Source organism: Papio anubis, chromosome 4 (assembly GCF_008728515.1).
Source record: "Papio anubis isolate 15944 chromosome 4, Panubis1.0, whole genome shotgun sequence".
Taxonomy (NCBI): Eukaryota; Metazoa; Chordata; class Mammalia; order Primates; family Cercopithecidae; genus Papio; species Papio anubis.
The window spans coordinates 76,234,060-76,306,148 of record NC_044979.1 but is presented as its reverse complement, the minus strand read 5'-3'; the positions used below and the strand labels follow the sequence as shown (position 1 = coordinate 76,306,148).

The 72,089-nt window shown below is 38.1% G+C and overlaps 1 long non-coding RNA gene across 1 annotated transcript; it reads left to right on the top strand.

Annotated features, from left to right (window-relative positions):
* Window positions 1–24,326: 24,326 nt before the first annotated feature.
* Window positions 24,327–35,656, top strand: LOC103883065. The gene is made up of 5 exons (XR_645134.4): window positions 24,327–24,431; window positions 28,792–28,970; window positions 29,465–29,509; window positions 31,333–31,422; window positions 33,424–35,656. It is a non-coding gene; the product is annotated as an uncharacterized LOC103883065 (long non-coding RNA).
* Window positions 35,657–72,089: the final 36,433 nt, after the last annotated feature.

The window sequence follows — 72,089 nt, the reverse complement described above, 5'->3', positions numbered from 1 at the left end:
GGTGGGCTAGAGTGGTCTTGGAAAAGGCAACATTTGGGCACAAAAACAAGAATGCCTCTTCCCATTCAGGGCTGTGGGTTTCCAGGCTTGAGGGTGGGGGCCTTTGCCAGGGAACCACCCTCTTCTAGCCAGTGTTTTCTTGCCTCCTGTCCATATCACTGAGATTGAATGAAGTCCAGAGTTTGTGTTATAACACAGAAGGCCCACAGCCAAGGGGTGGGAGAACCATCAGAACAGCAGGACCACCCCATTCCCTGTGGTACCTTCTCTCCCTCTCACCACAGCCCCTTCCTGGTGAGCATTAGAGTTATCAAAAGAGGACCATGACTTTTCATACAGAAGGTTGCTGATTCATGTGGATTTAGACAGTCTCCCTGAATGGTTTCTCATTACAATAGCCATTTCCATGGCCTCTGCTCCATTTCCACCCCAACGAGGTCTACAATAAATAATGATACTAACTACTGAGAGTTAGCATCAGACTCCATAGGTTTAAGAGTAAAGTCCTCTACAAGACTGCCCTGATTTCAGATACCAGCCACATGTTCTGGGGTTCCCTAGGCCATCCACATTTCTGACTGACTTGGCTACAAATTCAGGAGTTCTAATAATCAGCCTGCCTTAGGTTTGATAATTCACTAGAACAACTCTCAGAACGCAGAAAAGCACTGGACTTAGAGTTACAGCTTTGTCAGAAAAAATACATATAGGGCAAGTTCTAGAAGAGTCCCGATGCAGATCTTTAATGCACTCTCCCATGCATTCAGAGCATCACCTTCCATGTAGTGTATTCACCAACCCGGAAGCTCCCCCAAACCTCCCGTGTCCAGAATTTTGATTGGTGTCTTATTACATAGGCACAACGAGATGGAGCAGGGACCCCTTCTAGGGCCTTGCCAGCTCCTTTCCCCTCCCAAACATGAAAATAAAGGAAAATCTTTTCCTTCAAAGGAAATTCCAGGCACCTAGCTAGTCTTGAGAAGTAAATGAGCAACTTGATAAGCAAGAAGGTAATAATAGCTTAAGACAATAACCAAGAAATTAGAGCCACAAGATGTTTGGCTCTCTATAAAAACTAACATTGTCCCTAGATTGTTTTTCAGAAACCCAGATCCCTACCAAATGGAAAATGCCATCTGTTGGCACATAGACCTCAGATAAGGAGGAACTGAGGACTGAAATCCCAAGTTTTTATGCAGAGTTTTGCTTCTTTAACCAATAATAAATCAGAGAATCTTTGAATCCACCTATGACCTTTGAAAGCCCCCATTTCAAGATATTCCACCTTTTCAGGCCAAACCAATATATAACCTGTATGCATTGATTTACAATTTTGCCTGTAACTTCTGTTTTCCTAAAATCTACCCCTCTCTTTAAAAACCTTTGCTTGCATGCCATCAGAGGTAGGGTCTTAACCATGAGTTGCTTAATTCTCCTTGCATGGTGCCTTGAAAACAGATTCCTTCCTTTCTCTCGCTGCAACGGCTTGGTGTGAATGTTTGACTACACCAGCGTGAGTGGACTCAGGTTTGGTACAGTAACAACCATTGATTAAATCATTAGCTACATGATTGAGCTTAATCTCCAGCCCTCTTCCCCTTCTTGCAGGTCTGGCTGGCCCAAAGTTCCCACTTTGGAGGTTTGTGGTTGGTCTTTCTCATGACCAGCCCCCATCCTGCAGCTAAAAACCCACCTTGAACTGTTTCAGTTAGCATAACAAAGACATTCTCTCGTTAGGGAAATTCCAAGGGTTTTTGAATCACTGGGCCAGGAAGGAGAACAAAGAATGGATATATTTTTTATTATACCAAGACTTTATTTTTATCTACATTATAATAACTCTTGAACATATCATCTTTGATCCCCAGACCTGAATATTCATCTCCCTATTTGATCTCTATTTCATTGTCTCATAGTTTCTTCATATTCAGTATGACTAAAACTAAACTGACCTTCCTCTAACACAATTTATCAGTAGAGTTTAATCAGAGAAACAGAATCACTAGATGTAATAGGTAATGAGAGATTTATGATAGGGACTTCACTTGATGCAGTTGTGGGAACTGGTTAAATCAGGGGTTCCTGACCCCCGGCCCATGGACCAGTTGCACTCTGTGGCCTGTTAGGAACTGTGCCACACAGCAAGAAGTGAGCGATGGGCAAGCCAGCAAAGCTTTATCTGTATGTACAGCTACTCCCCATTGCTCATATTACGGCCTGAGTTCTGCCTCCTGTCAGATCAGAAGTGGCATTAGATTCTCATAGGAACACAAACCCTATTGTGAACTGCACATGACCTAGGTTGTGTGCTCCTTATGAGAATCTAATGCCTGATGATCTGGCACTGTCTTTTATTACCCCCAGATGGGACCATCTAGTTGTAGGTAAACAAGCTTAGGGCTCCCACTGATTCTACAGTATGGTGAGTTGTATAATTATTTCATCATATATTACAATGTAATAACAATAGAAATAAAGCACACAATAAATGTAATGCGCTTGAATCATCCCAAAACCAACCCCACCCCTGGTGTGTGGAAAAATTATCTTCCGTGAAACAAGTCCCTGGTGCCAAAAAGGTTGGGGACCGCTGAGTTAAGCCATCTCTTTGAGGCTGTTGTCTTTGTACCTGGTGCTTGAGCCTGCAGTCAGCAAGGGAAAAATAGGTAGATGAGAAGTAGGGGAGAGCCAAGAAACTGAAACACATGACGATTAGCTGGGACCTATGAGGACTACATGGAGCCTACATTGTTCTCTCACTGCCTCAAGCCTCTAACCTGCATGATGCAAGTCACCTGCAAGAGAAGCGACATCTCTATTGAAACAAAAATTAGCTGGTTGTGGTGGCGGGTGCCTGTAGTCCCAGCTACTCGGGAGGCTGAGGCAGGAGAATTGCTGGAACCCGGGAGGCAGAGGTTGCAGTGAGCTGAGATCATGCCACTGAACTCCATCCTGGGCGACAGAGTGAGACCCTGCTGAAAGAAAGAGAAAGAAAGGGAGGGAGGGAGGGAGGAAGGAAGGAGAGAGAGAGAGAGAAAGAAAGAAAAGAAAGAAAAAGGAAGAAAGAAAGAAAAAGGAAGGAAGGAAGGAAGAGGAGATCATCTGGGCATGGTGGCTCACATGGAGGCTAAGACAGGTGGATCACTTGCCATCAGGAGTTCGAGACCAGCCTGGCCAACATGGCAAAACCCCGTCTCTACTAAAAATATAAAAATCAACTGGGCATGGTGGTGCATGCCTGTAGTCCCACCTACTTTGAAGGCTGAGGCAGGAGAATCACTTGAACCTAGGAGGCAGAGGTTGCAGTGAGCTGAGATCATGCCACTGCACTCCAGCATGGGTGACAGAGCCAGATTCTGTCTCAAAAAAAAAAAAAATACATATATATATATATATATATATGTATGTATGTATCTGGCAGGAGGTGAAGAAGCTGCAAGCCTTGCCAACAAGGAAACCTCTAGATAAATGACAACATGCATGAGCTAAAATAGCCACTGGTGCCTCTGTACCAATCTTCCAGCATAGAAAGAATATGGATGCTGCTTCACTTCTGCCTTCAAAATCTCAAACAAAATGGCTCTTGTGGCCTCTACTAATTTGGAACTATTCAGGAAAGGGGATACTCAGAACTGTCTTTCCAACTTAGCTAAATTGATAGAGTATAAATTGTTAGCACTCAACCCAAAAGACTAATTCCCCCTGCCATTCTTCCATATTTCATTGAATGGTCCCATCTTCTACCTAGATTTTTAAGTCATAAATATTGGGGAGTTATTCTCAGCTTCTCTCTCTCTCACACCTAATCTACATTGGATCAATCACAAATCTTTCTTTCTTATATCTTCTATAGTCGAGTCCCTTGATTCCCCCTACCACTATCTAGGTCCACATCGCTATCACTGAGAGTTTAATATCTGCCTTTTAGATGAATCCCCTTTAGCCTTTGCCAAAAAGATGAAGTCTAAAATCATTTCCAAAGCTTATAATGCTCTTTACCATATGGCTGTTTTCTACCTTGCTGCCTACCCTTCTCTAGCCACTCTGGATAGCTTTTAATACCTCATAAACTCCATGCTCCCTCTGCCCAGGACCTTGGTACATGCTTTCCTTCTGATGGGCCCTTCTTCTTACTCCTGGCATAGCTAATATCTCCCACTTCTCTCTGACAGACAAAAGAGATGAAATTATAAAGCATTTGTAAGTGAAAGCATCAAAACATCTCCTCTTTGTTCAAGCAAGAATGTCCACCTTCAGGCCGGGTGCAGTGACTCATGCCTGTAATCCCAGCATTTTGGGAGGCCGAGGTGGGCGGATTGTGAGGTCAGGAGATCAAGATCATCCTGGCTAACACATATAGTGGTTTGTGTCCCATGTTATTATGATATAATATGAAGATATAGAGATATAGAAGATATAGAGAAAAGTCAAGACAATTATAGCACAGCTGAAGCCCAAACCCAGAAAAATGAAAATTTATGACATATAAATCAAATATAGAGAATTTTAATTTAGGACTTGATTATGACAATAACTGTGTGAAGATACTGACTGAAAATGAGCCCTCACTGGTAAATTTAATATGCGAAATTTAACAAATGAAATATTGCTTAGTATCAAAGTACCACTTACAGTTACTGAAATGAAGGACATTATTGTTGACTGGCAGGCACTATAGTCAGTACAAAAACCAGAATGATGAACTTGTATAATTAGAGCTGACAATATAGGTGTTAAACACTCCTAATTAATTATGTCACTGGACTATAGCCTTTAGGATACTGTCATGAGAACTGTATGAAGTCATTATATTCTCAATGATCCCTGCTTATACCAATGTTTTTAAATCAAGAAAGATAGGCAATGGTTTTCTCTTTCCTCTAGTTATCCTAATACTGGCTTTCCTTTTCTTATCCATATTTCCCTAGAATGTGGACCTTTTACTTAATACCTTTGTTCAACATGGATCCAAAACCACCATAATTTATTTTTCCATAATATTGCCCCCAAACCAACCACAATTAATAGCTGCAAAGTGTTAGTCACAACTAAATCAGTGTTTTGGGTATTACTGCTCAGTCTGTGAAAGCTCTTAACAAGCAGATTGTGGAGGAATCTTGATTGACAGGCTACACTTCTGCTGAGATGCACTTTGGCAAATTGTAAATATTTGTTCAATTACATGAAAAGACTAAAATCGGGCCCATCTTTGTTAATATTGTTACTTGATTTTAAGTTTTACACTACCTTTTCTGGGGCTTTCCAATTCCTTGGGAAGTGCTATAATATATCCTATCAATTTATCAAACTGTTTATTGACCACCTACTCAAGGCAGTGTTGGTTATATCTGCGTGGAGTAAATCACTAAACCCCCCTCCCCGCTCCCTCCCCAACTCCCCCCACCCCTTTCCGGCTTCATTTTATCATCTCCGCTCTCTGGCAGTTCACTTCAGTCCTGCAATCTGCCCTAGCCTGGAGAAGGCTCCAAAAGGAGAGAAAATTAGCCTCCAGAACTCCTCCATCAGAATTGTCGGAGTACTGCAGGGCTGGAACAAAGAATGCTGTGTTCCGCACTATTGCGGCGTGAGCTGCCCGTGGAAGAAGAGGGAAAGCTGTGTCACTCTCAGGGTGGATGTGGACTTCATGTGGCATTCACCCTGGACTCCTAGCTCTAGGTACCCAGGACTGCTGCTCCAAGGCAGGGGCAGTGCTGACAATAGAAGTTACCACTTTGGGGTCCCTCACTATGTGCCAGACACTTTGCTAGGCAATTCATATACTTTGTCACATTTAATAGCACTAGCAACCCTATGAGAGATACTATTATTATGTCTACTTTACAAATGCAACTGTGACAGAGAGAGTCTAAGTAATTTCCCTAAGATATCAAGGGAGTGGTGCTCAAAGCCAAGTCTCTTAAACTCCCAAGACTCTGCTTTTAATCACTCACTATACCATATTGAGGGCCCATATAGTGATAAAAATAGAAGTGAAAATAAGTTCCCACAGTGTGAAGTCATTCATCACTTCAACATGTTTTGAGCATGTACTCTGTGCCCCTTTGTAAGGCCAGCCCCTTTCCTGTGCCTAGTTCCCACCTCCAAGCACATCACTCCAGCAATTCTCTCTTCTTTCTTTTGCATCATCATTTCCCTTTCTAGTAGATTGTTCCCATCATCAAACAAATACACTGTTATTTCTCCCATCTCAAAGCAATCATTTCTAGACTCTACATCCTCCTCCTCCTACCACCCCATTTCTCTGTTCCCCTTTAGAGCAAAACTTATCGAATGAATCATACATTCTCACTGGCATTCAGAAATTCCAAGTGGCTTTGTGTTCCTTCTATATATTCTCCATCGGAATCAGAGGTTTAAAATTATGCAGACATCATCCTCACCTTTTACCGTAGGCCATTTCTTTTAGCAGATTAAACATTAAATTATATTTTTCATTTCAAATGTGGCTTTTTTTTTTTTTAATTAGGTAAGAACTTAGCAATAAAGAGATAAGGATTCAGCCTTGGAAGGGATGGTAGAATTATTTTAATGTTCTGCTGTTTTGCCAACATTGCATAACACCAGAGTTGGAAAGATGGAGCAATCAATAGAAACCCATTGCCACAACTCAGAGAAAGCATTTAAAGAAAGTTCCCTCCTAGGCTGGGCGCAGTGGCTCACGCCTGTAATCCCAGCACTTTGGGAGGCTGAGGCAGGCAGATCACCTGAGGTCAGGAGTTCGTGACCAGCCTGACCAACATGGTGAAACCCCATCTCTACTAAAAATACAAAAATTAGGCAGATGTGGTGGTGAGTGCCTGTAATCCCAGCTACTTTGGGGGCTGAGGCAGGATAATTGCTTGAACCCAGGAGGTGGAGGTTGCAGTGAGCCAAGATTGCACCACTGCACTCCAGCCTGGGCAACAGAGTGAGGCTCTATCTAAAAAAAAAGAAAAAAGAAAAGAAAGTTCCCCCCTAGTGATGTCATGAAGTATTCTTTTCTTTTCTTTCTCTTTTTTTCTTTTTCTTTTCTTTTTTTGGAGACAGAGTCTTGCTCTGTCACCCAAGCTGGAGTGCAGTGGCACAATGTCAGTTCACTGCAAGTTCTGCCTCCCAAGTTCATGCCATTCTCCTGCTTCAGCCTCCCCAGCAGCTGGGCCTACAGGTGCCCGCCACCACGCCCAGCTAATTTTTTTGTATTTTTAGTAGAAATGGGGTTTCACCGTGTTAGCTAGGATGGTCTCGATCTCCTGACCTCGTGATCCCCCCGCCTTGGCCTCCCAAAGTGCTGGGATTACAGGCATGAGCCACCGTGCCCACCGTATTCTTTTTTTTTCTACAGATAATCTATTTGACGAAATATTTTGTTATACATTTATATATAAATCATTTTCTATAAATAAAATTGTGTTTTGAGCATAGCTTGCTTGCTGTGTAAAAAAGATGAAACAGAATAAGCAAACTGAACATAGAGGAACAAAAGAGAGCATTGTGTAAATTATTGGGAATCCCTTTGTAATCCAGAGATTGCTTTTGTAATGAAGAACATTCATCTTTTGTGTAGTTCTAAATGTTCAGGTATCAGGTGTGCTTTACCAAGCATACCTGCATAGGAAGAACACCATTATCAGTTATTTTGTATTTTATCATGTTCCTTTTGTATTACATGGTTCATTTTAAATTCTGTAATGAGCATGTACTTGGGCCTCTCTCTGTCAAATGAATTTTTAAAGCAGTTTTAAATGACTCATGAAAGATAATGCTTGGAAAGCAACATCATAAGGTAATTCTGATATGATTATTTACATAAACTTGAGTCCCAGCTATTTAAGCAGTGTTCTCAAAAAAGAGGTTATGGCCTATTGAGAACAAGCTCTCTAAAAGAAACTCACTGTGAAGTTTTATATCAATGAAACTGCTGTGGGAAGAGAGGAAGAAAGAAAGAGAAGGAATGAAATGAGGTAGAATGGGAGATAGAAATAGAGAAGAAAAGAAAAGAGGGAGGGAGTGAGGGAAAGAGAGTAAGCAAGCTCTTTTTTAGAATAACTGACTTGTCATTATTGAGTACAGGAATGCCATATGTGTGGGGGAAAAAAGTTCTAGAACCAAACTGCTGAAAACACAACCATTTAAAAAATAAGTAACTACTTTTTCAACAATTAACAAGATATTAAGTACTATTCTTAGCATTGGATATGAAGAAGCTGTATTTAGCTATTTATATATAGATTTTTTAATCCTTGCAAAATAGACTGATGAGATTCATTTTCAAAACTTCTACAAATCAATAGAAAGAAAACATACAGCCCAATTTTAAAAATGGGCAAAAGGCTTAAACAGCCACTTCACAAAAATGGAAATCCAAATAGCCAATAAACAGTGGTACCCAACACTCCTATGAGGAAACTGCAAATTAAAACCACCATAAAGTATCAAGCACAATCACCAGAATGAAAAAGAATGAGAGCACCACTATGTACCACCTGGAATCCTCATACACTGCTGGTAGGAGTGTAACTTAGTACAACCAGTTTTGAAGAAAGTTTGGCATTATCTACTGAAGCTGAACATATGCATATCCTATGGCCCAGCAATTCTACTCCTCTGTATATACCCAACAAAATACATATTTATAGGCACCAAAAGACACGTACAGGAATGCTCACAATACATCATAGTCAAACACTAGAAACAACTCAAATGTCTATCAGAAGCAGAACAAATAAACCATGGTATATTTAAGCAACAGGAACAAATAAATCATTGATATATGCAATAATATGGATGAATTGAAGAAACAAATGCCAAAGCACAAGAAACCAAGAAATATTAAATATGTCTGATTCTGTTTACATAAAGTTCAAAAACAAGAAAAACTAATTTATAGTGAGAGAGGTAGGGTGCTGGTTACCTTTGAGGAATGATGGTGTAAATAAATGAGAAGGTTATATAAGGAGGCTTTCAGGTGCTGGTAATTATCTATTTTTTGATCTGGATGCTAGTTACATGGGTGTATTCCCATCATGAAAGTTCATCAAGTGTGAAGTTATACCTTGAGCAGTTTTCCATGTGCATGTTTCAATAGAAAGTGTAGGGGAAGAAGGCTGGGCGCAGTGGCTCATGCCTGTAATCCCAGCACTTTGGGAGGCCGAGGTGGGTGGATCACAAGGTCAGGAGATCGAGACCATCATGGCTAACACAGTGAAACCCTGTCTCTACTAAAAATATAAAAACTAACCAGGCGCAGTGGTGGGTGCCTGTAGTCTCAGCTACTTGGGAGGCTGAGGCAGGAGAATAGCATGAACCGGGAGGCAGAGCTTGCAGTGAGCCAAGATTGTGATACTGCACTCCAACCTGGGTGACAGAGCGAGACTCAGTCTCAAAAAAAAAAAGGGGGGGGGCAGAGCAAGATGGCTGAATAGGAACAGCTCCAGTCTCCAGCTCCCAGCGCGAGTGACACAGAAGATGGTGATTTCTGCATTTTCAACTGAGGTACTGGGTTCATCTCACTAGGGAGTGCCAGACAATCGGTGCTGGTCAGCTGCTGCAGCCCGACCAGCGAGAGCTGAAGCAGGGCGAGGCATCGCCTCACCTGGGAAGCACAAGAGGGAAGGGAATCCCTTTTCCTAGCCAGGGGAACTGAGACACACAACACCTGGAAAATCAGGTAACTCCCACCCCAATACTGTGCTTTACCAAGGGTCTTAGCAAACGGCACACCAAGAGATGATATCCCACACCTGGCCGGGAGGGTCCCACGCCCACAGAGCCTCCCTCATTGCTAGCACAGCAGTCTGCGATCTAACTGCAAGGCAGCAGTGAGGCTGGGGGAGGGGTGTCCATCATTGCTGAGGCTTAACTAGGTAAACAAAGCCACTGGGAAGCTCGAACTGAGTGGATCCCAAAGCAGCTCAAGGACGCCTGCCTGTCTCTGTAGACTCCACCTTTGGGGACAGGGCACAGCTAAACAAAAAGCAGCAGAAACCTCTGCAGATGCAAACGACCCTGTCTGACAGCTTTGAAGACAGCAATGGATCTCCCAACATGGAGGTTGAGATCTGAGAACGGACAGACTGCCTGCTCAAGTGGGTCCCTGACCCCTGAATAGCCTAACTGGGAGACATCCCCCACTAGGTGCAGACTGACACCCCACACCTCACACAGTGGGGTATACCCCTGAGACGAAGCTTCCAAAGCAAGAATCAGACAGGTACACTAGCTGTTCAGCAATATTCTATCTTCTGCAGCCTCTGCTGCTGATACCCAGGCAAACAGGGTCTGGGGTGGACCTCAAGCAATCTCCAACAGATCTACAGCTGAGGGTCCTGACTGTTAGAAGGAAAAGTAACAAACAGGAAGGACACCCACACCAAAACCCCATCAGTACGTCACCATCATCAAAGACCAGAGGCAGATAAAACCACAAAGATGGGGGAAAAGCAGGGCAGAAAAGCTGGAAATTCAAAAAATAAGAGCACATCTCCCCCTCCAAAGGAATGCAGCTCATTGCCAGCAACGGATCAAAGCTGGATGGAGAATGACTTCGACAAGTTGAGAGAAGAAGGCTTCAGTCCATCAAACTTCTCAGAGCTAAAGGAGGAATTATGTACCCAATGCAAAGAAACTAAAAATCTTGAAAAAAGAATGGAAGAATGGATAACTAGAATAATCAATGCAGAGAAGATCATAAACGAACTGACAGAGATAAAAACCATGACACGAGAAATACATGACAAATGCACAAGCTTCAGTAACCAACTTGATCAACTGGAAGAAAGAGTATCAGCGATTGAGGATCAAATGAATGAAATGAAGCGAGAAGAGAAGTCTAAAGAAAAAAGAGGAAAAAGAAATGAACAAAGCCTTCAAGAAGTATGGGATTATGTGAAAAGACCAAATCTACGTCTGATTGGGGTGCCTGAAAGTGAGGGGGAAAATGGAACCAAGTTGGAAAACACTCTTCAGGATATCATCCAGGAGAACTTCCCCAACCTAGTAAGGCAGGGAAACATTCAAATTCAGGAAATACAGAGAATGCCACAAAGATACTCCTTGAGAAGAGCAACTCCAAGACACACAATTGTCAGATTCACCAAAGTTGAAATGAAGGAAAAAATGTCAAGGGCAGCCAGAGACAAAGGTCGGGTTATCCACAAAGGGAAGCCCATCAGACTAACAGCAGATCTCTTGGCAGAAACTCTCCAAGCCAGAAGAGAGTGGGGGCCAATATTCCACATTCTTAAAGAAAAGAATTTTCAACCCAAAATTTCATATCCAGCCAAACTAAGTTTCATAAGTGAAGGAGAAATAAAATCCTTTACAGACAAGCAAATGCTTAGAGATTTTGTCACTACCAGGCCTGCCCTACAAGAGACCCTGAAGGAAGCACTGAACATGGAAAGGATCAACCAGTACCAGCCATTGCAAAAACATGCCAAAATGTAAAGACCATCGATGTTAGGAAGAAACTGCATCAACTAATGAGCAAAATAACCAGCTAATATCATAATGACAGGATCAAGTTAACACATAACAATATTAACCTTAAATGTAAATGGACTAAATGGTCCAATTAACAGACACAGACTGGCAAATTGGATATAAAGTCAAGACCTATCAGTTTGCTGTATTCAGGAGACCCATCTCACATGCAGAGACACACATAGGCTCAAAATAAAGGGATGGAGGAAGAGCTACCAAGCAAATGGAGAAAAAAAAAAAGCAGGGGTTGCAATACTAGTCTCTGATAAAACAAACTTTAAACCATCAAAGATCAAAAGAGACAAAGAAGGCCATTACATAATGGTAAAGGGATCAATTCAACAGGAAGAGCTAACTATCCTAAATATATATGCACCCAATACAGGAGTACCCAGATTCATAAAGCAAGTGCTTAGAGACTTACAAAGAGACTTAGACTCCCATACAATAACAATGGGAGACTTCAACACCCTACTGTCAACATTAGGCAGATCAACGAGACAGAAAGTTAACAAGGATATCCAGGAATTGAACTAAACTCTGCACCAAGTGGACCTAATAGACATCTACAGAACTCTCCACCCCAAATCAACAGAATATACATTCTTCTCAGCACCACATCGCACTTATTCCAAAATTGACCACATAATTGGAAGTAAAGGACTCCTCAGCAAATGTACAAGAACAAAAATCATAACAAACTGTCTCTCAGACCACAGCACAATCAAACTAAGACTCAGGACTAAGAAACTCAATCAAAACTGCTCAACTACATGGAAACTGAACAACCTGCTCCTCAATGACTACTGGGTACATAACGAAATGAAGGCAGAAATATAGTCGTTCTTTGAAACCAATGAGAACAAAGATACAACATACCAGAATCTCTGGGACACATTTAAAGCAGTGTGTAGAGGGAAATTTATAGCACTAAATGTACACAAGAGAAAGCTAGAAAGATCTAAAATTGACACTCTAACATCACAATTAAAAGAACTAGAGAAGCAAGATCAAACACATTCAAAACCTAGCAGAAGGCAGGAAATAACTAAGATCAGAGCAGAACTGAAGGAGATAGAGACACAAAAAACCCTCCAAAATATCAATGAATCCAGGAGTTGGTTTTTTGAAAAGATCAACAAAATTGATAGACTGCTAGCAAGACTAATAAAGAAGAAAAGAGAGAAGAATCAAATAGACGCAATAAAAAATGATAAAGGGGATATCACCACCGACCCCACAGAAATACAAACTACCATCAGAGAATACTATAAACACCTCTACACAAATGAACTAGAAAATCTAGAAGAAATGGATAATTTCCTGGACACTTACACTCTTCCAAGACTAAACCAGGAAGAAGTTGAATCCCTGAATAGACCAATAGCAGGCTCTGAAATTGAGGCAATAATTAATAGCCTACCAACGAAAAAAAGTCCAGGACCAGATGGATTCACAGCTGAATTCTACCAGAGGTACAAGGAGGAGCTGGTACCATTCCTTCTGAAACTATTCCAATCAATAGAAAAAGAGGGAATCCTCCCTAACTCATTTTATGAGGCCAACACCATCCTGATACCAAAGCCTGGCAGAGACACAACAAAAAAAGAGAATTTTAGACCAATATCCCTGATGAACGTCGATGCAAAAATCCTCAATAAAATACTGGCAAACAGAATCCAGCAGCACATCAAAAGCTTATCCACCATGATCAAGTGGGCTTCATCCCTGGGATGCAGGGCTGGTTCAACATATGCAAATCAATAAATGTAATCCAGCATATAAACAGAACCAAAGACGAAAACCACATGATTATCTCAATAGATGCAGAAAAGGCCTTTGACAAAATTCAACAGCGCTTCGTGCTAAAAACTCTCAATATACTAGGTATTGATGGAACGTATCTCAAAATAATAAGAGCTATTTATGACAAACCCACAGCCAATATCATTCTGAATAGGCAAAAACTGGAAGCATTCCTTTTGAAAACTGGCACAAGACAGGGATGCCCTCTCTCTCCACTCCTATTCAACATAGTGTTGGAAGTTCTAGCTAGGGCAATCAGGCAAGAGAAAGAAATAAAGGGTATTCAGTTAGGAAAAGAAGAAGTCAAATTGTCCCTGTCTGCAGATGACATGACTGTATATTTAGAAAACCCCATTGTCTCAGCCCAAAATCTCCTTAAGCTGATAAGCAACTTCAGCAAAGTCTCAGGATACAAAATTAATATGCAAAAATCACAAACATTCTTATACACCAGTAACAGACAAACAGAGAGCCAAATCATGAATGAACTTCCATTCACAATTGCTTCAAAGAGAATAAAATACCTAGGATCTAACTTACAAGGGATGTAAAGGACCTCTTCAAGGAGAACTACACACCACTGCTCAGTGAAATAAAAGAGGACACAAACAAATGGAAGAACATACCATGCTCATGAATACAAGGAATCAATACATGAAACTGGCCATACTGCCCAAGGGAATTTAGAGATTCAGTGCCATCCCCATCAAGCTACCAATGACTTTCTTCACAGAATTGGAAAAAACTGCTTTAAAGTTCATATGGAACCAAAAAAGAGCCCACATTGCCAAGACAATCCTAAGCCAAAAGAACAAAGCTGGAGGCATCATGCTACCTAACTTCAAACTATACTACAAGGCTACAGTAACCAAAACAGCATGGTACTGGTACCAAAACAGAGATATAGACCAATGGAACAGAACAGAGCCCTCAGAAATAATACCACACATCTACAGCCATCTGATCTTTGACAAACCTGACAAAAACAAGAAATGGGGAAAGGATTCCCTATTTCATAAATGATGCTGGAAAAATTGGCTAGCCATAAGTAGAAAGCTAAAACTGGATCCTTTCCTTACTCCTTATATGAAAATTAATTCAAGATGGATTAGAGACTTAAATGTTAGACCTAAAACCATAAAAACCCTAGAAGAAAACCTAGGTAATACCATTCAGGACATAGGCATGGGCAAGGACTTCATGTCTAAAACACCAAAAGCAACGGCAACAAAAGCCAAAATTGACAAATGGGATCTAATTAAACTAAAGAGCTTCTGCACAGCAAAAGAAACTACCATCAGAGTGAACGGGCAACCTACAGAATGGGAGAAAATTTTTGCAATCTACTCGTCAGACAAAGGGCTAATATCCAGAATCTACAAAGAACTCAAACAAATTTACAAGAAAACAACCCCATCAAAAAGTGGGCAAAGGATATGAACAGACACTTCTCAAAAGAAGACATCTATGCAGCCAACAGACATATCAAAAAACGCTCATCACCAGTCATCAGAGAAATGCAAATCAAAACCACAATGAGATACCATCTCACACCAGTTAGAATGACAATCATTAAAACGTCAGGAAACAACAGATGCTGGAGAGGATGTGGAGAAATAGGAACACTTTTACACTGTTGGTGGGAGTGTAAATTATTTCAACCATTGTGGAAGACAGTGTGGCATTTCCTCAAGTATCTAGAATTAGAATTACCATTTGACCCAGCCATCCCATTACTGGGTATATACTCAAAGGATTATAAATCATGCTACTATAAAGACATATGCACATGTATGTTTACTGAGGCACTATTCACAATAGCAAAGACTTGGAACCAACCCAAATGTCCATCAATGATAGAGTGGATTAAGAAAATGTGGCACATATACACCATGGAATACTATGCAGCCATAAAAAGGATGAGTTCATGTCCTTTGCAGGGGCATGGATGAAGCTGGAAACCTTCATTCTCAGCAAACTATCAGAAGGACAGAAAACCAAACACTGCATATTCTCACTCATAGGTGGGAATTGAACAATGAGATCACTTGGACACAGGGTGGGGAACATCACACACTGGGGCCTATTGTGGGGAGAGGGGAGGGGGGAAGGATTGCATTGGGAGTTATACCTGATGTAAATGACCCGTTGATGGGTGCTGACGAGTTGATGGTGCAGCACACCAACGTGGCACAAGTATACATATGTAACAAACCTGCACGTATACCCTAGAACTTAAAGTATTTAAAAAAAAAAAAAGTGTAGAGGAAGAAAAGAAAAGAAAGGAATGTCTTTTTCAACCCTCATAGAGTCCGTTGGAACAGAATTCTATAATAGACAAATTAATGAGGAAAAAACAAATAGAAGTTTATTAACATATACATACATGGGAGACACCCAGGGAATGACTTATCAAAGTAGTGGCTTTGAATTCCAGCTTATATAACATCCTCAACAAAGAATAGTGAATTTTTAGAGAAGTAACAAGACAAAAATGACTTTGAGTCTCTAGGTTGTGACAACTCCGAGGAAGGTAAACAAATGGCGGATAAAGGATGGTTAGTAAACCTTGTTAACGTAGATTCCTCTGGTGCCATCTCCAGGCTAATAAGAGTCCAAAGTTGTGTTCAGTGTTAACCTCTGTTCTCCCGCTTTTCAGCAATTGTAGGTCAGAAAGCTTTCCTGAATCTGTTTCCTCTTAAATGCCTTCAGCTCAATAATTCTTCATATTTTTGGGTGGAATATTCTGGTATCTCATATATGTTAATTTAAAAATGGATAGTAATGGTGAGACAACTAACTGCATATGTCTGTCAAACTGCATGTTTGGTGCACACTTGGTACATACCTTCCATAACCTTGATGTTAGACAAAGTCCACCGTCATCCTTCCTTCTCTTTTTCAAAGATTTTATTTTATTTTATTTTGCCATTTCCTGGACCAGTTGTTGGCAATGTTCTGTGCCCTCCTCTCCTGGCTCTTCCATGGCACCCCTCCCCATGGAAGGCTACACTCCCTGCCCCACTGACAGCAGGTTTGGCCATCCTCAGAACTCATATCGTCCTTACCACATGTCCTTTAGGAAGGAAATCCTCACTAGACCTTCAATCCCAGCCCTGCCACTTTGGACTGGTGTGATCTCAGACAAGAAATTTAAACTAAGGCCTCAGTTTCCTCATCTGTAAAGCAAGATTAAAACTGCAAAGCTTTGTTATGACAATAACATGACTTAATTCAGGTCAGAACAGGGCAACCTCTGGCTTATAGTGAGCACTCAATAAATGCAAGTTGATGTTACTAGTGGCACAGTGGTCGGGCTGGAATATGCAGGGCTATACCTGGGTAAGAATCTGGATTTTATTTAGAGTATATGGCAAGAACTGTGGGACTAAGCCCAGGGCAAGAGGCCCACACGAGAAAGAAAGCAAATGTGATGACTGTTAACTCATTCTCGCCTTGAATTTAGAACTCAAGAAATAGGGAGTAACTTGGATGCTTTGACAGGTAAGGGTTTTGAATGGCCTTCACTGATGCAATCTATTCCCCCCAAACTCCTTGCTAAAGTCAGGAAATATAGTTTGGGTCCTACCTGGGATGCTGCCAAATAAATATCTGGCTTAGTAAGCTCCTTCATCTTCATCCTCTTTTGTCAGATTTGAACATTACCTTTCTAGTGATGTCCCTTAGCAGAAAAAAAAATGCCCCTAGAAGAGGTGACTGTATGGAAAAAGGAGAAGAGGCAAGGAGAAGCACTGGATATCAAGAGTGGAGACAAGGTCATTGGGAAGAAAGTAGAAAGCGTTAAAGATGATATAAGACTTCCACACATGAAAACCTCGCCTTTCAAAGAAGTTATTAACATAGTACATAGTGTATAACATAGTGCTGAGAACTCAAAATATGCTTAATAAATACTTGCTAATCAAATATTCACACAGATATCATAATTTTCAAATATGTAAACATAGATTTTCAAAGACTCATGATGGGAGACATGGTGAATTTAGGACTAACCCAGCTTTGAAGAGCATAAATCCATTTCAAGTTTCAAGATTAACAGAACAGTATTGCTCTTTTTCTTGCCATGTAAAACATCTTATTTTTCAAATGGTTAACAATTTCATCTTCAATATAGTAATATTTGAAATTTTTGAAAAGTATAGAATTAGGAAACACTGTACATTTTGAGTACATTTGGGTCAAACACTGATTTAGATATTCTACACATTATTTTATCATTATACTCTCAGTAAGCAGAGGTACTCACACAAACCCATTTTTAAATTTTTAGGAATTTTTTGAGCCAGTTCTCTTACTAAGTTGAAATCAGCCATGGTGGGAATACTTGCACCTCAAAAGCTGGCAAACGCCACAAACCAGCACTCCGTCCCGAGAGCCAGTTATTATGCATTTATCATCACACTATTGCAAGGAAGTATTATTATCCTCATCTTACAAATGAGGAAACTCAGGCACAGACAAGTTACTATCCTCTCCAAAGTTATCCATTTACTACTACAAAGTCAGGTTTTGGAGCTAGGCCTTCCACTCCAAACCCCATGCTGTATTCTTTAAGTATTGCTTCATAATTTGAAATCATCACTAATGATCCACTTCGTTAGAGGTGTAATTTGAATTTAATTGAAAAGTCTAACTTGCAATTCAAACAATCACTTTCTTAATTTGTTACTACTTTAATATTTAAAAATTTATAAGGACCCTTCAAATGGCACAGCTGAGGAAAACTTGCTTAATTATGTTTTCATTAATTTTGCTAAGCCAATCTCATGCCAATGGCTGTGTAATTTGATCCCAGAAGCAAAATCATTTGGAATGCAGGACATGCTCAGAAAAAGATGGCTACTATCACATGAGACCAAAACAGTCCTGTACTAATAATCACACTGTTTTATTCAACATCCAAAGACCAGTAACCTTGAAGTGGTGACCTATTTCCATGGAGAATACCTGTTGAGGTCAAAGCTATGGTAACAGTGAGGCCAAATCCCAATGTTCAAGAAATGAAGTTAAATCCTAGGACAGTGAGTTCTCAACCTAGACTGCACATTATATGGTCCCACACATTACCCCAGGACCATTTAATCAGAATCTCTGGCTATGGAACCTGAGAATTTGTATATTTTACCAATCACTTGGGTGATTGTTCACTGAAGACTAACTTTCATCGTAGGTCTTGCTTTCTTCCTCTTCCACATTGTCATAATGCCATGTGTAAACAGCTGGGTCTCTCTCCCCATCAACTTAGGTATAGAATATCCAGTGGGCTCTGCCCTACATTCCAGGCACCTTCTAACTATACATTCTGCGCTCTAGCACTCCCTTCCAGCAGACCACATCTTTGTCCAAAGAACTCAGAACTGAAGAATCCTCAGCTTACCTTCCTTCCACCTCTAAAATAAGCAGATTGAAATTCTGATTAAAATCTCAGTATCATTCCCTTCAGATGAATTACCTAGCTTTATACTCCTCATTCTCTCATTCATTCATTTCTTTGTTCCATCCTTCAGTGGAAAGAGTACATCTTTTAAGTCAGTTAGAGTTTCCAGTCCTGCATTCATTTCCGACTGTGCCCTTTAATAGCTGTGTGACAATAGACAAGTGTTTGACATTTCCAAGCCTCTGTTTCCTTCCTTGTAGTATGTGGATAACAATGCCTAACTTATAGTAGATTTCAAAAATCTAAATACGATATTATGTACAAAGTACCTAGCATAGTGAAGTGATTATATCATCAACTGATTGTTTAAACGGATATTATGAATACGGCCCTTGTGCACAGCATTATATGATGGACTGTAAAGAAACAAAATGATGAATAAGTTAAGAACCTGCACTCGTAAAATCTAGAGTCTAATAAGGAAGACAAGATGAACCTCTGAATTACTGTAAGATAGGAAGTACACACATTCGTAGACAAGAGACAGGAGGACAGATTAGGGCTTTTAATAGAGAATGGGATGAAAAGGAAAAAAAATTACTTAATCCTCTATGTCTGCAGATGATGAACTCCCAGGGCTAAGATTATTCAGGAAAAATTTCCTTCCCACTTCAAATATTATCTCTCTGTACTGGCTGGAAACATCCCCCAGAAGTCAGCAGTTCTGTCCAACAAGTATTTATTGGCCATTGGTCTTTTCAATCTTCTCAGGGCAGGCTACTATAACCTTTATGCCTTAGGAGAATCTACTCACTGCTTCTTTTCACAGGACTCATTTCCAAATCTAGCCCCTAGCTAATGGTATTTTTTTTTTTTTTTTTTGAGACGGAATATCCGTCTATCTCCCCTGGAGTGCAGTGGCAGGATCTCGGCTCACTGCAAACTCCGCCTCCTGGGTTCACGCCATTCTCCTGCCTCAGCCTCCCAAGTAGCTGGGACTACAGGCGCCTGCCACCACACCTAGCTAATTTTTTGTATTTTTAGTAGAGACGAGGCTTCACCGTGTTAGCCAGGATGGTCTCAATCTCCTGACCTTGTGATCTGCCCGCCTGAGCCTCCCAAAGTGCTGGGATTACAGGCGTGAGCCAAAGACTCTCTTTCTCTCCTTTTCAGATATAAAAATGCAAGTCATGCTTTAAAATCGTATCCTATTTATCACTTCCTTGAAGTTTTCCCTGACAGATCTTTGGCCTAAAATAGCCATTATTTTGCACATGACTATAAGCTCCAATTATAGTGTTTCTCAAAATTTTCAGAAATCAGACTACTGAATCTGAACCTCTGGTGATAGAGAGCTAGGAATCTTCATTGTATATAGAGGTTAGATAATGTATATGTACATTAATGTTTAAGAACTTGCCACCAGTCTATTTTGCTTCATTTGTATGTTGCTGCCTCAACAAGAATGCACATTTTCACACCATAAAAAGAGGTGGTCTTTTGTAACAACAGTCTATTTCCACCACCATCAGCAGCAGCAGCATCTATCACTGTGCTAATTGTATAGTAACAGAAGGACCTTGTATGTGCAGCCTTATGCATTATGTTGCCCATAGGCAACTGAAGGAACCTCTGGGACCTTACTTGGGGACCAATGTGAGGGCAAAATTTCTGCAGTGTTAGAAATGATTTATGGGATAAAAATGTCAACCAAATATAATTAAGTAACATTTTAAAATTATGATGACATTCTCCTTTGATTCTAATAATTCTCTGAGATAAATTTATGAATGAAATGGATGTAAGATTTGTTTAAATAAGTATCTTGGTCTTGTAATTTCTCAGAGCTTATACCATTTAGGCCTATTGCTACCTTAGAGTTTTGACTTGTAGCTGCCTTAACCTATTGGATTACTTTTTTTCTCCAGGAAGGAGTTTCATTAAACAACTTTTGGTATATCTATTTATCCTATGGGAACAGATGCTATAAGTCTAATATTTTTTAACTCAACCTTTGCTAGAAAGTATGACTACGGTACAAGGAAGTTTAATGAAGACACTTTTGAAAGAATGAGGAACTTGAAACATAGGGCTTTTAGAAGAAGCATAAGGCGGTTATTGTGTCTTGTAAGATAAGGAGAAGGTTAGAAATATGTACATACCAATTGCCATAAACATTAAGTAAATTTCAAGTTTCTGTCTTAGACTGCTCAGAAAGCCAAAGTGCATATCTGCAATATGGAAAGTTTTGTTTTAATATTTCCAAAGATTATCAACTTACAACCTTGAGACTAAGAACACTTATCATAAGAAACATTGGTTAAGACATTATTGTAAAAAGTGTTTACTTAAAATTAAATGTACCCACTAACTTTATCAAGATTACTTATAACTAAGACATTAGAGATCTATCTCTAGCTAACATAATACTAAAATGAGGCATAGATTCCTTTAAAATTAGGAACATAACTAAGGCATTCCTTTCTACAAATGAACAAAAACAAAAACAATAACTTTAAAATCTAGTGCATAAACTCTATTTTACATTTCAAACTCCTAGCCAGAAGATATATGCTCCTATAAAATTCCAGCCAGATTGGATACAGTGTTTAGAAAGAATGGGTACAGTGTTTAGAAAGAAGAAAAATAAATTAATTATAGACCTTTGTTTCTAGCAACAAAACGTACTAGAGATCACTATGCATTCTGGCTATAAAACACCCAAAAATGCAAGAAAAAAAAAACCGGATAAATGGATAAAATATTCTTTTAAGTCAATGAAGGAGTTGGGAGACAGTAAAAACAGATCCCCTGAAGGTAGAAACTACGCAGGAAGGGCAATGAGCTCTTAAAGCATCGTACATCACCTGACTTCTAACAGCACAGGGACTATGAGGAGCATGGGGATGAGGGTGGTGCTAGGGACTAGACCTTGAACCCACATTGGTACATTGGTGTAGTGTTGGACCAAAAGCCACATCACAAAAGTCTAGGAATCAAGAAAGCCTATATTGAGGAAACTGCTCAGCAGAGGCAAATAGCAGGAGAGGAAAATCCAAAACCTGGAGGAAGATACCACACAGCTAACACAGGGTTCAAAATTGGAGTACAAAAATAATTCCTAAAAAGAAAAACACAACTCAGTATAAACATGAACATGACATGGTCAGTTCACAGAAGAGAAAACACACTGACAGTAAATGCAGGGAAAATGTTCTTACCTTTGTTTGTAATTAGAGAAGTGTGATTTGGGAGTACTTTATGTAAACAAAAAGACTTTGTTAATGTGTGCATAAATGTATGTGTGATGATTCCACCACTGGGTTCTCAGAACCCTGGAAGCCAGTTCCCTAGCACCCATGCAGAAGATTGGATGAGATTGATGTAGGGAAACTGATCAGCTGAGAGTAAAGACAAACATACTGACATCAAGTGTTCTTTCCAGATGGCTCAATGAAATCACCCAATAGGTAAGACCACAGTCAACAGAGCCCTACCTGTGCATTCAGAGCTACCAATAAGCTATTTAGTCTCCTGTTCTTCGTAATGAGCAAACAGCTAAAATTATCAAGCATCTAAAGAAAATTCCCAACACAGAAGATAGAGACCACAAATAACACATAATAATAAAAATAATCCCAGCACTTTGGGAGGCCAAAACGGGAGGTTGCTTGAAGCCAGTAATTTGAGGCAAGGCTAGGAAACATAGTGAGACCCCATCTCTACAAAAAGTTAAAAATTAGCCAGGCACAGTGACATGTATCTGTAGTCTTAGCTACTTAGAAGGCTGAGGCAGGAGGATCTTGGAGCCCAGGAGTTTAAGTTTACAGTGAGCTATGATCATGCCACTGCACTCCAGGCTGGCTAACAGAGTGAGACCCTGTCTCTAAATAATAATAATAACATTAAAATAAACCAATTTGGAGGAAACAAACACTAGTCAGGGAGACAAAAACCTCTTATCTTCAAATGGACAAGAAAAGATTTTGAAATATTTGAAAAGGTTTTATTTCAATATTTTTTTTAATGGAACTATCAGTCCAGCCTGAATCAGCTCAGGGAATGTCGAAAGACAGCTCACCGTGAGCTGCTCACATTTCTGCACATATTGCCAGCAAGGTACTTACTGTTCTTTGTTCCAGACTATTTAAGGATGTTTCCAAAGCAAACAGTCTTGGAATATAGAGATAGTGTTCTCCTCTGGAGCAAAGGGCGGCATGCTTACTGCACATTATTATAGATTTGAGTTCCCTACCTCAAAGTTTCTCTCCTGCAACACAACCTACTACATGTGCAGGTGTCATCTGGTCCTCTTTGCATTACTTTGTGGAAATTGGATCTTGGAAACCAGCACAAATAATGCTGATACTCTGTTTACTGCCATGATTTGAGTAATAAACTATCTCTGAAGATGTATTTCCTCAGTCTCTGACCCAGGAGTCTCATGTGTTCTGTCAGCATACATACAATTGTATATGGCTGACTTATTAGCCTGCAAGTAGAGTGGAGTCTCAGAGCCTTCACAGTTCTTGACAGGGAATTCATTTCTTATGTTTTGATCTTCCCCTGAAAGCCAAAATTGGCCCATGCTGAGTTTAGAAGCAGGACTTACAGAGTAGCTTCCGGGTTGTTTTACTTTACAAAACTCAGTAGCAAGTTCAAATCCAGCTGGGAAGGGAAAGGGAGCTATTGACTATTAGATAAGAGCTCTCAGGAAAGGAGAGCTATGGTTTATTAATGGCCTAGCTTCAGCTTTTCTGAGAGTTTGCAGAAGCCATTCATAAATTAGTGGGCAAAGTCATAAATGAGTTCTAGGCAACATAGGGCTTACTGCTCCTGAACATCCAGCTGCAGAGTGGGGGAATTTTATGTATCATTCTGTATTTGGTACATTTTGCAATAGGAAAATCATTTTTCCATTTGTTTGTTTGTTTTGAGACACAGTCTTGCTCTGTCGCCCAGGCTGGCCTACAGTGGCTCAATCTCAGCTCACTGCAACCTCCACCACCAAGGTTCAAGCGATTCTCCTGCCTCAGCCTCCCAAGTAGCTGCAATTACAGGCGCCTGCCACCACGCTGGGCTAATTTTTGTATTATTAGTAAAGACGAGGTTTCACCATGTTGGCCAGGCTGGTCTCAAACCCCTGACCTCAAGTAATTCTCCCGTCTTGGACTCCCAAAGTGCTGGGATTACAGGGGTGAGCCATCATGCCTGGCCCGGAAAATCATTTTAAAGTTACTGGATTCACGATAAAGCCTACTGCAGATCCATTGCTGTCAGCTTTCCCATCTGAGAGCAATCTGGCAAATTGACAGCTACATGGTGTCTATGACCCAACAATTGTCTGGTTCTTAAATAAACACTCCAATTCCAGGCCAGATGTGGTGGCTCACGCCTGTAGTTCCAGCACTTTGGGAGGCCAAGGTGGGCAGATCCCCTGAGGTCAGGAGTTTGAGACCAGCCTGGCTAACATGGTGAAAACCCATCTCTACAAAAAATACAAAAATTAGCCAGGCATGGTGATGCATGCCTGAAATCTAAACTACTCAAGAGGCTGAGGCAGGAGAACCACTTGAACCCAGGAGATGAAGGTTGTAGTGAGCCGAGATCGCGTCACTGCACTCCAGCCTGGGTGACAGAGAAAGACTCTCTCAAAAAAAAAAAGAAAAAAAACAAAAACAAAAACAAAAAAACACAACACTCCGATTCCAGAAATAAAGAGTGAGGTTCATGAGTATGTGAGAAGGTATGTGTTATAGGTAATAAACTAATACTGTCCTTAAATTCTAGAAAATCATAAAATTGTAATAATATCTCTTCTTCTGACCCAGCCCCTAGAAACTGAGTAACGTTTGGCAAAATTAAGAGTTCAATGAAATACTACCTCTAGAAAATCATTTAAATTGGCCTGTTGAGTGATTTAAAATTTATTTTCCAGACCTCACTCATTATACATTAACCAGATTAATTTACACCAAAATAATATAGTTTGAGATAAAAGAGAAGATGAAAATAAAGGTATTGGAGTAAGATATAAAGGAAAAAAATTAAAGCTAAAGAGAGAGCAATGAAACCCTCTAAACTGATGAGTTATCAGAAAAGAGTATACGTGGGTAGAAGACAGTTTTAACAAATTTTCTATACTTAGTGCTTAAAATTTGAGGTTATAACTTTTAATTATTCAAAATATTTACCATTGGAATTTGTCTTCGCACAAAGAAAAATATTTTTTAAACCAAATCAAAGTAAGAGATTATTTCAAAACTTTTTCTCATTTAGGCATTATCTATCATAAAGATATATTTAGAGAATTTTAAAATCTTTTTCCTCAACAATATTATAAAATAATATTCTTTCCTTTACATAATAATAGTCCCTTCTAAATATATATTAAGCCTATTGAATAAGTATATTATTCTACATTTATAACTGTTTTACACAAATGTGATTCCCTAATATTACACTATAAATTGTATTCTGTAATTCTGAGGAAAAAATGTTAAGGCTGATTTTTGTACCATCATTTCGTTTTAATAGTTTCTTTGATGCAAACTTTTTAATATGACTCCAAGACATAATATCATAATTAAGTTAGTTTCTACCAATTTAGTAGGAGATAAGCTATGTTGTATTACTCCAACAAAGCATCCTGGGAAAAGTCATTCATTTATTGATTCAACACACATTGATTCACTGTAGCTGTAAAGCACTGTGTTAAATTCCACAGGGAAACACTGATGATTGGAAAATGAGGCTGGCATCAAACTCACTGTCTAGTAGAATGAAATGTTCACAAATGACAAAAATGTAGGAAGCATCATTAGAGCAATACAGATAAAGGATAATAAGCTCTGTGAGGATAGAGATCACTTATATCCCACTTTCTGTTGCATCTCCTGCACCAGGAACGTGCTTTGGTACTTTGTGTTTCCTGAAGAATAAAGAAAGAGGAGGCAATTGACCTAGGCTTGAAAGATGTAAGGATATAGACAAAAGACTCTAAAAAAACACATTTGTAAAAATCAAAGTTATACTTCTACATCTTATTTCATTAATTCAGTTCTTTTGCAGCTTGTGATGAATGGCAGAGTGTGGTTCCAAACCTCCCTCTCTGCATTGTCCTGTCACTGCAATCCAGAAAATCATCAATAGGACTAAGGGCATTGCAAGCCCAGGAGGTATCACGGTTGCTCAATCCAATGAGTGTTGCATCTTTCAAAGGAGTCACTTTGAAATACACTAAATAATATCATTATTCAGTATACGCTTGAGACTTTTATTTATAAAACACTTTCAGAATCTGCATCAGTTGCTTTTACACATTGTCAACATCCTCAGTATTCACAAAGGATCAGAAATCAGAATGGCCTTAGATCCCTTAAGAAGCAAAAAAAAAAAAAAAAAAAAAAATCAAAACAAAAAGACAGTTGAGCAAAGTCTGCAAAATTCTGAAGGAACTGGGTTATGGGACACAGTATAGTGTGACTACGACAAATGTAAGCCCCTTTTCTAAGTATAAATTCCAACTCAAGAGTTTTTACTTTGACCTTTGGTAAAAATGCACCCTACCCTATTGTTGCTTCTTTTTTAAAACAAATTTTTTATCAAATATTTAAGACACATAAAAAGATATAAAGATTTATAATCATGAACACCTAGATGCCCACCATTCAGGTTAAGAATTAAAATATTATGATAGCTTAAGCTTGTCACATTCCCCTTTTTCCTTCCTGAGTGGGCAGCGATCATCCCAAATTAGATGCTTCTCATTACTGTGTGTTTCTTGTTTTTTGTTTGTTTGTTTGTTTGTTTTGAGATGGAGTCTTGCTTGTCACCCAGGCTGGAGTGCAGTGGAACAATCTCCGCTCACTGCAAGTTCCGCCACCCGGGTTCACGCCATTCTCCTGCCTCAGCCTCCTGAGCAGCTGGGATTACAGGCGCCCACCACCACGCCAGGCTAATGTTTTTGTATTTTTAGTGGAGATGGGATTTCACTGTGTGAGCCGGGATGGTCTCGATCTCCTGACCTCATGATCCGCCTGCCTCGGCCTCCCAAAGTGCTGGGATTACAGGCGTGAGCCACCGCGGGCGGCCCTGTGCATTTCTTTATACTTTTCCTACATCTGCATGTAACCCTAAACAATATATTTTTTCATAAAATTGTAAAACTTTAAGCAGTAACATACTGCCATATTCTTTTGTAATTTTTTTTTTTTTTTTTTTTTTTTTTTTTTGAGACAGACCAGGCTGGAGTGCAATAGCGGGATCTCAGCCCACTGCAACCTCCACCTCCCACGTTCAAGCGATTCTCATGTCTCAGCCACCTTAGTAGCTGGGATTACAGGCATGCACAGCCATGCCCAGCTAATTTTTGTATTTTTAGTGGAGACAGGGTTTCTCCATGTTGGCCAGGCTGGTCTCGAACTCCTAACCTCAAGTGATCTGCCTGCCTCGGCCTCCCAAAATACTGATCATGCCACTGTGCTCAGCCTGTAATGTGTTTTTTTTTTTGTGCAACATTATGTTAATATACATAGTTCTGGTTCATTGATGGACTTAACAGTTTGCCTCCTTTTTTTCCTGTTAGGTTGGTACAAAAATAATTGCGGCTTTTGCCATTACTTTCAGTGGCAAAAGCCGCAGTTACTTTCGCACCAACCTAATGCTATGACCAGTACGACCCTGAAGATTTTTGTTCATGTACCTTTGAGTTTATGAATGAGCTTTTCTTTAAGTTGTGTACATGCCAGGAGATTTTCAGGCTTTTATGGATAATAGGCATTATCAGTTCACCATCTATAACCAAATTGCTTTCTACAGTGGTTGATTTGTACACTCTCACAAGAAGTGTATAAAATTACAGTTGCTTCACATCATCCTTTATACTTTTAAAATTTTGTCAATCTGATGGATATTTTAATTTTCATTAAAATTACTACTAATAAGGTTTGTGTGTGTGTGTGTGTGTGTGTGTGTGTGTTTCCTCTTCTGGTTGCTCTTCTGTGAATTGACAATGATGTTTTCTGCCCTTTTTTCTATTAAGTCATATACTCGTTTTTAAAATTTATACAAGTTCTTCATATATCTTGGATATATGTTGCAAAACTTGTACATGCTGCAAATAGCTTCTTCTAGTCTGTGGCCTTTTTACCATAATTATGTTATCTTTTGTTAAAAGTTTCAGTTTTCATGTAGCCAAATTTCTCAATTTTTTGATGACAGTTTGTGTTTCCTACACCTTTTTTATCTTGTGCTTATAAGGGTATTCTCCTATATTTTTCTTAAAATGTCATATATTTTGTCTTTTTTATTTAGGTCTTTAATTCATCTTTTGGGTGTGCTGTGAAGTAAGGATTTGGCTTTATTTTTTTCTATTTTGGTAACTAAATGTCTTGGCACCATGTACTGGCTACTGATCTACAAAGCCACCTCTGCCAGATATCAAGTTTTTACATATGTCTGTATCTAGACTCTCCATTTGTTTCCATGGTTTCTATCAATCCCCACATTAATATAACACTTTTAAAGTCACTGTAACTTTATTATAAATCTTGTTGTCGAGTAGAACAAATCACACCCATTCCCATCCTCCTCCTCCTTCTTTCTCCTCTTCCTCCTCTTCCTCCTCCTCCTCCTCCTTCTTTCTCGTCTTCCTCTTCTTCTTCCTCCTCTTCCTTTTCTTCTTTCTTTTTTCTTCTTTTCTGTCTCAGATGATTATGCTCCTTTCATGTACATTTTTGACCATTGCTCTTTTCTTGCACATTTTCAGATTAGCTTGTCAAGTTCCATAAAAACTGTATTTTAGTTTTGATTGGAATTACTAAATAATGTTTTGGATGAAGCTATACAAAATCACACCTAAATTGATAGGTAGGACTTTTATAATGTGATTCTGTGTAAGACACACAAAAAAATTGCTTTTTAAGTAGCTAAGACACACTGTAAGAGTGTGTAGTCCTGTCTGTTACTTAACTTAATATTCTTTTAACTCTTCTGGATGAAGAAACTGTAGTCATTTTATGGTTCTAAAAAGAGAACAATTTTAAACTTTTAAAATTTTGGTCGCTCTTATTTTATATATAAACATTTTACATTTGATTTTTTAGAGAAACAAAATTTCTTTCTCAGAACGGGGATCTTCATTGTAATTAAAAGCATGCTAAGCAGGCATGTGATAACCAGCACTGCCACATATTTTCTGCCACAATCATCTAATAATCGTCCATTTACACAAAGAGCAACACAGACAACAAGAGAGAAAGCAGCATTTGAAGGCTGAAAAAAGGTAACAACATAGTCTGTCTCTTCTGATGAGCATTTGTGTTGGGGGAGGACACAAAAGGAAAATGAAGGATCAAAATAATTTGAAAGTTATAGAAAAAAGCAACTGAGCTAAAAACAAAAATGAAAAAATGGATATACCGATTAGCTTGATTACAGCAATTATTTCACTCTATATGCATATACCAAAACATCATGTACACTTAAATATATGCAACTTTTTCTTATATCTCAACAAAGCTGCAAAAATACTAAAGCAATGACAATAAAAGTGGAATAAACAAGAATAAACAATAAAGTAATATATTTTTAAAGTAAAAATATTAGAGTATGTTTTAGACGAGTCAGCAGTATTGTTTTATCAAAAATGCTCTTAGTAAATATTATGTCTTCAATTCTCATCTCTTCCCAGCCTGTTTTGTAAATCTGTGTTTTTGCTGTGTCTTCTGATTTTTTGACTAGCTCTTACTTGTATTCTCTATCACTTTATTCTAACAGCTTCAAATTTAATAAACTGCTGATTGTTCCTGAATATATGCTAAGGTAAGGGTTTCCACAACATTTTTTTCAATTTGCTGAATGAATGAGAACTTGCTGTTATGGTTCCTTAGTTCCTGGGTAACTATGAAATCGCAAAAGCTTTAGTAGCAGTACACTATTAACTGCTAATATTTTTAATACCAAGACTATGTGCTATATCAAAAATTATATGAGAGTTTGTTTTATGAGGCTTAGCAAAATTAACTTAGCAAAGTTCACATATCCAGTCAATGTCAGATATGAGACTTAAACCTCAAGATGTCCAGCTCTAAAGTTTACAAGAGTAAACATCAATGCTTCTGTTATTTGTTGATATTGCCATAACACAAAATTTACTTCTGTAAAAGCATGTAAAGTGAATTCTGTTTTTCATATTGTTAGTTTCAGCTGAAATAACACTTTTATATATATGTTACAGAATAGGGGATATTTGCAGCCAGAAGGAATAACTTACTGCTCTCTAACATTGTGTTACAACCTATTATTGTTTCCAAAACTCTTCTGATTTCTTTATTCTCTTTTTTTGCTGCTCCAATCCTTAGATTTGCTCAGGTGATTATCAGAATTTCAAAATTATATCACTAAAGCTTTTATAATGCTTAAGAAAGATAGAAGGATATGTCTTAATCTTTTCAAGCTGCTATGACAAAAGATCAGAAATTGGGTGGCTTATAAACAACAGATATTTATTTCTCACAGGTCTAGGGACTGGGAAGTCCAAGATCAAGGCACCAGCATTGGGTATCTGGTGAGGACTCACTTCCTAGATGGCCATCTTTTAACTGCAGCCTCACCTGGCAAAGGCGTGAGGGATTTCTTTCAGGCCTCTCTTATAAGAACAGTAATCACATTCATGAGGTCTCTGCCTTTATAACCTAATCATACCCAAAGACACCACCCCCCACCTCCTAATACCATCCCCTTAAGGGTAGGATTTCAACATATTAATCTGGCAGGAGAAACAGTAATTCAGATCTTAGCAGATAAAATAAATTAAGTAATGTAGAATGAAAAAGAAAAGATTTTTTTCTTCTTTTTTTTTTTTTTTTTTTTTTTGACAGAGTCTCGCTCTATCACCTAGGCTGGAGTGCAGTGGTGCAATCATGGCTCACTGCAACCTCCACCTCCCAGGTTCAAGCAATTCTCCTGCCTCAGTCTCCCAAGTAGCTGGGATTACAGGTGCCCACCACCATGCCTGGCTAATTTTTTGTATTTTTAGTCGAGACAAGGTTTCGCTATGTTGGCCAGGGTGGTCTCAAACTCCTGACCTCAGGTGATCCACCCACCTCAGCCTCCCAAAGTGCTGGGATTACAGGCATGAGTCACCTCACCCGGCCTAGGTATTTTCTTTAAAAGTCTCAATATTCTAGACCAAATATTATTCATAAAATAATACTCCAGGAAATTAGAGGAAAATAAAGTATACAGTGATTGCTTAGAGTGAGCGATGTATATATATTATGGCCCATTTATATTTTACAAACAAAAACAATTTTTAAGAACTATTTGGGTTTCCAAGACTAAGTAATTAACATGGCAGTTGTCATAGTACTGTTAAGTATTAATTTAATAAATGATTATCTCACTTGGTATTCCAAATATGTCAAATTGAAAATAGCTTCCTGGCCAAATAAGAATATATGCAACTTTTAATAAAATGATTACAAAAGTATATTTTTTCATAGCATTAAAGTAAGTATCATAGATGTTTCTAACCTGAATAATGTACAAAGATAAATTGTTCTGATAACATTGCTGGCTTCAAGTTGTATAACCACGCTGGATTCCAAAGCATCTGATACTTAGTATCTCTATTGCTTTCCTAGGGATCAAGGTTTCAAAAAGATCCAAAAAACTGGGTTCACAGAAGAAGACTGAGTGTTGTCTGACCTCAAGCGTACGGGATGCCAGGCCAGGTAAGTGAATTTGTAAAAATAAATAATGGGCTTAGTATTTCTAGAAAGAAATAATAAACAAGAACACCTATTTCAATGTGGTAAGGGGAAGACATTCTTAAAATGATAGGACATACTTGAGACTTGATAATTTAAAAATGAAAATAAAAATACATGATGTGGTAAAACTAGCTTTCCAGTTTGAAAAAAAAAAAAAGAAAGAGAACGTTCTATTTTCTCACATCTTTCTCCAAAATAATTCCTAGGTAGATAAAAAATATCAGAAGAAAACACAGCTTATGGATAAACATTATTATATATTGGAGGAAGGTCTTCCTTACCATGACATACCATGCCAAATCCAAAACAAAAATATTGTTGAACTTAACTCCCAGGAGTGATTTAAAATTAATAATTAAATAATTAAAATAATAATAATAATAGGCAAAACTAAAAGTAAAAATAAATCCGTATATTTGCATCAATATGCCAGAGGGTTATCTCCAATAAAAATGGTTTCAATAATAGACTGGATAGTAAACAAAGAAAAAATGATAATAACAGGCAGTTCAAAGAATTAGAAATGTAAATGGTTTAAAAAACACGTGAAATGATAGAAACGCAACTTCAGACTTGAAGATGCTGTTTTTCACTTATCATATTAGTAAGTATCTTACAAAACATTAAAAATATCCTGAATTGATAAGAGCATGATAAGACAGGGTTCCCATGTGCTATTGATAAGAATATGCATGGGTACAACCACCATGTTTGCAGGGCAAGTAAGCAGTATCGACTAAAAGTTTAAGTGTGCATATCATTTAACCCAACAATTCTACTTCTAGGTATTTATCCTAAAATGTTTACAGTATAAATATTTAATGTGTAATGACCATGTGTCTAGTCCAGCAATTTGATTGCAGCATTATAAGCAAAGCAAATGTGTAAACTAAGCTAAACAGACATACTTAGGAGACTGATTAGATAAGCTATTGTACACATAGCTTTTTAAAAATCGAGTAATTTTATATATATTACCATAGAAAAATATCCATAATAATTTAAGTGAAAAAAAAGTAAGTGAAAAGCAATATATTAAGTGAAAAAAGCAAGCCGTAGACTAATATGTTTAATACATTTGTTTAGAATAATCCCATCTATAACATGTTTATATATGTGTGTACATATATGTATAATTTTATATATGTATGTTACACAATATTGAATTTGTTACAGAATTTTATATTTATTATTACTATTGACAATAGAATAGATAGATGGATAGATAGATCAATAGATCCGATTTTCTTCCTCTTCGTCTTCTATTTCCCTTTCTCACTTCTTTGGTAAGGCGTCCTTTCTTATTTAGGATGGTGACACTTCAAAGCTATGCTAGAAAGCTGGTTAATATGAGCGACAGAAAGGTCTGTAAAAGCTGCAATTGTGAAAAACTGAAAACACCCATGCCTTGTTCCCAAGGAGGACCTCCCAGGACCTTCCAGGAGGGAGCCAGGGACCAGTGTCATTACCTTGAGAGCCTTCCAGGAGGGAGGGAGTCCTCCATAGTCTGAGACAGACAGAGAAGTATCTGGAGTGGGGAGTGGAGAAGGAAAGAAACTGGAATGAGAAAGATCTTCCAAAGTCCATTGCAGGCAGACGCTGAATGGACTAAGGGCAACAACTTGGGAAAAATGAAGAATTACTTTGTAGGTGTTTGTTCCGTATTCTATTTGTATTATCAGTGGACTAATAGTAAGAGAGTTATCTTTCTTCCTCTTTCTGGTAATGGAGTATACCTGCACACTTTTCCAGATGTTGTTACAGGAAGCACTAGGAATATTTATCAGAAGATTCTGAGACTATGTACTGAATTGTTAAATCCTAGGGAACAGGATGGGGATGAATATAAAACGTTTTCTACTTCATTCAGTTCTACATTTTTCAATTTTTTAGAATCAAAACATAAATTACTAGAAAAAAAAACTATTATCAATCTTTTTTTCTGTTTCTGTTTTTCCTTAGGCAAAGCATCTCAGAAAGATAAAGGTTTGGTTTTCACCATTTAATTATTTTCATCCATCTTTAGTGGAAGAGCATGTAGGAATCAACACATATTTATAAAGCATGTGCTATGTGAATATAGCATTCTGCTCCAGAACATGAAAAAGAAAAGATGTTGAGCTTTTCTTTGGGGAAACCAGACTACACACATGAAAAGTGATTAATGTAAAGCAGAAGTTACATACCTAGAAATAGTAAGCTTTATAGGTGATAAGATATGAAGTGAAGTAACTACGGTCAGAGAGAGAGAAATTCGGATAACCAAGGAAAAGATAGTCAAGTCACTACTGTAAGCCAAAATCCATTAGTAACCTTTGAGTGTGTGGTGTCAGCAATGTGTTTAGAAGTTAGCTATCAGAGACTGAAAGAATTATGAGAAAACATGTGTCTAAATTGGAGGCATGTGAAGAGCCTCGAGAAAGCTCTTCTCTTCATAGAATCACAAACTTTAGCACTAGCAGAAATCTGATAAATCAGTCTCTTCATTTTATACGTGTAAGTAAGTGAGGCCTGGGGAGGATCAGATAACCAGCCAAAGGTCTGTAGCCAGTAAATTAAGGCTGGAATCCAGACCTATGGGCTTGCTACCATTCACAAGAATTACATTCTTTAAGTTATGATCTTGGGTTCTTGTCGTCTATCAATAAAACTAATGTTCAAATATATGTTCTTTTCTAAAGCCTTTTAAAGTATTTTAAAGTTCATGAAATCTAGGAAGCCATAGATGATCATTCTACACTTTTTTAGAACAAGATTACTGAAAATGCAACTGAATTTTAGAGACTACCAGTCACCAAGTAAGTTGCTCACGCACTACTCAGATTATCCTGATAACATTTGGATGTTCAGGAAGGTCTTGGTTAGCACCAGTGACTATCCCTGCTTCTGCTGAGGATTTTAGCCACAAGTAGGCAAAGATCCCCAAGGTGATAGCAACAGTTTGAAATACACCATTTATAGCTGTCCAAGCAATCTTTCAAGCAGATTAAAATTGAGTCTCTGTCACTGGTTTTAATGGCATAGATTTAGTACCTTTCAGAAACTCTTTTACTGAAGTGTTTGAAAATTGGAGACACTATCAAATCATATTTCCATTTTATACTCAAAACCTTTTGAGAATTTCGAGAAATGCTTTATTTTATGGGATTAAATGACTTAATGTATAATGTACATAGAAAATGTTGCTTTGAATTATCTTTCACAGAGTTTAGAAACAATTATGAAAAAATGACCTGCTACTCAAATATTAAATGGTAATGTTTTCCTTCATAATTATCATGCACTGGGGCATACTGCTAAAATGACTAATTAATGGCTGTATTAGGCAGGGTCCAACTAGAAGACAGAAACTACAGAGTAATTTGAACAGGCAAAGTTTAATATAAAATTTAAATCACAGAATTATTAACTGTAACAGCGGATGGAAGAATTAGCTAGTGAGAAGTAAAGAGAATGCTCAAGAATATAAGAATAGCAGTTATAGGAGCAGCTACTGCCCTTAGGGCTGAGACATAGCATTTAAAGGAGAGAGAGATCTGGGAAAGGCCCCTTCCAGGGATCCGTCCCCCATTAGAAAGAGCATAGCCATGGTTCAGTGGACGACAGAGAAGTCTGAGGCTTTGTTTGATGCTGGTGTCTTGGGGAATGGTGTTCACAGGGGTTGCAAGGTGGCAGCACTCTGCTGCAAGGCCTTCTGTGCAGATGCCAGGGGCAGTCACCCACAGAGAAAGTCCAGGTGCTGTTGGCCCCTGGCTGCTGCTGTAGCCTGGCACTGCAGAAAAAGGGCCCACAACAGGAGTCTGCCCAGAAGAACACACTGCTGCCAGGAAGAGAAAAGTCACTCCTCCTCCAGCATCCCTTGGGCACTCTTCTGACAAAGCTTGACAGCTGGCCAGCTGGCAAAGGAGAAATATTTTCAGAGTCCAGCTGCACTGCTCCAGTGCAGAAAATGAAGGGTAAAATTGGGCTGAGATGCCGTCAATTGATTAGCAGCACAACTGTTCAGTTGGGTTCTGATAAACGGTTCTGGTTATCTGTCGTATTAGTCAGGGGTCTCTAGAGGGACAGAACTAATAGGATAGATGTGTACACAAAGGGGAGTTTCTTAAGGAGTATTAACTCACATGATCACAAGGTTCCACAATAGGCTGTCTGCAAGCTGAGGAGCAAGGAAGCCAGTCTGAGTCCCAAAGCTGAAGAACCTGGAGTCTGATATTAGAGGGCAGGAAGCATCCAGCAGAGGAAAAAATGTAGGCTAAGCCAGTCTAGTCTTTTCACGTTCTTTTGCCTGCTTTTTATTCTGGCCACGCTGGCAGCTGATTAGACTGTGTCCACCCAGATTAAGGGTGGGTCTGCCTTCCCCAACCCACTGACTCAAATGTTAATCTCCTTTGGCAGCAACCTCACAGACACACCGAGGATCAGTACTTTGCATCCTTCAGTCCAAGCAAGTTGACACTCAGTGTTAACCATCACATCTGTATTCTTCAATTTTATCTCTGTTAAAATGACAATTCCTGTTTAACCGATATCAGTTGTTGGGTGTGGAGGGTGAGTAAATACCTCCTTTTCACCTCACTCATGTTTCATGGGGAGGAACTTCCTCTCTCCACTGCTTCATCTGGGAGTGGTGTATCTGATTGGCCAGTTTGGGAGAATAAGCAGGAACATTTGGCTCAGTGGCTTCCTCCTGCTCTTTCCAAGCCAGCCTGCCTTCAGGATGTGTACTTGCTTCATCATCATTAAAGTACATTCAGAAGGACATGTGTGTAATTCAGGGGTAGAGAGTGTTAGGTGTGCACACATCTAAGCCACATTCTTCAATTCAGCCTTTATCAGTAATAGATAATTTCAACCTCTACCCTATTCCTGCATGTCCACTTCTCAGTTGGTTCTGAATTCATGTGGGAAAAGACAGGAATGGTATTTATTGACCCAGCTGAAACTCCAATATTAATCTACCCAGCTTCTTAAAGAGAGGCCTATGAATTTCCCATTTCAGCCTGTAGAAACTCTAAATTTGCCCTAACCTCAACCCTCCCTCTACAAGCCCTAACCTAACCACCATTAGGGTTAGGCTACATTTGCCCTACAGGAACCCTGCTTCCTCCTTTCCATTCTCTCTGCCCTCCACAGTTTGATGCACAACTGCACTAAACCACACACATACATACATATGTTCATTTTCAAAACTTGACTTTCAGTCATTTCATTGCCACCTCAGTAGTAAAGCCATGTGTTATCTTTGCCAAGGGTGATGGGTTTTTGAATCTGAGTTCTAACTTTGAAACCTAGGGCTATGAGTAAAATATCCTGCATCAGACAGTTGATGGGGCCGCACATATTCTTCCTGGTGCACTTGAAATTGTAGCCACAGACAGTTTCTAAATGACCTACCCAACTTGCCAGTTTTCTGTCTGGGTGCCCCCTGCTTTCAAATGCTAACACTGAAAGCCTCTATTGACATATGCCCAAATTCCAAAGCACTTTTCACTTAAATTTGACATCCCCCTGCAAAAATGTATAAGGCCTCAAAAGGAAAATGAACCACATACAGTTTGTCCTTAAGAGTTTACAATCTAAAAGTCAAAATAAAGAAAGTACAGAAAAGAGTTATATATGTAACAAATAATATGGGGTTCACAAAAGGTGAAAGCACACTTGCCTGGAGTCAGCAGGAAAGGCTTCAAGGCAGAGTTTGCATTTGGGAAGGCTTTGCAGCTTAGATATGATTTGGATATATGGAAATGGCACAGGGACGAGTGGGTCGAGGGTGAGGGAATAATAAGGTATGCTAGTGGCAGGAAAAATACAAGCCTTCTGACTCTCCAGCCAGGCTCTCAAAGCCTCCATTTACTTTAGGATCTTTAGTACCAGGGCAGGAATGCCACCCACATTGCATTGTTTGGACAGTCAATGACATCTGAATGTTAGAGCTCTTAGGCCCATTCCAGGCACAGGCATACATGACAGCTAGTGTGAGCAACATTCTCTCAGAAAGGCCAAGCAATACACACAGAACAGTGAGCAATTGCTTTACTGGGATGAAGTGAACTGTAGAGCGAGAAGACAGAAAACTAAGTTTGGAACAGATGGCGGAAAGCCTTTAGTAACTGATTAAAAAGTGTAAACTGTATGTAGTTTGTGCAGTAGAGTCAGAGATTTTGAGCAGGAGAGCAGCATATCCTTTCATTTCTTTTCTTTTCTCTCTCTCTTTCTCACTCGCTCTCTCCTAGAGAGGCTTGTGTTATCACATTTGTCCTTTTGGAGGGTACACTTTTCAATTTTGTTCCTTACGTGTACCTTACCATATTATTTTCTCTCACATCATTCTCCATTCCTGTTCCCATTTCCTTCTCCCACATTAATTATGCCTCCAGTGTTAATGTTTTTGGAAATGTATGTATCTGTGAAGAAATATACATGCTGTATAATTTTAGATATTGGTATCCCTGTTTAATGTGTGTAATTTAATATTTTGTAAATATACTGTAGAGACTTTTCTCTTGTACTGTAGAGATTGTTCTCTCTCTTGATCTACATAAATGCTTTATATCATAGAGGCTGTTGTCTTCCTTACATTTTTCCTCAGTACTGTTTGTAATACCTCTCCACGTTGCCACTCATTGTGCATCTAGTTTATTACTTTTCACTGATGCAGAGAACTCCCTAATCGTATCTTCCAGAGCTTACAAATGATTTCCCTCGTGATCGACAACTACATTGCCTCCAACTCCCTGCTGTCATAAGCAATGATGCAATAAATATCACAATTCGGATCCTATTTACTGAGGACTTGGATTTGTGGAGTCAAAGGGTCATTGTGTACTCAATTTCACCAAGCCCCAGAAAGGCTGTGCCCATTTAAATGTCCAATAGCAATGCCTGCAGAGTCCTGTTTCCTCACATCCTCACTAACACTCTATATTCTCCAATCTGTAGCTTTCATCAGTCTTACAGATATTGTGTCACATACAAACACACATACACACTTATGTACAGATTTTTTTCCTTAGGATAAAATGTGGAATTACAATATTGTTAAGCATGAACAACCAAAACAGACTACTTTGAACCTACAGAAGTTTTGAATATATGCTGTGCTCTGAAAGGCCTTATTTTGACAGGAATTTCTTAATAAAGCTTATTGTAGCAACAAATATTGACTGGCTGACTAAGCCAACAGAAGCAAGGTGCAGATGAGAATAAATTTAACTGTTTTTCTTTATTTGATGTAAAAAGGTAATAAGTCAGGTCAAAAACCTCCCATTGCATTTAAATATCTGCAACGTAATCTTGATGTTGTAAGCCTGAATTAGCTTATGAAATACATTCCTGTTATCCTTTATTATTATATATATATATTTTTTTTTTGAGATGGAGTCTCTCACTCTGTTACTCAGGCTGGAGGGCAGTGGCGTGATCTCGGCTCACTGCAAGCTTTGCCTCCTGCGTCCATGCAATTCCCCTGCCTCAGCCTCCCGGGTAGCTGGGACTACAGGCACCTGCCACCAGGCTCGGCTAATTTTTTTGTAATTTTAGTAGAGACGGGGTTTCACCGTGTTAGCCAGGATGGTCTTGATCTCCTGACCTCATGATCCACCTGCCTTGGCCCCCCAAAGTGCTGTGATTACAGGTGTGAGCCCCTGCGCCCAACCTCTGTTATCCTTAATATAAGTTTGTTTGTTTTAGAGATAGGGTCTCACTTTGTTGCCTAGGCTGATCTCAAACTCCTGGCCTCAAGCAATCCTCCTGTTTCAGCTTCCTGAATAGCTGGGATTATAAGCACAAGCTACCATGTGCAGCTCCCTTAACATAAGTTTTAAATAACATCACCAATATATTTTTCCATTTCAGTTTTCCATTTTACAGAAGGCCTACAATATCCATATATTTTGCCCAGTTTAAATTGGTTTTTCTTTGTTTTTGTTTGCCTTGATTTGCTGGAGTCCCTTGTACATGCTAGAATAATTTTATCACTTGTTAGTTATAGATGTACAAGTGTCTTCTCCCAATGTGCCTCTCATTTCTTAACTATGTCTATGTCAACCTTCACTCAACAGAAACCTAAGTTTGGGCCGTATGTTTTGTGCTGTGAGGTCTGGTTTAAGCATTCCTTCCCCAAAGCTATGTCACTAAGACACAACTCTACATTTTTTTATAAGCTTTATAATCTTATCTTTCATTTTTAGACTTTTAATATACTTGGATTTTCCTTAGGATCCAACTATAGTTGACCCTTGAACAACATGGGTTTGAACTGTGTGTTCCACTTACACCTGGATTTTCTTCCACCCCTGCCAACCCTAAGACAGCCCTTCCTCCTCCTCACCCTACTCCACATTGAAGATAATGAGGGGGAAGACTTTTATGACAATCCACTGTCACTTAATGAATAATAAATACATATTCTTTATGATTTTCTTAATAACATTTTCTTTTCTCCAGTATACTGTATTTTTGCAAATACTGTTTGCAATGTATAACCCACATAACATACAAAATCTGTGTTAATTGACTGTTTATGTTATCAAGAAGGCTTCCAGTCAATAGTAGACTATTAGTAGGTAAGTTTTTGAGGAGTCAAAAATTAAATGTGAATTTTCAACTGAGTGGGTGGTTGACACCCTTAAACCCTTCATTGTGCAAAGGTCAACTGTATATACTTTTCCATAAAATAATCTGGTTTTCCAATGCAGTGAGATTTTTAAAAGTTATTTCCTGATTGATGTGTGAGGACAAGTGTATTATGTCAAGATTGACTATTTATTATGTAAGGATTATCTCTGGGCCCTGCCCCTTTGGTCTATTTTCCTACTCTCATGTAAGTTCCAAACTTCTTAAATAACTTTTTTAATATTATGTTTTCAAATCTGAGAGAGCATGCCCCTCACTTTCACACTTCATTTTCAAAATTATCCCAGCTATTAAAAGACCTGTATTCTGCCATGTTATGCTGATCGTTAAGCTATGGTCTTTCAGCTTCCAGTTAACCTCTGTACTCTCTTTGTACATTTACGCCACTAGGAAAAGGAGAAATGCAATTACATTTCTCCTTTTCCTAGTGGCGTCCTTTTAGGATCTGTTACTAGGGGATAATAAAGGGTGCCTGGGAGGAGGAAGACAAGGGATCGGTTCCTTCCTATCTGCTTTTTTTCCTGTTACTGTTGTCCCAGCCAAACTTCTTCACCCCAAGAGCAGTGTATAACCACAAATATTGATTTATTTGTTTTTTCCATATATCCATTTATTGATGCTTTATATATTTGAAGCTATATTATTATCTGCATATATGTTCCTAATCAAAACTTCAGTCTTTGTTTTTTTGAGATGGAGTCTCGCTCAGTCACCCAGGCTGGAGTGCAGTGGCACGATCTCGGCTCACTGCAACCTACACCTCCCGAGTTCACGCTATTCTCCTGCCTCAGCCTCCCAAGTAACTGGAGCTACAGGTGCCTGCCACCACACCAGCTAATTTTTTTTTTTTTTTTTTTTGTCTTTTTATTAGAGACGGGGTTTCATTGTATTAGCCAGGATGGTCTCAATCTCCTGGCCTCGTGATCCCCCCGCCTCGGCCTCCCAAAGTGCTGGGATTACAGGTATGAGCCACCGTGCCCGCCCCCAGTCTGTTTTTAAAATCAGTATATATACATGTTCTCCTTTATATCTTCTCATTTCTTTTAGTTTTCAATTAGTTTTGCAAGATGTTGAATAGTTACCACATCATTATTTTGTTCATTTTTCTGGGATACACATTTTTTATTTTCAATTACTCTGCATCCTTTTGGTTTAAATATGTTTTTAAAGACAACATGGTAATAATTTAATCCAATTTGAGAGCATCTGTCTTTTTATTAGCATTTTAAACACATTTACATGCAAATTATTATATTGGTATTACATTCTGTCTGATTTCTGCTTTCTTTCTTTCTTTTTTTTTTTTTTTTTAAGGCGGAGTCTTGCTCTGTCACCCAGGCTGGTCACTGCAACCTCTGCCTCCCAGGTTCAAGCAATTCTCCAGCCTCAGCCTCCCAAGTAGCTGGGATTATAGACACATGCCACCACGCCCAGCTAATTTTTGTATTTTTTAGTAGAGACAGGGTTTCACCATGTTGGCCAGGCTGGTCTCGAATTCCTGACCTCAGGTGATCCATCCACCTTGGCCTCCCAGAGTGCTGAGATTACAGGTGTGAGCCATCGAGCCCGACCTGATTTCTGCTTTTTTACTTTCTGTTTTCTATTTCCACACTTTCTTTGTTTCATTTTTTCTTTTTTTTTACCTTCCATTGAATAGGTAAATTTTTATTCTGTTAGAAACTTAAAACCTATATTGAGTGTTACAATAGATTTTCTTGAGCTTCGCCCCCCAAAAAACCCAAAAATCTTAGCATACACTTCCCTTGCTCTGCTCCTGTTGCAATAATAAAAATAGGAGAAAAAAGAAAATATTTCTAGTAAAACAATCCAATAGGTTCCCATTACAATTACAATAGTAGTGTAAAGAAACAATCAGGGTCATGCAAAACTAAGTCAGACATACCAGCTGATTAAGATGATATTGTAATAATCCAAACAATGTAATAAGAACTTGATCCAGAGGGTTGGAAATGGAAATGTAAAAATTAATTGAGATTTTTAGTTTATTAGAGCTAAAATAAACTTAACCTCAATTTCTACATTCTACATATAAACATAACACATTTACAACTTTATCAAATTTTCTTTTCAAATATGTGAATATTGGATTAAACATGAATGAACAAGGGGGAAAATATCTGGTTAGAATTGAATTAAAATGTGAGAAGAAGGCCTTAACCAGGACATCTGCAGCTGATGGGCTCTCACTATTCCTGCTGGAGTTCTAGGAAACTTGAGTTATTGAATCTGAATTGTGGTAAGGTGATAAATCACTCTGAATAAAAGAACAGAACAAGCACACAGCTTTATAGAAAGTAAAACAATTCAGCCTATAGCTGAAGCCTGAGGAAGTACTTTTACAATTAAGTGCCTGGTATTAGGTCTAGTCTCAGTAAATAATTTCTCAGTGATTAATTTTGCCCAGTTTAATTGCTGATGATGGATGACCAGCAGTTGGAAGACTAAATCAAAATTGCAGAAGCAAAGATATTAACAAAATACATTTATTCATAAGATAAACATAGTCTACCCTAGAAAAAGAATGTAACTAAATTAAATTATATTTCTTTATTGCATTGGAGTCTTCATTTTGACCAACCTAGAGATAGTTGGAGAATATCTCATGATGAGTAAATACTAGCTAACAATTTTTTAAGCTCATTACTCCTTTGTCAACATTAATCATTATGGATCTTTCCTTCTTTCACAGAAGTAATGCAACATGACATGTAGACTGCAGTTGAAGTTTTAGGAAAGGGTTTAAAGGATTTTAAGTTTGACTTCTCTCAAGTTCCACAATTTCATGTCTTTGAAATGAGTATTTATGGAAATTTAGATTTATTAATTCAACTAACATTTGTCAAGCTCCTAATATGTGTCAAGCATTATACTACTTGGTGAGATACAGAGTTTGTGCCATGTGGTCTTTCTGAGGCGAGTAGATGAAAATAGAAATGTGGGCATAAGTTTTGCAAGGGAGTACACTAGGGACCCAAAGGAATGAATGGTGGACTGTACTATATATCTAGCCCTGTCAGGTATAGTAGAGAGATATAAGAATGTCGAAGAGGAAGCCCTTGCTCTGTAGAACAGTTTTGTACTATAGGAAAGGTCAGTACTTTGCCCGAAGTTACAAAGCTGCTAGGAAGCAGAGAGGGACTCAAACTAGCCCTATACTGTAAGTAAAGAGAAGGCAGTATAATTTGTCCCCAGTCCCAAATTTGAGAGCTTTTCTGGCTCCTTCCTGGGAATTTCACTTTAAAGCCTTCTAACTGACACCCTTCCAAACACAGAGAGAGAGAGAGAGAGAGAACTCAGGTCAGACCCGACTACCCAATTCTTCATTCTTTATAATTAATAAACAACCAAAATCACTAGACATATAGAAAAACACAGCTGCATCGAAGGAAAAGAAACCAGACTATTTAACCTTATACATAATTGTTATAGAAACAAAACAGAGCTTAAGATGGGGGGAGGAAGCCCTTAAGAAGTCAAGAAACTTGAGAAGCTATTTCAACCATAGAACAAGAACAAGATACTAAGGAACCAATTACAGAGCAAGGAAGAACTTTAAAAAGTTAAAGTAATTGCTCTAGTAAAACAATTCAGCAAGACGGATTGAAAAACAAAGCTGAGAATGTTCCTAAACACAAAGCAAGAAGACAAAGATATAGAAAATACGAAATAAGGAAAAAAAAAAACACTTAAAAATGAAATCAGAAGGTCTACCATTTGACTAACAATGACTCCAGGAAAAGTGAATGGAGAAAATGGAGTGAAAGAAGTTAACAGGAGAATTAGAGAAAAAAATTTCTGGCCACGGAGAAGGCACACAGAGTGCTGAAGACAGTAAATAATATATTTTTTAAATCCTAGAATTATCCTGATGAAATATTAGACTGCCAAAGACAAAAAGAAGACAGTAAAAGTTTCCAGAGAGAAGAAAATCAACAAGACACAACTGAGAATCACATGGTTGTTATCTTTAAAACCAATGTAATAATGGTGGATTACTACAACCTCAATGTTATAGTCCCATCCATCAAGGTCCCTTTGCCCAATACCCAATATTGTTCAAATTGCTCATCCAGTTCAATCAGGAACTTCTAAATATTTTACTCTCATAGACTGGCTGACATGTTTTAGTGCCTACTTCAACAATCTCTCACCAGCAGTTTGCCTCTACCTCCAAAGGGACACAACATACCTTTTCCAGGCTACTCATGGGATAGGTCTCAACAGTTTGATCATCATGCACAGTCTCTGCAGACAAGTTCTTAATGACATCTATCTCCAGGAGCACAGTTGCAGCATTATGTCAATGCTGTCCTCCTCCAATGAGGTTCATTTGATACACTCCTTTTGTTTTTTTGTTTTTTTGTTTTTGTTTTTTTTTGAGATGGAGTCTCGTTTGATCATCCAGGCTGGAGTGCAGTGGCGCGATCTCAGCTTACTACAAGCTCCATCTCCCAGGTTCATGCCATTCTCCTGCCTCAGCATCCCGACTAGCTGGCACTACAGGTGCCCGCCACCACGCCTGGCTAATTTTTTGTATTTTTAGTAGAGACGGGGTTTCACAGTGTTAACCAGGATGGTCTCGATCTCCTGACGTCGTGATCCACCCGCCAAGGCCTCCCAAAGTGCTGGGATTACAGGCATGAGCCACTGTGCCCAGCCCATTTGATATACTCTTTAAGAACATATAAGTTAATATCTTTTCTTACTTTTTGGGTTCTGATGGCAACATATTTATCACTTACAAATTAAAATCAGCAGGCACACCTATTAATGCCCTCATTAATTTCCCTTCCCCTTCTCTGCATTTGAGAACCTCAGATTAATTCTGAGACTTTGGCAACCTCTTCTCATGCTTCCCAAGATCTCTAAACCATTTCTAATGGCTATATGTTGCCCCTGGGTCTCTGATGCAAATACCTGGTCTCTTGGCCTCAGGGTGTACACCATTAAAACAACAAATGACTGTCTACCCACTGCCCTCTACTAAAAATACAGATTCTTGTTGACCTCGAGCCTGTGACACTCTATACCCAGGTGCTCATTACGCATTAGGTTATAGAAACAGCACCCCATGAGCTCAGCATGGCTACTGAGGCCTCAAGACGGGATGGAACCAAACCTGGGGCCTCTGGTATATTCCACCTGAAAGAGGGGTTGGCTTCCCTTGTCCCCAGTTTCTTGCCAGATGCCAGAGTACTGGGGGAAGTCATTCTTCCCCCTGACCTCTTACTATCTGGAAGGCCCTTTAGGATAAACTGAGTGAACAGTAACAGGAGTTTGTAGACTATGCATGCATGTGGCACTCTTAACTATCATATGTGATGAGCTTAGTGGAATACTGCCACTTTCTATCCCTTTGCCATCATGTCCCTAATACAGAATGGGACCCCAAAACACACATTTGGCCAAACCTAAGAGAGTTCTCTTAGTACTGGATGTCCTGGTATTATCTTCACTTTTGTTATAAACCCTTGGGTCATTACCTAAAACTTATACCTTTCAAAATTAAAAAAAAAAAAAAAAAAAAAAAAAAAGCTGGGAATCTCTCACCTCACAACACCCAAAAGTTTTATTTTATCCAGGTCTTGGCCTATCTTTATAAATTTTCAATCTTGCCCCCATCCCACAAGGGCTGGAGGCCAGATGGAAGGTACATACTTTCCTGGGACTAATTAATAGTAGATTTTCCCATAGGCCAGGCATTTGCTCATCTGATAGATAACCCATTTAAACCTAAACTTCCACATGCTCAGAAAGCAAACAACAACAACAACAAAAAAAACCCCTGTCAGATGCAGCTGCACACCATTCTGTTGATGGCCTTATCACTATTGGTTTGGGCATTTTTACTGATTTGCAATCCACAGGCCTACATCAACTTAAGTAGGTACCTACTTAAAAGGATACCCCAGTCCTACATCCCACACAAGTTTGCAAGGGCCCAAAATCTCAATGCTTCAGCTGTCATTGCCCGAGATGACATTGCAAGGCCATCCCAAGACTTTATTGTTGGAGATGACTTTGCCCCCTGTGCTGGAGACTTCACCTCTTACACTAAAGTCTGCACTTGGCAACACCCATGGGCTGCGTGTCCTAAGGCACAAAATTGACACGTTTAAAATTTTCTTTCTGAACTCACTCTCTGCTTAGCCCGTGATCCTGGTATAGTCCTTGCTCTCTTCCAAAATACACCCCTACACTTCCTTGCCTAAAAGAAAACCTGACAGAGGTTACTAAATTAATGGTTCTTATTACTTTCCCCAAGAGGCACCTATCTCATATTAAACAACCCCTTGGGCCCCTGGGGAGAGGACTGACTACTCTGTGGTGCCTTCTCCTACTGTAACCCCATGCAGCTTTCTACCACAGCCTCTTGACTTGCATCTCCAACCGCAACCACTCCTTCTCCTTGGTTAGACACAATACCACTAATATTTACATATACTTTACTCAATCATTAGTTCATAACCAACAACATAACTGCCATACTGAATGCTTAATTTCTTGCGAATGATATTATTCTTGTTGCAGTCAATATCTTCACCACTCAAGCTACAACTGTCTTACATTTAAAAGATCATGCCAGGGCACCCAGGGGTGGATTGTCATCAATTTGCTTAATACAGTCGCTGCCTCAGCATCCATTTTTAGGACTGCCATAAGTTATTTGAAGCCCAGTCATATCCTGTCACGTTTGGCTCAGTTAAAACTTTCCTCCCTGCATGGTTGTTTGTAATACAGCCTGTTTTTTCCTAATCTCATTGAACCAAACCCAACATATTCCACGGGTGCTGCCATGATAAAACTTAATGGTTAACACCAGAGTCTTGTAAACAAGCACTCCAATTCACAGGTGTTTTCTTTAAACTAAAAAATTCACAACACCTGAGGAAAATGTAAGGGCTCACACCCGTGCACCTTAATAAAGACTTGGCCCCACAGCTCTTCTCTCTCTGTCTCTTGCTCCCCACCCGTTGGTTGAGCTCCCGGCCACCTCTAGCCTTCCCGTCAGCCTCCTGTCAACACCCTATGTGACCTGTAAGTAATAATCTTTTGTTTCATGCATTTGGTTTTACCCCCTCATTGTGTCTCTCCTGCCTGATGCACCGGAATCTAGCTTTCTCCTAGTCAGGGCTCTCCTAGAAAGCGGTTATCTTGGTTTATGGTCACTCTTGAAAGACCTCAAAATCAAATTAAAAATAAACCATAGCAATAGAAATCATAACAGTGACTTTTGCTATTAAGAAGGCAAATTTGCTATTAATAAGATTACTATAATAGGAAACAGCTATAACCCATAGACACATCTAACCATAGACACACTCAAAGCATATCAATCAGCCCTCTGGATGGAAGCGCCTCAGAAATTAATCTACAGTAGTTTTTCACTAACTGCCTATGCTGATTCTCTGACGCTACAGAGCAGTGAATTCTAAGGGGACAAAATGACTTTATCAATCAAGGAAGAGCGTGAATAAAGGCATTTTCAGACAAGCAATGACAGAAAACTTGGCCTTTCCTCAAAAGTCATTTAGAGATGTATTCAAAATGCAGGAGGGAAGGAAGAAAGCATAGTTCAAGAAAACTGTATAGCTCCAACCCAAAATGGCCAGGAGCGGTGATTCCTAGGACAACGGCTATGCAGTGAGCCTAGAAAGCAGTAGGTACAGCGAGGAGCAAGAGGCTCCTTCAGAGGGGAGTTTTCAGGGACAGGGGGACTACAAACAATTGATAAAATGCATGAAAAGTGAGTCCACATGATAATGAAGTCACAACATTCTCCCCGGTGGATCACTTGGGGATAGTGACCTTGGATCCCTGAACAAACCCTGCACTTCTTATCTCCAAACTACTAGTTGGTATTATATTAACAATTGTTTGGTTATCCCACTTGCATTTCAATTCGTGGATGATACGGAGTGGGTATAGGGTAGAAAGGAATGGGGAGACTATGGCTTCTCAATTTTAGCTCTTTGTATTATTTAATTTGATACCATGTACATATTTTGATTTTTAGAAATTTAGATTGATAGAAATCACTAGGTGTAACAAAATTTTAATACCACATCTTTACAAAATCTTCACTCCAAAGCTCTCACTGTATTTTTTCCATTAGTTGTATTCATGCTGCCTCAGTTTTCTGGGAAAACACATTTTGCCTTTTAAAAGGAATTGTCTTTGGCTTTTGCACAGAAAATAAGGCACTGGTTACCTAATCCCTACACAGGAACTAACTTCATATAAAGACTAAAATAGCCAGTATGGTTTTGATCCTTGAAGAACACAGGGGTTAAGGGCAATAATCCAACACACAGTCAACAATCCATGTGAAACTTTTGACTCCCCAAAAACTGAACTACTAGTAGCCTATTGCTGACCAGAAACCTTACCCTACCATAAGCAGTTGATTAACACACATTTTGTATGTTATATGTATTATATGCTGTATTCTTCCAATAAAGCAAGCTAGAGAAAAGAAAATGTTATGAAGAAAATCATAAGAGAAAACATTTACTATTCATTAAGTAGAAGTAGATCATCATAAAGGTCTTCATCCTTATCTTCAGAGGAAGAGGACGGATTGTTCTTGCTGTCTCATGGGTGGCAGAGTTGGAAGAAAATTCACACATAAGTGGACTCATAAGTGGGTTACTGCTTATAGACACGTAAGCAGTACAAATCCATGTTACTCAAGGCTTGACTACACTGTTCCCCTAGGCTGTATTCTAAACCTGGTCAGTCTCAGCTGCATGTGTGACTATATTTTAACTATACGCTGATGTCAACTAACCTAAATCTCCGTTGCTTAAATCCATTGCTTAATTCCTAATCCCTGATCGACATTTCCATTGTTGGTCACAGTGAAAATTCACATATTGAATTTATTATCAGCTTTTTCAAAATTCTATATTCCTAATAACAGTAAAGGGCAACTTCACCCCACCAGTCCTGTAGGTTAAAGACCTCTAGAGGATATTATGGTTTGCCTTGCTCGTCCTCCATTCACCCTCCTTCTAGTATGATTTTTTTAATTACAAAGTTTCAAAAACGAAAACAACATTTCTCAGATTCCTTTACAATCTTGGCTCAGAATAACAACTAGGTTCTGCCTACTGAATGCATTTACCCAGTTTGGGAAGACTGTCTTTTTACCTATATTCTTTTTCAAATCAAGGGCATGGAGACATGAGGTTCTACAGCCATATTTCCAGGTCCATTCTTCATCTTTTTAGGTACTGAAAAGGAATTGTGATGGTTGCAGCAGGAAGGCTCCAGATTCTGTGGCCCAATGACAGCTGAGGCAGTAGTGTTGGCAGGAAACTAGCCACATGGTGGGATGTCTTTTGAACTCAATAATTCCAGTGATAGTCTCTGTAGTAGTAAGTCCCCAGCAGGTCAGAACTGGGATCTGGAAAGTATTTCTGGAGACCCAGGCTAGCTTCTACTCTTTTGCCTCCCCTATACTTTTCTAAGCACTGATTGCTACTGTTAAATCTCTTCCTGATTAGTAATTGAAAGAAGCCATCATTTTTTCTGTAAAGAACCTTAACTCCAAAGTTGTATTTGGTTCATTCTCTTTCATTACACCCCAGGCTAAGCAGTAAATAAATCCTGCCAGTTTTTTCTGCTATAATTTTTCTTGTGCCCAGCCACTCCTTTTCCTTTGCATATTTTTATAATGCAAAGGGAAGAGCAACCTTGGATCCTAGAATCAACTGGCGGCCTTGCTATACCCAAGCTATGTTTCTTTAAACAAATCACTTAATTTCTTGGAATATTAAATTCCACAGCTGTAAAAGGAGATCGTTGCCAGTTTATAAGATTTTGTGAAAGTTAGAGATACTATTTGATGCTCTGGGAAAATCATCTGACCTAATTCTTGGTATTTAGCCTTAGCCATACTATTATTAAACTCCTACCCAGTCTTCTTGTTCTTGGATCTTTCTCAGTCTAGGTCTGGAAAGAGAGTATGTCCCTAGTATGTTTTGAATAACCATGGAAATATAAAAGTAGCCCTTGACCTCAAGGAGCTTTCAGTTTAAAGAACAAAATTGAATTTTTCTGAAAAGCATGACACACATTTGAAAACAAAAAAAGTGACCTGAGATTGGTTTTGGGGGTTTTAGACTAAGAACCTTTTTGGTGAAATCAATGGAGGAACTTTCGGTGTTGATGATCTCTCTGACCAACCAGCGATTGAATTATTTTCCCTCAGTGTCTGAGATAAAATGATTAACTTCAAAACTCAAATCATATTTGCTTTTGGAAAGATGGAGAAGTATATTTTTCCCTATTTCTCCTGATAAGTGCAACTGAAATCTCCGGAAACAGTGTAAGACAAACAAGACAATGCTGAAAGGCAGAGAAAATAAGCTGACCATTAGGGAATATAGGAATAAAGAACAACATGGTGATGAGTTATCTCGGTATTTTTCTTTGGCCTCAAATATTTCAGACTGAAATGAGATTACCATTTGATTTGGGAGCCTGAGTAAAGCAGATTGTTTTCCCTAATGTGGGTGGGCCTCCTCCAATTACTTGATAGTCTGAATAGAACAAAAAGGCCAACCTCTGAGTAAGGGAGGATGTGCTGCTGACTGACGGCCTTTGAAATGGAACAGTGTTTTGTTGTGCTGTTTTCCTGGCTTTGAACTCAGCGGAAACGTGGATTCTTCTTGAGTCTCAAGCTGGCTTTTGGCCTGGAACTACATCAGTGGGTATCCTGAGTTCTCAGGTTTTGGGGGGACTACATTATTGGGAATGACGAAAGAAGAGAGTAAGGAAAAATATGGGTAAACACTAGGCTTTTCTTCTCCTCCTGAGTTTTCTAAATTATGTTTGGTTGTGGAAGAAAAAAGTATTGGCTGGGTGTGGTGGCTCACGCCTGTAATCCCAGCACTTTGGGAGGCAGAAGTGGGTGGATCACCTGAGGTCAGGAGTTTAAAACCAGCCTGGCCAACATGGTGAAACCCCATCTCTACTAAAAAATACAAAAATTAGCCAGGTGTGTTGGTAAGGGCCTGTTATCCCAGCTACTTGGGAGGCTGAGGCAGGAGAATTGCATGAACCTGGGAGGTGGATGTTGCAGTGAGCCAAGATCGCGCCATTGCACTCCAGCCTGGGCCACAGAGTGAGACTCCATCTCAAAAAAAAAAAAAAAAAGTATAATACTATCTGTTCTAAATAAATATAATATACAAAATTTTTAATGTAATTATATTAAAATGGGCAGGTAAAAGGACTTAAAAGGAGGTAAGTTTTCCATATTTCACTTGAACTGATGACACAAGTAGACTGATAAGTTATGTACAATATTAGCAATCATTTCAAAAGCTATTCAAAAAGATACACTCAAAAACAGGCTCTGGGAAAACTGGATCTCTATATATAGAAAAATGAAACTAGACCTCTCACCATAAACAAAAATCAACCCCTAATAGATGAAAGACTTAAACATCAGACCAAAAATGATGAAACTACTAGAATAAAACAAAGGGGAAACACTCCAAGACATTGGTCTAGGCAAGAATTTTATGGCTAAAACTTCAAAAGCACAAGTAACAAAACAAAAATGGACATATGGGACTATATTACATAAAAAACTTTCATACAGCAAAGGAAACAGTCAAGAGTGAAGCAACAATTTGTTGAGTGGGAGAAAATATTTGCAAAATAGTCATTCAAGAAACTAACATCTAGGCTATACAAGGAACTTGAACAACTCAACAATAAAAAAAAATCCTGGCCGGGCGCGGTGGCTCAAGCCTGTAATCCCAGCACTTTGGGAGGCCGAGACGGGCGGATCACGAGGTCAGGAGATCGAGACCATCCTGGCTAACAGGGTGAAACCCCGTCTCTATTAAGAAATACAAAAAAAAAAACTAGCCGGGCGAGGTGGCGGGCGCCTGTAGTCCCAGCTACTCGGGAGGCTGAGGCCGGAGAATGGTGTGAACCCGGGAGGTGGAGCTTGCAGTGAGCTGAGATCCGGCCACTGCACTCCAGCCTGGGCGACAGAGCGAGACTCCGTCTCAAAAAAAAAAAAAAAAAAAAATCCTATTAAAAAGTGGTCAAAAGATCTGAATAGACCTTTCTCAAAAGATGACATACAAATGGTTAATAGGTATACAAAAATATTCAATATCACTAATCATCAGAGAAATGCAAATCAAAACCACAATGAGATATCATCATACCCCAGTTAGAATAGCTATTATCAAAAAGACTAACAAATGCTGGCAAGGATGTGGAGAAAAGGAAACTCTTATACACTGTTAGTGGGAATTTAAACTAGCATAGCCATCATGGAAAATAATATGGAGATTTCTCAAGAAATTGAAAATACAACTACCATAAGATTAGCAATCCCACTACTGGGGAAAGAAATCAGTGTATCAAAGGGATACCTGCAATCCCATGGTTATTGCAGCACTATCTACATAGCCAAGATATGAAATCAACCTAAGTGTTCATTAATGGATGCATGGACAAAGAAAATGTGGCATATATACAAAACAGAATACTATTCAGCCATAAAAATGAAATCCTATCATTTGCAGCAACATGGAGGGAACTAGGCATCACATATTAGATGAAATAAGCCAAGAACAGATGACAAGTATTGTATGTTCTCACTGATATGTGGGAACTAAAAAAAATTGATCTCATGGAAGTAGAGAGCAGAATGATAGTTACCCAAGGCTAGGAAGCATGTGTGTGGAGGGAGGAGATGGAGAAGCATGAGTTAATGGGTACAAACAGAGTTAAACAGAAGAAATTATATTGTTTGATAGCACAGTAGGGTGACTACAGTTAACAATATTATATTGTATATTTAAAAATAGGTAGAAGATTTGAAATGTTCCTAATACAAAGAAGTCATAAATGTTCGAAGTAATAAATGTCCTAAACACCCTGATTTGTTACATACCATATGTATCAAAATGTTACATGTACCTAATGAATATGTTCAAATATGTACCAATTTTAAAAAATAACAAAATGAAAGCAATTCAATGAAAAAGAGCAATTTTTAAAAAATGGCACTAGAGTAACTGAACAGAAAAAGAAAAAAATATATCTTGAACTAAGTTTCACACCTTATAAAAAAAATTTAACTCAAAATAAATCATGGATTCAAATGTAAAGTGTAAAGTTATAAAACACTTAGGGGGAAAAATAGGAAATCTTTGGGATGTAGAGTTAGGTTAAAAGTTCTTAGACTTGACACTGAAAACACAACCCATGAAAGGAAAAATAAGTAAGTTATACCTCATCGAAATTAAGCTTTTTTCTTTGTGAAATAGCCTGTGAAGACAATAAAAGGCAAGCTATGGACTACAATAAAATATTCACACACTACATGTCTATCAAAGGACTGGTATCCAGAATATATAAAACACTCTCAAACTAAGTAAAATAAAATAACCTAATTAGAAAGTAGGCAAAAGACAGGAACAAATATTTCATTAAAGAGGATGTCCAGATGATAAATGAGTATATGAAAAGATGTTCATCATCATTACCATTAGGGGAAGGCAAATCAAATCCACAATAGCTATTACTACATGCCACCAGAATGACTCAGATAAAAAAGAGTGACAATATCAAATGCTGGCAAGGCTGTGGAGAAAGTGGAGTACGCATACCCTGCTAGTTAAAAATGTAAAATGGGTCAGTCATTCTAGAAGTTTAATAATTTCTTAACAATTAAGAAACTACCATATGATCCAGCAATTCCACCCCTGGGCATTAATCCAGAAAATGAAAACTCATATTCACATAGAAACTGCTACATGAATGTTTATAGCAGTCTTATTCATAAAAGCTTAAACAGGAAACAACCCAGATGTCCCTTAAGGCATGAATTACACTGTGGTACATCTATACCATGGAAAAAGAGCAATGAAAAGGAATGGACTATTAATATGTATACCCTGTATGAATCTACAGAGAATTATGTATGAATTGTCAGCATCGATATCATGGTTTAAAGTGTTCTGTAGTTTTGCAAGATGTTAAAATTGGGGGACATAGGGTAAAGGGTACATGTGATCTTTCTGTAGTACTTTCTATAACTGTATGTGAATCTACAATTATCCCACAATAAAAAGCTTTAAAAAAAACTTTAGATTGTTGACCAAAAATGAAGATTTCCATAAGAACGTTTGCCTTCTTGCAGCTAAACCACGTGATTCATCATTTTGGCACAACTTTCATGAAAGGATCTGAAAGTACTCCAAATTTCACCAAAGAATGAGTATCTTGAGAGCAATATTCAGCAAGTAGAACCACTGCTGCTTAAAATTATAGCCTTTTAGAAGAAGGCAATGTAAGAACTATGGTATTTTTTGTCAGTAGTGTCTTATTGTTTTAATGTGTATTTTGATTGCACAAATGATGCCCCTTCATTCTTGAAAAAACAAACTTCATCTATTTATTTTACTGGTAACTTCCCTACCCACCCCCACATCTACTCCTTGACCCTCAAAACAACCTTCCCCTCCCCACCATCGATAACTGATACTGGACTTTTGTGGTAATAATTTTCTTGCTTTTCTCTATACTTTTCCCACCTAAATATGAGCTGCTATACACTGTAACTAGGCTTTCCAGGTTTTCAGTGAGATTATTCTTAATCTGAATTATGGAAAGAATCATTTCATTTACGTAAAGATTAAACACCTGGAAAGCTAAGCTACAGTGTTTAGCAGTTCCTGCTTAGATGGGAAAAGTATAGAGAAAAACAAGAAAATTATTACAACTTTGTAATAATTATTTTTAAATTGTAATAATTTTATATTAAAATCAGTATTTTAAATTCATCCATGTTTCATGTGCCTGTGATTTATTTATCTTTTTAATTTTCATTTTTATTTCAGTAGTTTTTGGGGTACAGGTGGTTTTTGCTTACATGGATAAGTTCTCTAGTTGTAATTTCTGAGCTCGTAGTGCACCCGTCACCCAAGCAGTGTACATTTTACCTGATATTTAGTCTTTTATCCTTCACCTTCTCTCAATCTTCCCCAAGAAGTCCCCAATGTCCATTATATTCTTATGCCTTTGCATTCTTATAGCTTACCTCCCACCTTTATGTGACAATATAAGACATTTGGTTTCCCATTCCTGAGTTACTTCACTTAGAATGATGGTTGTTCATTTTTATTGCTCGATAGTATTTCATTGCATGTCTATTCCTCTATTTATTCCTTTTTATATTATAATTAACATAATTCTATGTTTATAGCATAGAATATGATATTTTGATATATGTATACATTGCGGAATGTCTAAACACCTTACTAATACTTTTTAAATCTTGCTAGTTATTATGGTAAAGAGATCCCCCAAGGGACACCATAATGACAGCAATTGTAAATCCTCGGTTATATCCTGGAGTTTTTAAATGGTGCATCTACTTTCCACTCTTAGAAAGGTAGGTGATTGGCCGGGCGTGGTGGCTCAAGCCTGTAATCCCAGCACTTTGGGAGGCCGAGACGGGCGGATCACGAGGTCAGGAGATCGAGACCATCCTGGCAAACACGGTGAAACCCCGTCTCTATTAAATACAAAAAACTAGCCGGGCGAGGTGGCGGGCGCCTGTAGTCCCAGCTACTTGGGAGGCTGAGGCCGGAGAATGGCGTGAACCCGGGAGGCGGAGCTTGCAGTGAGCTGAGATCCCGCCACTGCACTCCAGCCTGGGTGACAGAGCGAGACTCCGTCTCAAAAAAAAAAAAAAAAAAGAAAGGTAGGTGATCTCCCAATTACTCTTCTCCAGGGTCTTCTCCCCTCTCGTTATCTTAATTTTCCACTTCCATCTACCTTCCAAAGACCACCAAATTCAATGTGGCATTCCCATTTGGCATCCTTGTTGGCCGAAAGAGGAAACCCTGGGTTATGCATGGAGAAAATAAGTGCAGCCCGGAGACAGTGGCAGATTATTTCTCTGTCATGGCCCTCTTAGATTTTAACATGCCTCCCCCATGACTCCCTGCCAAGACCCTTTTATTTGCAAAAGTAGCAAAGGTGTGTCTATGGTCTCAGCCTCCAGACTTTGGATGACTTCATCAACTTAGAAACACTGGGGATTCTGTAGAAACAGAGCTATAAAAGCCCTCTGAAGTCTAGAAAAAGTTTTGCATAATTCAGGCAAGAGTATTCTTACTGGTTCCTACAGTAACGTTTCAAATGATGACGAGTGTTTCCACTGACCTTTCCTGGGCAACGTGCATGCTAATTGTTCCAGTAGGAAATGTCTTTGCATAGCTTGGTACACTTAGGTAAATTACCAATGGTAAGAACAGAAGCAACAGACTTCATCTTGAAAATAATTTTAGTTTTGAAATGAGTAATAGTTCTTCTTCACAAATTAACTTTTATTGGCACTGAACTGGTACCAATACTGTGTTTCATGGGAAATAAAGAACTCTGAGTAAACTTCTGAGTTCCTTATCTATGAGCCACTGACCCACATTTCCTCCTTGAATATACATATCCAAACCTGGCCACTTACCTATGTTTCCTTTCAAAAGAGTGCTGTGGGCCACTGCTTTCTAATAATAAAACTACTATACACTTCTTATAATAATGTAGCTATATGAAAGTATGTGATATAAAATTAACTCTTTTGGCCAGGTGCGGTGGCTTGTGCCTGTGTTCCCAGCATTTTGGGAGGCCGAGGCGGACGCATCGTGAGGTCAGGAGATTGAGACCATCCTGGCTAACACAGTGAAAGCCCGTCTCTACTAAAAATGCAGAAAATTAGCTGGGCGTGGTGGTGGACACCTGTGGTCCCAGCTGCTCGGGAGGCTGACATGGGAGAAAGGTGTGAACCCGGGAGGCGGAGCTTGCAGTGAGCCTAGATCACACCACTACACTCCAGCCTGGGTGACAGTGCGAGACTCAGTCGCAACAACAACAATAACAACAACAACAAAATTAACTCTTTTGATTTTAATTCATCTTTCTATGTTTATAGGAAATAGGTATATACATATATAAAGGTCCTTATATTTCTATTTTAATTTAAAAATCCAGACTACACATATTGTCCTAAAATTTTTTTCATATGACATATAGTAGACATTTTTCCAAATCAATCCTTTTTTGACCATATATCATAAATCACATATGCCACATATCCTCTGAGTTTCTTATAGTGGACAGGAATCCTCATATTGCCAGAAGCAGATAGAGCGGGTCTCCAGATAGCATGTGAGGACTACCATATGCCTTTCAGAAATCCACACATTCATGATTAACATTTTCACATATACCTAGTCCTCTGTTTTTGGTGATAAAACCCCCCTCAAATAGAGCTCTTAATTGCTTGAGAGTAAAGGACAAGGGGAAAACATTGGGACTCTAAAAACGGAAACCAAACTTACAGCTTTTAAATTATAATCAAATTAGTGGCCCCAATGTATTGAGTATTTACTGTATCATAAGCATTGTGGTCAACAATTCACATACATTCTCACATCAACTCTATGAAATGGCTGCTATTTTCCCATTTACAGGCGGGGGGCTGGGACATTGAACAGTAACTTGCTCGAGGTTATCTGGCTGGTAACTGGTTACATTTTCAATTTTTTTTTTTTTTCTGATTAAAAAATATAATAGTACAAAGCAATCTACAGTAGAAGATAAATACCAATTCTGCCCACCCAAATGTCAGTTCTATGTCAGGGATATCTTCTTTTAACTATTTCTAGTTTTGTATTTTCTGATGGTTACACAGCAATAAGTTAGATTAAACTCTATATTTTGAATTAACACCTTTGGGCATTGTCTACTGACTCGTAACTACGAAAGATGGAAATTTAAGTCCTTATGTTACCCCCAAACTGCCCAACATTCCTCTACATTTCTGACATTTATATTATCTTCATCTTATTGTATACTTTTATGATATGGAACATACATAATCAATGCTTATGACTTTTATTAAAATGTTTAAAAAAACTTTCAAGTAAAAAGAAAAAAGATAATAACCAGTAGAGTTACTACTCCAGATGCTTAACTATTAACGTCAATTCCCTTTGCTAAAGAACCTCAGATATTTAAATTATGGTTAAGAAAAATGTACTGTATACTTCCAAATAGCTAAAAGAGAATAATTGTAATGTTCCCAACATAAAAAGATATTTGAGCTGAGGTGATGGATACCTCAATTACTCTGATTTGATCATTACGTATTGTATGCAAGTATCAAAATAATCACCTTTACCCCTAAAATGTGTACAACTATTATAGATCAGTAAAGAAACTTCTTTAAAAAAAGTTGTCATCTACCAGCAATGACTAAAATGCAAAAAGAAAGAATTTAAAACTTAAAAGTAAAAAAAAAAAAAATCAGATATAGAAGGTTTTAGATAAATTGGATATCACATATGAAATTCTAGAGTAGATGCTCAGTCGTCTTGAGATTTTTGCTTCCCCATTCCACTTCTCAATTGATCAATGTAAACAGTTTCATGTGTGTGTTTTCACACCTTAGATGGCGGTTTTAACATCAATGATGTATATAAATGTAGACCTATACTTTGGTGGTGAGGGGGATTGTCATTGCTTTTTTTTTTTTTTTTTTTTTTTTTTTTTGAGACTGAGTCTTCCTCTGTCGCCCAGGCTGGAGTGCAGTGGCACGATCTCGGCTCACTGCAAGCTCCACCTCCTGGGTTCAGGACATTCTCCTGCCTCAGCCTCCCAAGTAGCTGGGACTACAGGCACCTGCCACCACTCCCGGCTAATTCTTTGTATTTTTTAGTAGAGATGGAGTTTCACCATGTTAGCCAGGATGGTCTTGATCTCCTGACCTTGTGATCCGCCCGCCTCAGCCTCCCAAAGTGCTGGGATTACAGGCATGAGCCACCGTGCCTGGCCTCCTTTTTTTTTTTTTTCCATGTGATAATCAATCAAATATGTTCCAGAGTCTTGTTTTTTGTCACTCAGCCATACATGATGGAAATCTCTTCAAGTCTACTGTTGCAGTTCAAGATGGTTATGTGGTTTTTATTTTAATAAATATTAAGTTCCTTTCCAAAAGACTGTAGCACTTCCTATTTTCATTAGCAATATGAGTACCTTCTTCTCCACTTTCCCCAGTTAACTGCAAGCTCCATGAGGACAGAGGTTTTTGTCTCTCGGTCACTGCTGTATCCTCAACACCTAGAATCATGCCTGGCTCATGTAAGGCACTTAATAAATATGTGTTAAATAGAAGAATGCATGAATAAAGAAATCATGCCAGAACTAGGTTCTCACTCTTGTTAATTTTTGCCATTATGATGAACAAGAAGCGATACATCTATATTTATTTTGTATTTTCCTGCTTTTTAGCGAGGTGACACATCTCATGTTTATTAACTTCTAGGTTTTCTCTTCTGATTAACTGCTTTTTCATAGCAGTTGTTCACTTCTCCATTGGGTTATCTTTCTCATATTGATTTACAGCGGCTTTTTGTAAATTAGTCTACTAACCTCTTTTTCCGTCAGATATATTACAAATATTTTTTCACGATTGGCATTTGACTGTGGTTTGGTGTTTCTTACCACACAAAAAATATTAAATTTTTCTACAGTCAAGTATTTCCATTTCTTCCTTTTGGGTATATTGGTAGTCAGGCCCAGTGGCATGCACTTGTAGTACCACCCAGCTATTCAAGAGGCTAAGGCAGAACGATCGTTTGAGGCCAGGAGTTTGAGATTGTAGTGCACAATCACTGTACCTATGCATAGCCACTGCATTCCAGCCTGGGCAACACAGTGAGACCCCATCTCTTAAAAAATAGTCAAAATACAAACATTTAAAATTTTAAAAACTACCTGGTTCCTATTTTAAGATTATAGTCTCTGAAATTTTTTCAGATTTATATTATTATGTTTTAGTAAGTTTATTTTTAAATGTCTTTAAACTGTGTGTGTGTGTGCATGCACACACACGTGTTCCAATAAAACTTTATTTGTAAAAACAGGCAGTGGGCCAGATTTGGCTCACGGGCCATGGTGAACACTTATTAGAACCCATCAGGATAAAGGTGGAAACCCATCTGCCATTGTTTTTTTCATGGGACTCTCCTAAAGCGTAATTCCTTATGTAAGTGCATTGGGCACACTCAGGCCACTCCAAGGAGACAGGAAGTGGGACGCACAGGAGCCTCAAGCACTGGCTTCACCTGTACCAGCCATGTGGCTGAAAGCAATTATTTTCAATCGCTCATGCCTTAGTTTCTCATCTGTGAAATATATAGTTTGAAATAAGTCATCCAACTTAATTTTTTCAAGTAGATAGCCATTGCTATCAATAAAGTTTATTAAACTATCCTTTTCATACTAAATTGAAATACTACATGTCATATATTAATTTTCTAATTACTGTGAAATGTATTATGATAGCCTCTATTTTGTCTCACTGACCTAAATGTATTTCTCTGGCTAATATGCTATTTCAATTGTGTGGCTTTATTTAATAAATTTCCCCCTCACAGCTTTTATTTTTGATAAGTTGTGACTGTTCATATAGTCTTGTATTAACATTTAAGATAATTTTATCCAATATTCCTCCCAAAAAAGCATTGGAATATTAAAATTGAATTATATATCAAACTTGAAAGAATTGAATTTTTATCATTTGTTTTCCACTTAATAATGTTAAATTTCTCTTGTCTTTCAATAAGTAATTTCTTCATGTTGACCCTATATATTTTTTGTTGATTCATATCTAAATATTTTACAGCTTTATTGCTATTAATAACAGATTTTCTATCTCTTATATTACTCGATAAGATGTTTGAACTTGTATATATTTATTTTGTATTCACTCACATTAATACCCTTTGATTTTTATACCTAAAGTTTTGATTTTTATAGTTTTTAAAGTTCTAGAGGTAAGCCCTCTAGAACTTAGGGCTTAAGATTAGGGTTCTAGAAGTAAACCCTCTAGAACTTTGTGGGGATACAATTTAGTGATCAGCAAAAGAGGTCACTTCTTTTTTTTTTTTTTTTCAAAAGCTATGCCAATGATTTCATTTTCTCATCTTATATTCTATGTAATCTCTAGTGAAATGTAAATTATAAAGGTGATAGTTTTAAAATATATTTTTGTGGGAAACTTGAGTCTTATTGATTCCTGTTGTCTTCCGTTTCCATAATCATATAATTTTTATTGATAGTCTGATTTTAGATCATATTTGCATGCTAGGATAAAATTCTACTTGGTATTATTGCATTATAATTTTCCTATCTGGCTAGATTTAATTTGAATTTTTTTTTTTTCGAGACAGAGTCTCCCTTTGTAACCCAGGCTGGAGTACAGTGGTGCAATCTTAGCTCACTGCAACCTCCACCTCCTGGGTTCAAGCGATTGTCCTGCCTCAGCCTCCCAAGTAACTGGGATTACAGGTGCACACCACCACACCTGGCTATTTTGTATTTTTAGTAGAGACAGGTTTTCACCATGTTGGCCAGGCTGGTCTCGAACTCCTGACCTCAAGAGATCCACCTGCCTCGGCCTCTCAAAGTGCTGGGATTACAGGCATGAGCCACCACACCCAGCCTGATAATTTTTTTTTTTTTTTTTTTTTGAGACAAAGTCTGGCTCTGTCTCCCAGGCTGGAGTGCAGTGGCATGATCTCGGCTCACTGCAACCTCCGCCTCCTGGGTTCACACCATTCTCCTGCCTCAGTCTCCTGAGTAGCTGGGACTACAGGTGCCCGCCACCACGCCCGGCTAATTTTTTGTATTTTTAGTAGAGACGGGGTTTCAGTGTGTTAACCAGGGTGGTCTCGATCTCCTGACCTTGTGATCCGCCCGCCTCGGCCTCCCAAAGTGCTGGGATTACAGGCTTGAGCCACCGCGCCCGGCCCCTGATAATATTTTTATATAGAATTTTTACACATGAGTCAGATTGGTCTACAGTTCTGTTTTTGTTATTGTCTTTGTTTTGAGACGGAGTCTCGCTCTATAGCCCAGGCTGGAGTGCAGTGGCTGGGTCACTGCAACCTCCGCATCCCGAGTCCTGGTTCAAGCAGTTCCGCCTCAGCCTCCCAAGTAACTGGGATTACATACACATGCCACCATGCCCAGCTAATTTTTGTATTAGTAAAGACAGGAGTTCACCACATTGGCTAGGCTGGTCTTGAACTTCTGACCTCGTGATCTGCCCACCTCGGCTTCCCAAAGTGCTAGGATTATAGGCATGAGCCACCATGACCGGCCTACATTTTCCTTTTTTACACTGATTTCATCAACTTTTGCTATTTAACTTAAATGCTAGTTTCATGAAATTGTTGAAATATTCATGCTTTGTCTGAAATTGTTTAACATTGTAATTGGGTATTTGTGAAGCTATTTGCTTCTGGTATCTTTCGTAATGAAAAATCTTGACTCTCAATTTTTTTAATTGAATTGATCCATTGAAATTTTAAACTTATTCTTGGAATAATATGCTATTTTTTATCTTTTAACAAATTATCCTTTCCTGTAGGTTTTCAAATTTTTTGCCATAGAGTAGTTGCATATGGTACAGTGTTAGAATTATTTTAATCTCATTCACTTTCATGCTTATTTTCCTTATTTTGTCACTCATAATCTTGTATGATTTTGTTATTGCTGTGTTAATTTTTTCCCTATCAGGTTCTTGAAGGTATTACGTATATTTGTTGTTTTTTCATTTTCTAAAGATGGATACAAAATTCCTTTATTTTAGCATTGTATCTTTAATACTAAGTACTTTTAAACCTATAAATTTTTCTCTAAACTGCTTCAACTGAGTCCCATTGGTTTAATACGAAGTGTTCTGTTCTATTGCTTTGTAACTATCTTGTCATGTCAGTTTTAATGTTCTCTTTGATTCAGGGATTATTTAGACTCTTTAAATTTTAATCAATTAAGTTTTTATAATTCATCTTTTAATTTCTAATGTCATCAGATAAAGATCAACGTTAGCCATAAGATTAGATAGCCTAAAGAATTCTCAACTTTATTTTTTAAAATGGTAAGGTTTTCTTTGTGGTAAAATGCAAATTTATAAAGAAAAATATTTAGATATGTTATATCTATGGCACGAAAAGTTCTATACCTAGCTATTGAATAAAACTAGATTCTTCTATATTCCTTTTATTATTTTATAGTAGATCTTATTCTGAAAAAAACATTAAAATATTGTACTTTCATCAACATATTCTTGCATATCTAATAGTAGTTTCTTTATACAATTAGCTGCATTGTCATTGTATGCATATAATTCATCATTGTTAAATCATCTTCGTAAACTGTACTTATGATGCAACTACTTTTTAAATTCATTTTTATTGGCAAAAATTGTATATATTTATGGTGTACAACATGTTTTCATATATATACATTGTAGAATCAATGTATCAATGTTAGTCAAGCTAATTATGCATTACTTACATTTTGTGATGAGAACACTTAAATCTACTCTTAGCAATTTTCAAGTATATAATACATTATTGTTAACTGTATTCACCATGATAGTTCTCCATGATAGATCTGTTGAACTTATTCGTTTTAGCTAAACTGAAGCTTTGTATCCTTTTATCAACATTTCCCTAATGCCCTCCCATCCCCACCCAAGCCCCTGGTAAGCAATATTCTACTCTCTACTTCTATGAGTTCAGCTTTTTTAGACTCCACATCTAAGTGAGATGATGCAGCAGTATTCAACCTTCTGTATCTGGTTAATGTCACTTAACATAATGTCCTCCAGGTTCATCCATGTTGTTGCAAATGGCAGAATTTCCTTTTTCAAGGCTGAATAGTATTCCATTGTATATATCTATATCACATATTCTTTATTCATCCATCTATCAATACATACTTTGGTTGATTCCATATCTTAGCTATTGTAAATAATGCCACAATGAATGTGGCATGCAGATATCTCTTCAATAAACTGAATTTGTTTCCTTTGGATATATACTCTTGCTGGATCATATGATTGTTTTATATTTAACTTCTTGAGGAAACCCCATACTGTTTTCCATAATGGCTGTACTAACTGCTACCAATAGTGTACAAGGGTTCCTTTTTCTCCACATCCTTGCCAACACTTGCTATCTTTTCTTTTTGATAATAGCTATTCTAACAGATATGAGGTGATATCTCATTAAGGTTATAATTTGCATTTCCCTGATTAGTGATATTGAGCATTTTTATATAAAAAATGTGACCATTTCTATGTTTTATTTGGCTTAAATGTCTATTCAAGTCTTTTGCCCTTTCTTTAAGTTGTTTTCTTACTATTGAATTGTTTTAGTTCCTTGTATATTTTGGATATTAAACCCTTGTCAGATGTATAGTTTGCCAATATTTTCTCCCATTCCATAGATTGTCTCATTACTCTGTTTTCTTTGCTGTGTAGGAGCTTTTTAATTTGATACAATCCCATTTGTCTATTTTTGCTTTTGTTTGTGATTTGGGTCATATCCAGTCATTTTCCAGACCAATACCAAGAGGTTTTTTTCCATTTTGTTTGTTTGTTTTTAGTAGTGTACAGTTCAGGCCTTACATTTAAGTCTTTAATCCATTTTCAGTTGAATTTTACATATTATGTGAGATAAGTGTCTAATTTCATTCTTCTACATGTGGATATGCAATTTTTTCAACACCATTTATTGAAGAGGCTGTCCTCTTTACTGTGCATTCTTGATACCTTTGTCAAAGATCTGTTAACTATAAATGCATGAGGTTTATTTCTGTGCTCTGCATTCTGTGCTCTACATGGTCTATTTGTCTGTTTTTATGTTAGGATCATGCTGTCTTTGTAGTAGATTTTGAGATCAGTAGTATGAAGCCTCTAGTTTTGCTCTTTTTGCTCAGGGTTGCTTTGGCTACTTGGGGTTTTTCAGGGTTTATTTCTGTGAAAAAATGTCAATGGAATTTTGATAGCGATTGTATTAAATCTATAGATTACTTTGGGTCGTATGGACATTTTAACAATATTCTTCCAATCCATGAACACTGGATATTTTTCCATTTATCTGTGTTTTCAATTTCTGCCATCAGTGTTTTATAGTTTTAGTATACAGATCTTTCCCTTCTTTGGTTAAAGTTATTCCTAAGTATTTTATTTTATTTTTGTAGCTATTGTAAACTGGATTGTTCTCTTCATTTCTTTTTCAGATTGTTCATTGTTAGTATACAGAAACACTACTTATTTCTGTACATTGATTTTTGTATCCTGCAATTTTACTGAATTTGTTTAGCAGTTCTAATGGTTTTTTTTGGTGGAATCTTTATGGTTTTCTATATACAACTATGTGTCACTTAAAGGTAGAATGCATTCTGAGAAATGCACTGGTAAGTGAATTTTGGCATTGTGTAAACATCATAGAGTGTACTTATACAAAACTAGTTTGTAGAGTAAAAATAAGGTATTTCATTATGGCCTTCTGGGGCCACCATTGTATATGCAATCTGTCATTGACAAACATAATTATGTGGTGCATGATTATATAAGATCATGGCATTTGAAAACAGGAACAATTTAGATTCTTCCTTTCTGGTTTGTATGCCTTTTATTTCTTTCTCCTTTGTAACTGCTGTGGCCAGGACTTCCAGTACTATGTTGAATAGAAGTGGTGATGCTATTTTTTCTGATATTAATATAGCCATTCATGGGAAGCCCATTGTTAAGTTTGTGGCTCCCAAAGTGTCCATATGTAGAAAACTACCATATGGCAGTATTAACACATAAACTATAAAACTTTCTATTTCCTAGATTATTCATTTAATTTCTCTAGAGTAAGCCTCTCAGATTTTTGGCCTGGGAATATATTCTCTCTGGTCTGTACTTAGGGAGGCTGAGGATAGGATTATATAGGAAGATATCTTTACTGGTAAATTTTTCTTTGTCAACCTCACTTTTTATTCCCAGCCTTGGTAACAACTGCTGAGTCTAAATCAGAATTAATCTGAGGTTCTCAAATGCAGAGAATAAGAAGGGATATGAATCTGAGAGCATTTATTTGCTTAGGAAACTTCAAGATCTGTTAGTACAAATACTTGTTAATATTCCTGAGGGCACAGGATTGGCAGAAGATGGAAGTTTGGCTGAAGAGCCAGGAAAATGTATTTTCTCTCCATTTGTCTATCATAAGAAGGCTTCTGTAGAGATTACTAGTTACCCTAACTTTTTCTTTCTCTTTCCTGACAACATGGTTGTTCCCAGTGCAATATCAGGACAATTAACAATGAGACATTTTGGTTTCTATCAGATTGTAACCACGGAATGATAGATTCTTGTCATGTTTCCATTATTGACTATGGGTCTATAATTGGAAATAGTACCTAGTGGTAAAAGATATGAGTTTAGACATAGACTTCATTGACTCAAATTCTGGTTCCATCATTTAGCAATTGTTGTACCCTTGGCCAAGTGTCTTCATTTCTATAAACTTCAGTCTTCAATTGAAGAGGTTGGCTATAATTATGCCTCTCTGACGGTTAACCTAAGGAGTAAATGATACAATGTGTTTGTGTTTAATACACCACCTGCCACCTAGAAACCTCTTAATAAGTAGTAGCTGTTGTTGCTACTATTAATATTGCTACGTAACATCATGCTTCAGTTTTCTCAACTTAAGATGCAGTGGGTGGCAGTTAATTTAATTGTTATCTCCTTAGAAATGTTCACATACAGATTTTCTGACAGCCTCTCTGGCTTAGATGTATTTAAATTGATTTTAAATGTTGGGACATATAGTTCTTGTTGTCTGACGTGGTATTAGTTTCATCCCATTAGCAGCTCCCTGTGGTGCTCAATGCTTAGCACTTACTAATTACTATAGCCCACCTAGTACTTAGAACACCACTCTTGTAGCTTCATTTTCTCAGCAGCAATAGTCTGTTACACCTTTGACTAAAGGACTTGCGTTACATTCCTGGCCTTGAGGCACCAGAAAAGAGAGTGCCTCAATGTTGAGGGGGTCCATCTTTTTTTTTTTTTTTTTTTTAATCTAAAACAAAATGAGAATTACAAAGGAACTCTGAACTTACACAGATCCCAAACAACACATTGGAATTTTGTTGGCCTTCACTAAGGACGTGGAAAACCAGATTTATTTATTGACAAGAGATGACAATAAAACACTTTAGAACTAACAGTGAGCACTTGGCTGAAGTCCATGAAGGGAGAAAGAAACGAGATTCAAATAAGCCTAAGAAAAGTTAAAGCAAAAATTTTAAGGATGAAACTGTGCAATATACTAATGCTGTTTATATTAATATGTCAAATAGGCATTTTTTCTTTTAAAAATGCTCATAATGATATGACTAATACACATTTTTAGACTAAAAAATATGTTTAATCACAATTTAATGAATTAGGCAATAGTCATCAGTCTTGTCTATACTTTATAGAGTCCAAGGCAAATGTATCAGTCACAAAGTAAAACCAGCCATTTTGCAGAAGAGGACAGGTTTTGGAGTTAGGGCTGGCTCTGAAATCTGACTTCAGACATGTTTGTTCCACCTTTGAGCTCCAGTTTCCTCAATCATAAAATGCCAGAACAGCTAGCTTAAAATATTGCTGCGGTGACTGGAGATAAGTCTCATGGCTTAGAATATATCAGATAATTAAATGACAGCTATTGGGACCAAAGGATCTTGTGTTAGTACTGATGTGAAACGTATACAGGTATTTAAATTTGTGTTAAGATTTGTGTATCACCACCAAGGAATACTATCTTGCCATATAAAGAAATGAGATCATGTCCTTTGCAGGGACATGGATGGAGCTGAAAGCCATTATTATCAGCAAACTAATACAGGAATGGAAAACCAGACACTGCAGGCTCTCCCTTATAAGTGGGAGCTGAACAATGAGAACACATGGACACATGGGGATAGATAACACCCACTGGGGCCTGTCAGAGGGGAAGCAGGAGGGAAAGCATTGGGAAGAATAGTTCATGGATGCTGGGCTTAATACCTAGGTAATGGGTTAATCTGTACAGCAAATCACCATGGTACATGTTTACCTAAGTAACAAACCTGCACTTCCTGTACATGTACCCCACAACTTAAAGTTGAAAAGAAATGATTTATTTGTGTATTGGAAAGAATTTAACTTTGCCTAAAGGGAGGTCTGGCCTATGCCCTCAGCTCCTGGGAGGTAATTTTCAAGCTCTTAGAATGTCCTGCCTCATAAAGATGTCTTCTTCTTTTTCTTTTTTAACCTGGGGTCCTTGGATCACACCAGATAATCTAACAGTGTGACTGGAGTCCTGAGTTGAGTGAGACAGAGGTCAGCCATGTGGATGGTCAGCCATGTGGATGGTCAACCATGTCCACATGACTGAGCCCCATATAAATTCTGGACTCTAGGCTCAGGTGAGTTTCTCTGGTGGGCCCTATTCCATGTGTACTATCAGACGTAATTGTCAGGAGAAGCAAACAATGGCCAGGACTCCACAGGGAAAGGACAACTGGAAGATCAGTGCTTGAAACTTTCCTGGACTCTGCATTGGACATCTCTTCCCTTGCTTGATTTTGGTCTGTATCCTTTTGCTGTAGCAAACTGTGGCTCTGAGCATGATAGATTACAGTGAGTTCTACAAGTCCTTCTAATCAGCAATTAAACCTAATGGTAGAATTGGTGAACTCTGAACCTGCAACTGGTGTTAGAAGTGAGAGTGATCTTGGGAACCCAGAAATCTGTGTTTGGTGTCAGAAGTGAGAGTGATTTTGTGGACTGTTCCCTAACTTTCCAATTGGCTTTGAAACTTCTCTGTAAATCTAAAATTATTCCAACTAAAAAGTTTATTTAAAAGCAAAACTAAAAAGAACATGGAGTCTACTCTGGATAGATAAAGAAAAAAGGCTTGGGCTTAATATGGGATATTAGGTAAAGGATTTTCAAAGCTAAGGAATGAAGCACCAAACAGCACCATCAAATTTCCCTGTCAGCAGTAACTTGACTTCACTACAATCACTAGCAATGCTGCCACCAGGGCTACTGCTGCCTCAGAAACATAACTTCACATGTGAACTGTGGAAAATGACAACCACTGCTGCCCCTGTCACCTGTACCAGCAAAAATAAGAGACCCACTTACCAGTAGACCAATCAAATGTACCCTACCTATAAGAGAAGCTTAGAACTAGAGTTCTGACATCTCCCTTGTGGAGGGATGACTTATTTTGTGGGTAGAGTATTTTGTGGAAAAGAGGTATAACCAAGTAGATGATAGAACAAATATATCAAAGAAGAATGCAGAGGAATAACTTATTCATATATTATTAGAAAGATATTATTAACTCCACTGAGAGGTAGAGTTGGCAAATAAAATAGCAATAAGAGATATTATTAGTTCACCATCTATTATGTGCCACACACTGTGAATGCACTCCCTCTTAACTTCCAACCTCCCTGTATGGCAGGTATTACTATTCCCACACTATAAATGTCAAAACTGGAGTCAGAGAAGTTAAACATGACCAATATCACACAGCCAGCAGAGCTAACTGATTCCTCCCCTTCCTCATACTGCTGCTTTCAGCATGCCACCAAAACAGATACCTGAAATTAGGTAAACATTTTTACATAAATGTAGAGAAAATATATTTGAAGTTCATTTATATTCAGTTTTTCTGGAAGAATGATTTCGATTCTAAAATCTTAGTCAATGCCATGTGATCCAGGCATTGTTGTAGTAGAAATGTCTAAGCCCAACTAAATGCTAATGAGTAAGAAGTCAAGAAAGGCATCCACTGAGATGATCACAGTGCAGAACGTTATACAGATGATGTTAGACATGAAGGATCAGGAGGGTCTATCTGGCTTCAGGAACAGTATGGAGGTTCTTCTTTTTCAGGAAGGGAAGTTTGAGTCAGGCCATCATCCTTCTGTTTAGTTCTCATCTGGTGGAGCCTGCTGGGGCCATGGTGATGACACACAGTAAAAATGACCTTGTCTGTTTTTACACTTACAACAAGTTTATCATTAGGAAATTGTTTATTTTTTACCTTGTGAACTGTCGTTAGGTTTTTTGCCAGAAACTTAAAAATATATATTTCTATATTTAGCTGAAATATTACTTGTTGAAGATTATAAAAATTTGCAATAGAAATTTACATATGGGAAAATACGAAGGTGGCAGGATAATTATTTTGACTTGCCACATTTAAAAATTTCTCTTATCTGTGAAGATTTCAATGATACGGACTTACTTTTGCAAGTCTGTGGTATATGGTTCGGTATCTATGAACAATGCTTTCTTTAGTATCTAAAAGAAAGTGTACCCAGAGTGATCTATTTAGTAGGTAAATTATATTAGCTGATTCCTGTGCTTAAAAACCATTTAATGGTTCTCCTTTGCTTTTAGAATAAAATCCAAATTTCATACCACAGTGAAAATTACTTGCTTGCATTTTTAAATTTTATTTTCTGATTATAATCATCTATAATTATGAAGTACACGTGATGTTATGATATATATACACATATATACACATGCACATACAGTATGGAATGGTTGAATCAAGCTAATTAACATATCCATCTTAAATATTTATTGCCTACCATCTAACTGCAACTTTCTACCCTTTTACAAACATCTCCCCATTTACCCCACCCTTCAGACTCTGGAAACCACCATTCTACCCTCTGCTTCTAAGAATTACATTGTTTTAGATATTTCACATGGAAGCGAGAACATGTGGTTTTTGTCTTTCTCTTCCTGGCTTATTTCAATTAATATAATGTTCTCAAAGTTCATCCACGTCATTGAAAATAGCAGAATTTCCTTATTTCTTAAGGCTTGAATAGTATTCCATTGGGTAAATCTATATTTTCTTTATCCATTCATCTGTTGGTGGACACTTAGATTGACTCTAAAACTTGGCTATTATAAATAACACTGCAATGAACAGGGGAGTGCAAATACCCTTGACACATAGTAATTTCAAGCTCTTAGAATATTTACCCAGAAGTGGGATTGCTGGATCATACAGTAGTTTTATTTTTGGTGTTTTCAGGAAATTACATATTATTTTCCATAATGGCTGTGCTAATTTATATTCCCATCAACAGTGTGCAAGGGTTTTCTTTTCTCCACATTCTAACCAACATTTGTTATTCATATTTTTCATGGAAAAAAAGACAGTTGCCACACCATTCTGAGACACGTGAAGTAAAATTTCGTTGTAGTTTTAATTTGCATTTCCCTAATGATTACTGATGTTGAGCATGTTTTTCATATACTGGTTGGCCATTTGTATGTCTTCATTTGAGAAATGTCTATTCTGGTCCTTTGCCCATTTTAAAATCAGGTTATTTGTTTTTTGCTATTGAGTTTGAGTTCCTTATATTTTTGCATGTTAACCCCTTACTAGCTGTGTTGCTTACAATATTTTCTCCTAATCTGTAGATTATCTCTTCACTCTGTTGACTTATTTGCTGTACGAAAGCTGTTACTTTGATTAAAATCCCAATTGTCTTTCTTCACTTTTGTTGCCTGAGCTTTTGGGGTCAAATCCAAAAAAATACTGCCCACACAAATGTCATATAGTTTTTCTCCTATGTTTTCCTTTAATATTTTTATAGTTGTAGGTCTTACATTTAAGTCCCTAAACCATTTTGAGTTGATTTTATTATGGGGTGAGATAGAATCCAATTTTATTCTTCTGCATAGTTTTTGTGAGTGTCTAGTTTTTTTGGCACTCTACTGAAGAGATTCTTCTTTCCCCATTGTGTGTTCTTGGCACCTTTGTCAAAAATCAATTGAGGCCGGGCGCAGCGGCTCATGCCTGTAATCCCAGCACTTTGGGCGGCCAAGGTGGCAGATTACAAGGTCAGGAGATCGAGACCATCCTGGCTAACACGGTGAAACCCCATCTCTACTAAAAATACAAAAAATTAGCCAGGGCTGGTGGCGGGCACCTGTAGTCTCAGCTACTCAGGAGGCTGAGACAGGAGAATGGTGTGAACCCGGGAGGCGGAACTTGCAGTCA